We start from the raw sequence: 72089 nt of genomic DNA on the forward strand, positions 1-72089 counted from the left end.
AGAAAGATTGACATGGATGGCAATGTACAAATATACAAAGCAAGACTAGTTTCAAAAGGTTACAGCCAAAGACAATGGATTGACTTTAATGAAACTTTTTCACCAGTAACTATGTTAAAATCCATAAGGATTATGCTTACTATAATTGCATACCTTGATTAAGAGATTTGGCAAATGGATATCAAAATTGCATTCTTGAATGAGAATGTCCAAGAAGATGTGTATATAACACAACTTGAAGATTTTGAATCTAAGAAATTTATCATGTATGCAAGCTCTAAAAATCCATTTATTGACTTAAGCAAGCTTCAAGGAGTTGAAATATTTATTTTGATGAGATAATCAAATAGTTTGATTTCAACAAAAATATGGATTAACCTTGTGTTTATAAAAATGTTAATGGGAGTGGAGTTGTTTTCTTAATATTGTATGTAGATGATGTATTATTGAGAGGACACGACATTCATTTACTCCAATTAGTAAAGATTTGGTTGTCCAAGAATTTCTCCATAAAAGATACTAGAGAAGTTGTTTATATGTTGAGAATAAAGATTTATAAAGATAGGTCTAGAAGGTTACTTGGATTATCTTAGTCCACGTACACAGACAAAGATATTAAAATAGTTTAGCATGGAAGAATCCAAGAGATGAGATACTTACCAATTTAGCAAAGAATACCTCTATTCAAATATATATGTTCTAAGAGACAAATTGAGAGAGATAGGATGTAAAGAATTCTCTATACTTTGGCTATAAGATCCATGATGTATGTGATGTTAAAAATACATCACATACCTCATAAGATAGTTAAAAATATTCTTAAATATTTAAGAAGAACTAAAAATGTCTTTCTAGTTTATAAAGGACATGAATCGGAAATTCCTGGTTATTCAGATGTTAGTTTTCATTTAGATATTGATGATAGCAAATCTCAATCATGATATATTTTTACTCTAAATAGTGGTGTTGTGAGTTGAAAGAGTTCTAAACAAGTGACCACAACAAATTCTACAACTGAAGCTAAATACATCTCTACATCTAAGACGGTAAAAGAGGCAATTTGGATCTAAGAAGTTCATTACTGAATTATGTGTGGTTCCTACCATTATTGATCCAGTAGTCTTATAATGTGATAACAATGGAGCCATTACATAAGCAAAGGAACCACTATCTTATCAAAGATCCAAACATGTGCTAGATGATTTCATTTTATTAGAGAAATCATATATAAAAAAGATAGAATGATAGGACGATTACCAATTGAAGAGAATCTTGTAGATCATTTTAACTACAACACTAGCCCAACAAAAACATGAACACCATATGGTGGGATAATAATTAGATATATGAGCGATTGACTTTGGTTGAGAGATTATTATTGAAATATACCTTGTAGCCAATCGGTTGGTTACATCTAGCATTGATTTTATTCATGTAAACATATTTATTATTAATAAAATTTTTTTTTAACTTTAACATTTAATTATGTTTCACTAATTAATCTAGAATAAAGATAAAAATCATTGGAATAAAAATATTTTATATAGAAAATTAAAAGTAACAATAAATTTGGATTCAAATTATCGAAAAAGTGAAGTAAAAAAAAAATACTAGGTAAAATTTGTAATGAATATTTTTTTGAATGAACACAAGTTTGATACCTGCATATTTTTTATAACATTACTTCTCTGGTAGTTAACATTTTCACATGCAAATTATTTCGAAGCCCCCACTTTGAATGTGCATGAGATTAGGATGACCAGAAAATACTGTTTCCGTTGCTAGCCATTTTTTGCATAGTTGGCTTGAATAACGGCATAAATATTCTACATCAGAAGTCTTTTCATATTTGACAAAATAATATTAACCACATTTTGCTGCCCAATTGTTCGGTCAAAACTTTATTTAAAAGAGAAATTTTTGGGGTAACCGATATACACCTTTTCTCTCCCTGATCTCCACAGTCCACACTCTTTGGTTTCCGGCAAATAATCCGTTTCTACTCACCTAACCTCCGGAAGAGTAGAACCATATCATGAATTAGGGTATTCATGACGTTCCTAAATCTCAACTATTTCAAATTATATGAACATGATTTGCTATATGTCAAAAACTAATATATAGGAGGCTTGAGTTCACTTCGTCCATAAGAAAACAAGAAGCATTATCTACTGCAAAAATGAGCGATCTCATCTCCAAGAGGTCAAGTTTTCGCATTTTAATGTTCCCCTGGTTTGCTGTTGGTCACTTGACTCCATTCCTCCACCTCTCAAACAAGCTTGCAGAGAAGGGCTGTACCATATCTTTCTTGCTGCCCAATAAAGCCATTAAACTATTACAACATTTCAATTTATACCCTGATCATATCACTTTCCACCCTGTGAAGGTTCCTCATGTTGAAGGTCTCCCTCCTGGCACCGAGACTGCCTCCGATATTCCTATTTACTTGACTCATTTTCTTTGCGTTGCCATGGACCGCACAAGAGACCAAATTGAGAAAATTATACGGGACCAAAAACCTGATTTTGTCATGTATGATATGGCATATTGGATACCAGAAGTGGCCAGGCCCCTTGGGATCAAGACAATAAAATACTCTGTTGTTTCAGCTGCTGCAATAGCAATAGTTCTCGTCCCAGCACGTAATGTTGTCGAAGGTAAGGCCATAACTGCGGCTGAATTATCAGTGCCACCTACCGGCTATCCATCAACTTCTGTGGTGCTCCGAGGCCACGAAGTGCGTTCGTTGCTCTTTGTATCACAACCCTACGGCGAGGGGATAACGTTTTATGAGAGAGCCTGTACAGGAATGAAAGGATGTGATGCAATTGCTATAAGATCATGCTATGAGATGGAAGAAAAGTTGTGTGATTATATAGGTAGGCAGTATGGGAAACCAGTTTTTTTAACAGGTCCAGTTTTGCCTGAATCAACCAGGACTCCTTTAGAAGACCGGTGGGCTCAATGGCTAAACGGGTTTGAAGCTGGCTCAGTGGTATTTTGCTCGTTCGGAAGCCAACTCATCCTTGAAAAGGAGCAGCTCCAAGAATTGGTTCTAGGGTTCGAGTCAACAGGTTTGCCGTTTTTAGTGGTTTTAAAGCCACCAGTGGGTTCATCAACAATCGAAGAAGCATTGCCGGAGGGGTTTGAAGAGAGGGTTAAAGGGAGAGGAGTGGTTTGGGGTGGATGGGTGCAACAATTGGAGATTTTAGATCATCCATCAATAGGGTGTTTTGTGAACACTTGTGGGTTTGGATCAATGTGGGAGTCTTTAATGAGTGATTGTCAAATAGTATTGGTGCCACATTTGGGTGACCAAATCTTGAACACAAGGTTAATGGCTGAAGAGTTGAAGGTGGCTGTTGAGGTGGAAAGAGATGAGAAAGGGTGGTTTACAAAGGAGAACCTTAGCAATGCTATCAAGGGCGTCATGGATAAAGATAGTGAAGTGGGTTCCATGATAAAGAAGAATCACAGCGAGTGGAGGAAGCTTTTGAGAAGCAAAGGGTTCATGAGTAGTTATATTGACAAGTTTTTCCAAAACATGCAAGAACTTGCTGATCATAAGTGATCAAAATGCTGGACAGCTTTGCACCTGGTTCTTGAAGTTTGTCGTGTTTTTAGTTGAAGTCTGATTAATCATGTTTCCTGAAAGTTGATGATGCTTGGATGTCTTGCTAAGAAACTTAATTCGACATTTTCATTTCACGGGTTTTGTTTTATTTTCTTCGAGTTTTGTTTCTAATATATGCGATTTCAACGTATTTAGTTGTTGATTTCCTGTGTATTCTGCTATGTAGAGTTTAGTAACTATTGGGAAAACCGAAAAGATGAAAACAATAGAGATATAAAGATAAGATATAAAAAAATAAAGATAAAATGATATTTGATAATGATGTATAAGATAAAGTAATTATTTTTTTATTATATTTAGTTACAATGCATAAGATATAATAAAATATATTTTATCCTTAATATATATTATTATCAAACTTATATATTTTAAAAAAATAATTAGAATTTTTTATTTTAGTTTATATTGAGTTTTAAAATTAATAATATTATAATAACCTTAGTTATAAAACTAAGATTGACTTGACAGGTTGACCCGAGGCCTGAACTGATTTAAGTTTAAGAAAAAATAAAAAAAATAATTGACTCGACCTAATCCAATAAAAAACTTACGTCATCTCAAGATAAAATATTAGGAAAAAACTCATTAACTTTTTTGAAGAAAAAAAATAATCAAAATAAAGTTGTTTTAATTTTGTAAAATCAATTTGGGTCAATCGAGTTGACCCTCCCGATTCACAACCTGAATCTTGCATCGGGTTGACTCCCGAGTTGAATTTTAAAACTATGATGATAATCACTTTCATTCATATATTGACTTGGGTCAATCCATGTTAACCCTCCCCACCTATGACCTAGGTCTTGCTACAGTTGACCCAAAGTCGGGTTTTAGAACTATAATAATAATAAAAAATTTATCCTTGCATTAACCTAGGTTATCCCTCTTGATTTGTGACATGGGTTTTCCCCCAAGTTAACCCATGAATCAAGTTTTAAAACTATAATAATAATAATTTTTATTTTATGTTGACCTAGGTCAACCTGGGTTGATCCTCTTGACACGTGCCCATGAATAACCCTGGATTAACTCTCGAGTCATGTTTTAAAATTATGATAATAAATATTTTTGTTCTTATGTTGACTCGGGTCAATAGTCAACTCCACTTGTAACCCAGACCTTGTCCTGAGTTAATCTTCAAATCAAGTTTTAAAATTATAATAAAAATTATTTTTATTCTTACGCTGACTCAGGTCAATCAGACCTGTGACTCGGGTCACGACCAATGACCTAGGTTTTGCCCTGGATTGACCATTGAGTTATATTTCAAAACTATAATAATAATTATTTTTATTCTTACATATCTTAGTTGTATAATTTTGGAATTGAGAGTTTTTAACAATGATATTTTAGGAATAAAAACTAACAAATATTGTCTTTAAAGACATGTTCCCTTTGTACCTCCTGTTTTGGAAGTAGAAAAATGCACTTTAAAATTATCCTAGAGATATATTTATTTTTATATCCCTGTATTTATCTCTTCAACCAAACATATTTTTGTGTTCATTGTCTTTGTTCTTTCTGTCTCAGGACAATAATCAAATTCTACCATTTGATCTATGTTTCTTTATTGAACACTTCACTTAATTTACTAATAAGCAATTCATGTTGAATGTTGGATGCACAAACAGGGATTTCATTTTATAACTAAGTGGGCACTGATATGATTCTCATTTTCACTCATCTAAACAATATGGTTTTCATATATTAAAGCCCCAACATATGTTAAGAAAACATTTGCATATCATATCTTTCTATCTATTATGATAATTTGTAAAGAAGATTGATCAAATTTAAAGTTATGATTATAATACCATGTCCAACATTTATAATAGAATTGATCATGTTATAAGAGTCATATTCAATAAAATTTAAGAAAGCAATCGACCTAGTGATCAAAAGTTATAATTCACCAAGGGAAAGTGATTAAGCTTAATTATATTCAAAGGTGAAGTCCTCGGTAGAATAATTAATTAGAAGTCACAATGTTAGCTTAGAATTCATATGGTATTAATAGATAAAGAGTTTAGTATGTATTAGGATTTAATAAAATCTCCTTACCTGATACCAACATCCATATAGGATTAGAATGTAATGCTCTCTATACCAATAAATAAAGAATCATATAGTCACTATAAACAATTATCAATACAATATATGCAATTTCAACTATCTTTTTTACTAATTTAGTATTGTTTATTTTCTTGCTTTATTTACATGTTTTCTTATTTTCAACACTTTAATTCTAGCAATTATCTTGCTCTTGTTAGTGAATATGCTCTATAAGCAATAAATTAGTTATTCGTAACATTGATTTTATTCAAGTAAAACATTTTTCTTATTAATAAAGGTTTTCTTTATCTTTAATATTTAATTATATTTGATTAAGAAATCTAATGTCTGATTAATAAATCTAGAGTAAAGAGCAAGTTTATGGAGCAAAAATGTTTTGTATAGGAAATTATAAAGTTGTTATAATTATGATATTTATTTTGCATCAAAGCATTGTTCCTAAAGTTTCTTGGTCAATTTTTCTGAAACTAATATGTATATGCTTATCAGATAACATGTACATTGAACAGATCCACAAGAGAATTCCATATGAAGAGATTATTTATATCTATAAAAAGACTCACGTGATAGATGTGTAAGTGATCCTTAGATTTAAGATCATTAAGTTATCTTATATATGGAGTGTTATGCTTTGATTATAATTACACATTGTTCTAATCAAGGGTAACAAACATACAGATATTGGGTATAACATAAACTATATAAAGGTATTTAAGTAATCAATAAAAGATTCATCAACCTATATGAATCAAGTAAAATGTTTTGTTTATTCTCAAATAGTATTGATTGTACAATCCTTAGCCAATGTGGGATAAGTTTTGAAAAGAGTTTCAAAATGTTCTTCAAATAATCAATGACTATAATGTTGAGAACTAATATGATTTAACAAAGCATGCATACTCTATGCTATAATGTATAAATCGGAATATCCATGATACAGAGATAATAATTACACTAAGAAACTAGTTACTGAAAGGTCAAGTCAAACCACTTATGACTTTCTTTAAATGATCATGACAGGTTACTAGATATTGTACTTGATCTTTAAATATAAGTCAATCAATTATTAAATTAATAATAAATTCAATTGTTTAATTTATTTAATCTTATTTTATTTAATATTATGATTTATATTTTGGCTAACTTATTAGGGACTATAATGGATCACACACATAAGAATCATTAATCAATAATTAAAATGTGATGATTAATTAGCGTAACTTGATTGTAAATGAATTTTAAAAATTAAGAACTATGATTTCTTTAAAAAAAAAAAAAGAATTTGTGTTTTAGTCTTTCACGAACAGGATTGGTTTAAAGAAAGTTGTCTCTTAATGTTAGTATTCAAGACCATGGGTAGTAAAGAGAAAGATAAGAGATGTCCTGGTCTTAGTTGTCCATGTGGCCTAGGGACTTGTTTTCCATTTTGGCATGCTTTTGTTAAGATCTTGTTAAAATGAAATTTGTGATCCTTTTCTTTTGAAGCTATGTACCCACATGTTATGCTAAGTTTTATATTGTAGGACATGGCAATGAATCTTGTTGCAAAATTATGGTTGATATGGATCCATCATTTGGATGTTATTATTAATCGCAAAAATTGCCTTTTTATTTCAAAAATTACGGATTGCCAAAATTTTGTTTCCTCAAACAAATCTTGCATATGACCAAGTTTTATGCAAAATTATATTTTCATATATATTCATGTTTTTGTTAGTATTTCACACAAAAAAAAATACTTTGCATGTTTTAAACATTTTAAGAAAATGTTTAATGATCATTCCTAAAAAATGAAATGAAAAACACTAAAATATTTTGCATGTATTTTTTGGGCTTTAAAACAAATTTATAGACCTGGTTGTTTTCTTAAAATAAAAATACTTTGACATTTAATTCTAATGTTTTGGAATAATGGACTCACAGCTAGCCATTACTTAAAAATAAATAAGAAAAAAAGAATAAGAATAAGAATAAGAATAATTTTTTTACATAAAAACTCTTCAATTCAAACCAAAAATTAAAAAAAAAAAGGAAATACATATTCACTAGGGGTGTTCAAAAAAAACCGACCAACCGATTAAACCAAAAAAACCGAGAAAAAATTAACCGAAAAAACCGAACCGATAGAAAAACCGAATAAACCGATTAAAAAATTTAAAAAAACCACTCGGTCCGGTTCGGTTCCGGTTTTTAAAAGGCTTAAACGATTAAACCGGACCAAACCGGACCGGTTTAATTAAATCTAAAAAAATATATAAAAAAAATATCCTAAATCTAATAATAAATACCCCCACCCCCACAAAAAACTTTCCAGCTGGGCCCCCTCCTCAAAACCTTTCCAGCTGCCCCCCTCCCCCTTTCCCCCTTTCCCCACTTCCCCCTTCAGCAACCCCACCCATCCCTCAGCAGACCCACACACACTGTCCCTCTCAGGCTCTCACTAGTATCATCAACACAGAGCCGCCCCTCCCTTTGAGAGACGAGAGCCCCCCACCTTTAGATTTTTCTCTTCTCCCTCAACCAACCGCGAGCCGATCTTCTCCACCTTCACAAATCAGCCTCCACCGTAGCCCCATCTTCTTCTTCCCTTTCCCTCAGCCGTTTCCCCTTCTAGCCATTTCCTTCTCCAGCCACCCCTCGCCTCCCAGGTCTTTTCCCCTCAGCCACGGTCTCTCCCTTTCTCCAAGACAGCAGCTCCATTTTCCTTTTCCAGCGACACACCCGAACAACCAGCCACGTATCAGATCTTCTCCCTCCCAGCGGTGCTTCTCTCAGCCACCAAGAGCGCCGCCTTCCAGCCCGCTGCTGACAGATCTTCCCTCTTCCACCGGCCGTAGGCCACGGTCTCCCTCACCATTGATTTCGGTTTTTCTGGTTTGTAAGGCTAAAAAACCGACCCGAACTGAACAAAACCGGTTCGGTTTGAACCGGTTATCGGTTCGGTTCGGGTTATACTAATAAGGAATAGTATTTTCCGGTTCAGTTGAATTTTTATGTTAAAACTGGACCGAACCGGACCATGAACACCCCTAATATTCACTAACTCCACAATTAGGAACATCGATTTGAGTGATATTCATCAATATTAAAATTAGAAATATCACTAGAAATATTCACTAACACTAGAGTTATGAATATTAAAATTCATCTATGCCAAAATTAGAAATACATTTTTTTTTATCATTATTCATTAACACTAAAGCTAGGAATATTAGCATTAGGATTAAAAATAACTTTGAACTTTACTATTCATTGGTGTCATTGTCAATAATATTAGACTGCTTGCATGTTGTACTTGTCAATGCTATACTTTGAAGTATTTCTTAGTTGAATATTCATTGACACTCGAATCTTGAATATTATTGGTAAACCACTAGTACCATAGCACAACAAGCCCTTAGCATTTTAAAACAAAACTAACAATACAACCTACTTTAAGTAAGATGTTTTAAAAGTGATAATATATTTCTTTTAGCATAACCAATCATGTGCCATAGAATCATTTTTTAACCAATTAGGATTCCTAGTAACCATAATAATAAATGACAACTCTTTAAACTAGATATTTTCCCTCAAAGAACAAGATGTTATATATCTTTTCTTTTCTTTTCTTTTCTTTTTATATGTCGTTGCGACGTCAGGTAGCAGTATTCTTTATCAATAAACCTTTGTTGATTTTCTATGATGTCTTCACCATCTACACTTTGATTCTTGAATCAAATTACAGTTACTATTAAATCAAACAATTAACTATACAATAATATTACAACCAACAAAAACACTTTTTAATTAGTTTAAAAACTCAAAATAAAACTGAATCTAAATAATTTTTATGAGTTCTATTATCCTTTTCCCGACATAATTAAAAAATCAAACCACCCTTATTGATCTTCTTTTTTGAAAACAAACCTATTTGTACCTAGATTAACCTTCCTTCTTTGCTTTTTTTAATAATTCTCTCTCTCTCTCTCTCTCTCTCTCTCTCTCTCTAAGCTTTCAAGAATTAAAATGCAAGAAAAATAAAGTTTAGAACCAGATTGTGAAATACTAAAACTTCAAGGACCAAATTGAACTTTTCAAATAAAAGCACTAGATCAATCCAAAGTTTTATAAGAGTCGCTACTTTTTTTCCACAGTAAAAAGGCAATGTCTTTTGGCTTACAGTGTCATAATAATAATTTGCAATAGCAATCACTCTTGAACGCAGTTCAATGCAGCCAAAGGGAGGGGTGAAGTCACCCTACCTTCGTATTATTAGTTTTCGAGTTATTATATTTAATTGTCAAACAGTTTTGAATGTGATAGATTAAATGTAATGCTCTCCTCTAATCCTCTCTCTTCTCGACCTCCATCTCCACCTCCTCCTTTTCTCTTCCCTGTTTTCCTTCTCATCTCTGCACTACATCAGATAGTTTGCATGTGCTCATCAGATTTCCTCTGTAACAATAAACAGATCAGGTTAACAAAAGGAAATGAAAATGTCTTCAAAACTAAGTAACTTTGCCTCAAGTACGAAGATAATTGGATTTGTGTGTGATCTTATCGTCTTCTTCCATAAAATGCCGGTTCATACTACACTCCATCGAAAGCATAGAGCATTTCTTGCCGGTGCACCAAATTTGTAAGACTTTAAGCTAACAAAACGAAAATACAATAAAGATTCACCCCATTAAGCTAACTGATCTAAGGCGAGCTGAAATAACATTTATTGACGAGAAGAACCACAAACTTCACCAATATCCGAACAAGTGAGCCCGGACCAAAGTTTAACATAAAATTACATTTTACATTTAAATTGATTAACTCAAATTCAAGCCAGAATCAAGGCAGAAAGTTAAAAAGAAGACAAAATGTCAACTGTATGAAGTTGCAAATTACTAAAACACCAAAAGCAGTTCTAGATTCAACCTAATCATTGCATCAGTCTTCAGTGCTTCAATGTTTTCATGAGACCACAAAATAAGGTTTCTGTTTCTAACATGGTTCATAGAAATCACTCTGTTTCTTGCCAGACAGCCCCACCTGCTCATAAAACAATCCCATAAGATGTAAATCAGGTAAATAGCACATAGTACCTTGAGGATGAACAGTGAAACTTTTATATAGTATTAACACAGAAAATAACAGGTATTAAGAAAGTAAAGGCTTGATATAACAGGTTTAACGTTCACAGCAAAAAGACTTCGGCAGGTTCTAACAAAGGAGAGCAAAGCATACCAAAATAGAAAGCCTAGAAGTCATCACATGATATCATAATTCATAACCAAACAACAGGTGCTGCTACAGAAAGAAACTCATCGTTCCAACCTGTCCTTTTCTCCCTCACCTTTCAGTAACCTCTCCACACCCCCACCCAGGGCAGTAATCATAACAAGGTTTCAGGTTAGAATTCAATCATTTGATAACAATGACAGTTTGACCAGTCACAAATCATCAATTGAATGTGAAGCTTGCTGCTCAAGCTCCAGTGTGTTAACTATTTAAAACTTAAAATCAAGTGTTTTAACCTAAATTAAAAGAACACAATAGAACTCATGGGCTAACAGCTGGAGAGAATCATCATCCAATGATGCTGAGTTCTTTATTCTGTTTATTCAATTCTACTTTTCAAGTGAAGTGTCTCCAAAATCTATTATTTGAGCAAAAGTTTATTGCTTAGCTCAAATTAGTTAGTCCAAAAGTTGACATCCTCCAATTGCAATCTGAAGATATCAAAATCTATACTCGCTCTTCAGCTAATGACATGACCCCAATAAGGGTCGATCAGAGGCGAACTTCTCCCCGCTATCCTCTCTATCAGGAAAATCAAATGCAAACCAATCAAATCCATCTATCTATCCTCTCTTTCAGCTCTTTTTTTGCCTCCACTTTCTCAACATACCCTTCAATCAGGAGTCAAAGCAGCCACAAACCTCTCAAATGGAAAAGGCATTAAATCTGGTGCATTTAAGTTCACTAGTAAAACTAAAAAAGAGAACTCAAATGTACAAATTATATATAGCTAAAGAAATCACTTAAATCATATTACCTAGTGATGAAGTTCACTCTAAAATATGGAAGCCAAAATCTACAGCCTAGCTCAGATTAGTTAACTCCAGCAGGTCAGTCACAGTCCAAAGAATAAAAATTTATAACTGCTCTTAAGCTAATCAACAAATATTTTCCCTTCAGCAGCTATCCATTCCAACTCTAAATCAAAATGGGGGTTTTTTTCTACCTTTAGCTCAACACTATAAGTCTTCTCAGAAAGAGTACCGCAAAGCTCGGAACAGAGCTAATTAAAACTAGTTATGCCATCATGAATAAAACTAAACCGCATAACTCAAATGTACAAATAAGTTAGGTTATACAACAAGGTGAATGAATTGAAAATTATTTCCTGGTTTTGAAGTTCACTCTCAAATATATTATTTCAAGAAAAAATTTACAACCCAGCTAAAATTAGTTAAATCCAAAAGGCTATATCCTTCAATTTTCTGTCTGTATAACAAAAAAAAAAATATAACTGCTCTGAAGTTAATCTGATACAAAAAGTTTCCCTTCAGCTGAAATCCTTATTCCTTACCACCTCAACACCGAAAGGGGGATTTTTTTTTCTCTTAGCAATTTAAGACATTTCTTAGAAAGTGTATCGTCAAGTTCTCAACAGAGTCATTCAAGACTAGTTATGCCATCATATGTGAAACTAAAGCACAGAAGTCAGATGTACAAATCATTACTGGTTAAATAACTAGGGAAATCCAAGCTAAAGCCTAAATGTGGAGTTTGGACAGGTTAATGTATGCAGAAAAACCCAGAAGACCACCAGTATTGATATCAATCAGATTATGATGTTTTATTTTCCAAAAAGCTATCTCAGATTGAGTAAATGTCACAAACTTCTCGCACTATCCTGCTACTTTGTTACTTTACTGTTCAACTACATTACTTTCCTAGCAACGCAGTAAAGTCAAACAGTCACAATTCCAATAATGAATGCAGCATGATAGAAAACAAAAACTTTGGAAGAAATTTGGCTACAAGGGTGGTTTCTGCTAAGGTTTCGAAAATCCAAGCATTTCCACCATTATGATCTTCAGCTCTTTGCTAGATCAGTAGACTCTTTATGAGAAATCAAGCTGCAGAAGGATGAGACACAATGCTTGGTAACAGCAAGTTTAATACTTAATAGCTTATACTAACCAAGAAAATCACCATATGACACATGCCAGCTCAGAAGCATCCAAATTTGAAGTACCACAAAGCTTATTACCTTTCCCTCCCAAATTAAAAGTTCCCCTAAACAAACCCAGATATTAATAACACAGGCCCGCCTATGCGGTACACGCTCTAGTATTTGTTATAATAAGAAAGAAAAAAAAGCCTTGCTTCTATGGAGGAAGAACACATCAATCAACTGGTATTCAAGACAGCAATTCAAAAATGGGTCTTTCTTAAAGGCTTTGTTCTGGTTTTGTAACCACACAAATGGTTTCATTCCAGTATAAGTGACCTCCACTGGGTCTATTAATGTTGGTACAAACAACGAAATAAAAAGAAATTTATTAGCAAACGGCAGGGAGGATGACATCAATGAAGGAATCAACCATAATTCTAAAATTTCAAACAATAATGTAAATAAAGATCCAGAATCCAACGACCAATGCCAAATTCAAAACATGATTAAAAAAACACATACCTTAATGAACCACATCCATCTGTCTATCTAATCTTTTGCATCCCAGCACTCTTCTTCGCTGCCTCATTAATTTTCTCACTATACCCTTCAATGGGTGGAGTCAAAGTAGCCATGAAACTGCCCGCAGGAAAAGGCGTTAGATCCGGTATCAAGGCGGCCTTCTTCAAATTCTCCGGTAAAGCCTCAATAGCCTCGTTCTTACACTTCAAACAATTAGTCAAAGCAGCCTGTCTGGCCCTATGCTTTCTCATCAACACCCTACTGTACTCCTTGGCCAGTTTCATCCCATCCTCCTCAGTCAACTCATATTTTGGTATCTTATCGACATCAACCAAACCTAAGGAAATCAAATCTAAACCAGGAGTCCCAATAATCATGGGTTCATCAGGAACACCCATAGCTTGCCTTCCACCTTTCTTTAAAATCTCCTTTTCGCGAATCCTGTCTTTGCTTAGGAGTCCCAATTTTTCTCTTTCTGCTTCACGGGCACGGTCTTTGGGCTTTAAGTAACGAACTGGGGTTGGTGCGTTGATGCATTGGTCATAAAGACGGTTCCTCTCAGAGTCTTGACGCGAAAATGATCTAGAAGGATCTTGAGAGCCTGATTTTTTGTTCTTGTTTGTTGTTACTTTAGAGCGTTTCTTTGCTACGCCATCTTTGCCTTTTCCTTTCGACGTTCCACTTACAGAACAACGTTGGAGGAATTGGTGGGTTAGGGACTGGAGTGGTTGTTGAGTTCTTGTGATTCTAAGCATTTTTGTTTTGTTTTAGTAGGTGTGTGCTTCTGCAATAGAATGAAAATGGGAGGAAACAAATGAAGTGGTAGGGTTTTAGGAGGAGGAGTGGGCTGGGTCTGCTACGCGCCGATTAAACCTCAGCCCTGTTTATTAATCAAATCAATTAGCCTCAAGCCTCATCACATTTATATTTTATGCATTTAAAGAGTGGGAGTGTTGTATAACAAAAATTAATTTTAAATTTAAAAAATTAAATTTTTCATGAAATATCTCAAATGTGACCTAAAATTTTATTTTTAATTTTTTATTTGATCCTTAAGTTTTAAAAATTACTTTTTAATATCAATTTTTTTTTTTTACTTCCTATATATTTAAGAATCTATTTGTTTATGTAATTGCTTCTGTGTTTAAAGCAATCATAGCAAAATAAATGTTTGGTTATATTATAAACACAATTTATTTTTAGTGGGGCCCAGTACAAATCACGTTCAAAACATAGGATTTTTCTAAGCATCTCCAAGCTGCTTTTCTTCTTCATTGTTTAGTGTTTGTTTTAGTGAAATAGTGCAATTCACTCACACTGTTCACATGAAAAGTGTGAGTGAATTGCACTGTTCACTTAAAACAATAAATAGTGTAAGTAAAATTTAGAGTGAATAGTTTTTTTTTCAATGTGTTTATTTTTTATACATTTTTTTTTAAAAAAAATAGTTTAAAGAATTAAGTTCACTCGGACTGTAATATCAATTTTATTCATGATAATATTTTATCTAATTTTATTACACGCTCAAAAAATTATAGAAACTGTAGTTCTTGTCGGATGAATTTTGTACGTAATGGAATTATAGATGGTTTAATGGAATTATGAAAAATATTTAATATAAAGTATTATTTTATTTCATGATGTAATAGTAGTAATTAAATCTACAATATTTAAATTTAAAACCATTAAAATAAATTATATATATATATATATATTATTTATTTTATAACATCAATTTAAAAAGTATTATTAACTAAACACATTAAATTATTTTTTTGTTCAACCTCAATTTTAACCACAATTTTAACTAAATATTTATAAATATTAAACCAACCTCAACTAAAATTATTTTTTATAAAATAATTTTTTTTAAAATTATAATCAAAATAGCTACAACAATATCAAATACATCTTGTTCAAGGAAGGTTAGAAAAAGCAGCTAGAAAATTATAAGAAAAGAGAAAGTTTCATGATGTTTCCCTTTAACCCACAAATTTTATATATATATATGTGTGTGTGTGTGTGTGTGTAATTGTTTTTAGAGACATTTTTAATAACAAACAGGCTCGTCTTAACTATTGAGGTCGTCGACTTCACCAAATTTCCGCTTCTTCTTCTCCCTTTTTTTACTTCATAAAAACGTTTTAAAAAATCTCACATTCATTTCTAGGGTTTTGAAGAAAGGAAAAACAAATGTTAGGCGGTGGATTATATGGAGATCTGCCTCCACCATCCGCCGCGGCGGAGGAAGATAAACCAACTACCACCACCTCCACTGTATGGTCTACTAGTACCTTAATGGCTCCACCTACTCTTCGTAAACCCATGCCCCCACCACCACCACAAACTATTTTAAAATCCCAAAACAAACCTAAACCTTCCAAAACTTTACTTTCTCCGGCACCGCCTGTCACTGTTCTTCCCGATGAGGTGGCTGCGCAGCCGGCATTGGTAGGGGTGAATTCGGTGGTCATTGAGGAGTATGATCCCGCGAGGCCGAATGATTATGAAGATTATAGGAGGGAGAAGAAAAGGAAGGCCATGGAAGCAGAGAGGTTGAGGGAGATTGAGAGGAGGAGGCAAGAGGAGGAGGAAAGAGAGAGTAGGGAGAGGGAAGACAGGGAGAGGGATACAAATATTTCTGGGGAGGAAGCGTGGAAAAGGCGTGCCGCGATGAGTGTTGGTGGTGTTCCGAGGAGTCCGTCGCCACCCAGTAATGTCGATGGGTTTCGTATTGGAAAGTCAGAGACGGTTGGGTTGGGAGTTGGTGCTGGTGGACAAATGACTGCCGCCCAGAGGATGATGGCGAAGATGGGGTGGAAGGAAGGGCAAGGATTGGGGAAGCAGGAGCAGGGGATTACGACGCCGTTGATGGCCAAGAAGACTGATCGGAGAGCTGGGGTTATTGTGAATGCCAGTGAGTCAAAGCCAGAGAAGAAGGTTAAGAGTGTAAATTTCAATGGAACACCTACTCGAGTTTTGCTACTTAGGAATATGGTAAGCATATCTACCTTCCTTCTGTTTGCTAAATAATGGCAATCAGGTAAATGGACTACAATTTATTGTTATTAAAAAATAATTGACATAGACATCTGAAATGCATAGCAAGTTATTTCTGAACTATGAATGTAGCTACAATGAAAGAAGCTAATGGGAATCAGCAAGACATGTTATGTTCTGTTCTTTGTTTGTAATTTATTCTTTTTTATCTTGTAATGCCTTCTTCACATGTTCCATTTATTCCATTGTGCTATAACTTTCCCTCTAGTGAACAAGAAACTACTTACGTTGTGCTATATCCACTACCTGAGATTGTTCATTGTTTCTGCATTGAGATTCACTAAGATTTGATATATTCTAATTTCATCTAGGAACCACCTGGTCTACCATCCATATCTTGCTTTGCTATGCTTGTTTATATAATTTCAAATTTACTGGTGTGGGAGAGCAGTAGCAATACATTGGGCTGTGTAATTTCATCTGTTAAACATCCTTGATCTGCCTTTCCCCATCTTCTTTCAATGTGTTTGTGTCAAGGCCCAAGCAGGTGCATTATTTGGGGCACCTAATGTAGTTTGCTTCTATGAAGGCAAAATGCTGAGGTGTTAAGAGTTGATAGAGGCAATTTGGTTTGACAGCAAAATTAGGATTGTTCACTACTACATACTGTAAACATGTCTCTGATAATCTCAAAAAATTGAATTTGTGATGTTGGTAGGTGACTAGTCTTTTACTTTTCCTAGGAAAGCTCTATGGTGTCAAGTTTCTGTTTGAGGAGAATCCTTGCATTTAGATTAACATTTGGTAATGAATATATTGTTCTGTTGGCCACTGTGTTTCTGCGAAATGTACTTCTCTGTGTTCTTTTTGGAATCACTTGATATTTTGAAGTCTCAAGTGATGGATATCCACCATTGCTTCAACTTTTCTCTTAGCCATGTACTTCAGCAGCTTGCTTATTTCTCCTTTCCAAACATAATTGCTCACTGACTATCCCACCACATAATTGCTCAAGGACTATCCCACCTCAGACTGTGGTTTTGGAGTGAATAAGTTTAGAGCTTTAACATGCTTTTCTCAAATTTTAAATACCCTCCTTGACACCAGAAATTTCTGTTTTTATGTTTTTCCCCTTTAGAGGGAAAAATGTTGCCAGTAGCTTGTGGGCATTCTTATATTAAATAAGTGATGAACTTTTTCACCAATGCATGATCTCAAAGAGGTTTACACTTATTCAGATCACCCCAACTTTAATGTTTTCTGTTTCCTTTACATGTGCTCAGAGGCTTTATTAAGATTGCTTATGAAATATTGGAGGAGCAATGTTAATATAAACCAGATGATTGAAGATTGCTTGCTTGTGTTCGCCCTTGATGGATGGGTTTAATTGTGCTTGAAGTGTTTGAACCACTCTTTTCTCATCAAAAGTCAGTGGAAGTCACAATATACAAAAGGGCTTAGCCCAATATTTCTATAGCCACTCATTTGAGCATCCCCTTTTGTAATCAAAGTCACCAAATCATAGGGTACATAAGGGTTCCAGTTTAATCTTTTCTCTACCCTCTGATTTGAGCAATCCTGACTCCTATTTTGCCATCAATTATATTCTTTGGTGGAAGCTTTGTTTGACAGAACTGGATGCCTCTAAAAGCATGATATTTTCTCCTCACCATCAAAGCCTGAGTGCTGAAACTGTTGCATGATTAGTGGCTTAGTTGTTCTGCTTCAGTATCTGAGTTGCTGGTGAAATAATTTGTGTTAATTTTTTCTGTGCCATCTGTCATGTCTTTGATACGGAAACATTTTGGTTTGGTGACAAAAATGAAATTTATTTTCTAACGTGATTGCTATTTGGGTTCTTTCACTTCAAATTGTATTCCTTAAAAAATATACTCTTTCATGGAACTGCTTCAGATGTTATATGGTTTTAACATAAAGTGTCTATCCCATGCTCCATGTTTGTTATTGCAGATGGAAATGAGAATTTGCTGAAAATGTTCTTGTTTTTTTCTTTTCTTATTTTCTTCATGAAAGGTGGGTCCTGGTGAGGTAGATGATGAACTAGAAGATGAGGTTGCATCCGAGTGTGCAAAGTATGGAACAGTCACTCGGGTTCTTATCTTCGAGATCACTGAGCTGAACTTTCCACGTGAAGAGGCAGTTAGAATTTTCATACAGTTTGAGAGATCAGAAGAAACAACAAAAGCATTGATTGATCTTGATGGGCGGTTTTTTGGGGGTAATGTGGTTCGAGCGACCTTCTATGATGAGGAGAGGTTCAACAAGAATGAGTTGGCTCCTATGCCTGGTGAAATCCCTGGCTTTTGATGGCCGATTGAATAACTTGTCAAGTTTCCTTCACATTCATCAGGAAAGTTATGGCGGACTCTTTTTTTGATTCCCAGTTTACTGTGAGAATTAAGCTGTGGTAAGTAGGTTCCAGCTTTGGGTTAGGTGGCGTGTAAACTGTGCTTCTATTGATAATTATAAGCTGCATGCACTTGTTACCGTTGAATGAACCAGAGAATTTATTTCTTCTTTTTTCTTTTTTTCTGTTCAAATATTCTCTCGTTGATAGGTCAAACTTCTACATTCCTTGTACAGAGATAGTAGTCGACGATGATTGCATTCAGCATTCTGCTCATAAAACATGATGGCAGTTCTTGAAACTCGAGGAGATCTCATGCAATGCATTTTTATCTTATACGTACTTCGTTTTTTCTGTTGTTTAAATAGAAGAAAATCAGCTAACATGCTTGTGCACTTTTCTATTTTGTGTTATTGTTAAATGATGTTTGTTCCCAAAGCAAAATGACATCGTTACCTTTTGTGACTCGTCTGTGTTTCTCAGGTGAATCCAGAAACTTGACTGCGTGTGCAGGCGTAGAAAACTAGCCTGTTTTTTCGGTTTATTGGAAGCCCGTCGGCCTCTACTGCACGGTACAACAAAATAGTTTTCATTTGACAAAGCAAGGAAAGCACGGGCGGGGCTGGATCTTCTATTACTTTGAAAAAGATCTTATATTGCAACAAAATAGTTTATAAAGATATAATCTGGAAAAGACTAATAAAAATAAAGCGATGAAGAAAATAGTAAAGATAAATTGTGAAAAAAATTGTGTACAAGGAGCTGACCACTTGCATCGCCTCTATTTTTCTTCTACAACCTAAATCTATCATACAATAAAATCCTTGAGAAACTCATGTGCCCCAGCAACTAACACCATCCTTTCCGATGAAACCCGATGCCGACCACCATCTCCCACATGTCAAGACGTACAAACAGCCACCATTCTTAAGACTCGATGATGAGAAAGAGAAGCTGATCTCATGGAAGTGGTTAATAGATAGAAAGGAGAGGGGACGAGACAGTGAGAAAGGAGAAGTGAGAAGAAAGAGACCGCGATGATGTTCAAGGATTGGAAATAACAGGCAGTGATAGGAAATTTTAATTCTAGAATTTTGATTTTTTTGATTGATTGTCGATTGGTTTTTAACTTGTAAGAGAGAAAGGGTTGTTTAAATACTAACATGAAACTTTCTAAAACTTACATTTTTTGCAATTCTTTTTTGAAGGCTTTCTTTAAATAAACTTTTTTGGCACGCGTTCATGAGAGATTACTTGTGAAAATTAATGGAGAATTGGACGGAAAATTGGATGGAGGAAAATGTCTGGCATAAATTGATGAAATAAGTTTTAAAAAGGGATCGCATTAAGAAAATGTTAAAAATGAAAGGATGAAATATGCCATCAATCCATGAACAATCAAGAGAAGCTAAAAAGGGACATGTTTGTCGAGAATCATGTAAGAAAAATCCATAAGAAGCGAGAAGAGGGACTGCTGTTTTCTTGGCAAATATTTATTGTATTGTAGTAAAAAGGGACATGTTTGTCGGCAATCATGTAAGAAAAATCCATAGGAAGCGAGAAGAGGGACTGCTGTTTTCTTGGCAAAGAGGTTGCTAGCTAGTATGTGTATATATGACATCTTATCATAATATAAAAATCAATTCAATAAATGATTATAAGTAAAACATTTTAAAATTGAAAACCATGTCTAGTATGTGTGTGTATATATAAAGAGATTGTATGAATTAATGTGATTGTTGTATTTTGATTCTGAATATTACAAGGCTTCAAACAAAGTTAAATACCAAAAATAGAAAAGGAAACTAATAAGAAAAATTAATCCTATATATTTACTAAATATAAAAATACTAAAATGTGAATATTACATAGTAATTGCATAATAAATAAAGGATTAATTCTATTTTTATAGCTAAGGATCAATTAGCGATGTAGTCATATCATGCCCTCAAAAATTGATCGGTCCATTGAGGACATCAATTTTTATTGTGTGTTTTGGTATTGTGCTGCAATTTCTTTTTAAAAATACTTTTTCTTTGAAAATATATTAATATTTCTTTTTAATTTTTAGCATCAACACATCAAAATCATAAAAAACACTAAAAAAAAAAATCAATTTAATGTTTTTTCGAGTGAAATTCACTTTTAAAATACATTAAAAAAAAATAGAAGCTACATACACTAAAAAAAGTTCAATTAGTAAGACAGTGAAGATGAGGCAGCAATATAATAGGAAAATTAACATGTTGGCTAGAAGTCTAAACACAAGAAACACATAAGCAACTTGTAGTAACTTGATCCTGAACAAAGTGGAAATCGATGTTTCATGCACAAATGAAAGACTAGGTTTGCACAAACATGTGTAGCCCTCACATTGTTATAATAGATGACCAGAGTAAGAGAGATACATAAATATAACTTTTGAATAAAAATCATTACCCAATTAACCCCAATCATAGTAGAAGCAATAACCTGATATTCTGTTTTGATGGAAGAGTAAAAGATGATCTCCTTCTTTTTAGAACTTTAAGAAACATGAACAAATATGACACAGGTAAAGGTTAAATTTTGATCATCAGTATCACCTACCCAGTTAACATCTATAAATACATAAAGTGCTTGAGGAGAGTGCTTGCAAAACCATTATATCATATTCAAGAATCTCAACAAAATAACAAAGTTATTGTTTAACTACTAACCAATGAAATGTAATTGAAGGTTTGTAAAGATATTAGACTAGTTTGTAAAGATATTTAGTTTATCATCACAAAGGTATACCAACCAAAAGATGTCCAATAAAAATCTAGAGTTTATACATGTTTAAAACTATACATATGCAAAAGCATAACTCATGAAAAATATGTTTTCAACATAAATATAATAAAAAGAATTATAGCTTGCATTTTAAGTATATAATCAAAATTGCAATTGATGTTAATTAAAAGTTTTAGTATGCATTATGATAGTAAAAAAATATCTATGTTTAAATTCAAACAAAAGAGGGTACTTATTTATTAAAGCACTTTAAAGTAATGAAACTCTTGTTGTTGTCAATGATGAATTCTATATTCTTAAGGCTTTATTGCTACTCACTTGTACAATTAAGATGTTTGCAATATACCTTTCAAGATTCCAAAAAAAAAAAACCATTTTAAAAATCATTTTTGCTCAACAATAAGCTAGATACTAAGTTTTCCTATTATCAATAACATGCAATTCATTGTTATGGGTGAGAAGCTTTCTAGAGGTCATCTTCATTACGACCTTTCCAAAACCTAGTACCTTGGAGGTTCATAAGTTTTTCATGTATAACTTTTTTTCTATTTGCTTCTTTATAAGTGAAAAACACTCTCTTCTTAGTGCATGTATGTCTTATAGCACCAGTGTCAACTCATTATTGCTTAGGATTGATAATAAGGTTGATTTTAAAAATAACACAAGACAAGTTTATTTTTTAAACTTCATTAATGAGGCAATCAACCTCAGTGATATTGGCTTAAACAACCTTTTTTTCATACCTTCCTTATCCTTATTTCTGCAATCTTTGGCTAGATGCTCAGTCTTGTTGCAAATAAAGCACTTGCCATTAAACTTCTTTTGATTTTTGTTGTGGGACTTTACCACTTGTTCCATAATTTTTTTTTTTTTGGAACACAAGAGGAGTTGATTCTGATTTTGGATAACTTGTTGTCCTCTTTCATCCTTAACCTCAAAATGAAATCTTGAATTCTCATGCTCTTATGCTTAATATAGTTCTTGATATCTTTCTAAGATGATGAATTTTTTTTTAATAGTTATAGTCACTTGGAAGGACTCATTTCAGGACATGGCTTCAGCATATATATCATGCAAGATGAATTGAAACTCCTGAATTTTGCTCATTACAGTCCTTGAATCAACCATCTTGAAATTTAAAAATTTTCCATAATGCTTTTACACTCTTGGTTGAACTACACACATCATATAATATATTGTCTAACCCATTCAAGATGTAGTTCTTGCACACGAAGTCAGTATGATTTCATGTATCCACAACTAGTATAGTAGTAGGGTCAGATTTATTTTTTTGATAACTTTTGAGCTTATGAGGTCAAGAACTTTGCCAAGTTCAAGGTAGTCAAATATAAAAACAATTTTTGTTGCCACCTCTTAAAGTTCAATCCATTGAATTTATAAAAGGTAATGGTGAAATCTTAACTACTGAAATAATATTTGCCAAAGCAACATTGGTTGACACAACCAAATCTTGAGTACAAAGAGTAAAAAACATGACATATATATATATATATAGCCAATAATATTTATAAATAAATATTTCAGCTCCACAGTAAGAAAAAAAATAAAAAAATAATTAAATTGTGTGAGATAAAATCAACTTTCATTCCCTTTCTTGGGTTATTTTATTGAGTCTTATTTTATTTATTCTAATTTATTCAATTATTATTATTTCACCTATAAACTATATTGTATATAAAAATATTATCATGTGAATAATTTCTTTACTAAATAAGTTCTAAAGAAAGGTTGAAAATGTTACGAAAAGTCCCACTTAAAGCTCAATCTTCTTATATATAATTTTATAGACCATATCTATTCACCACACTAACTTTTCATACATGTGAACAATAATGTATATGGGAACAAAATCAACTAGATAACTATGATGTCAATCTTAGAAAATATTACTAAGATAAACAAAAAGCATGATCGAATCAACAAGATAGTATGAACAATCATAAACAAATCAATAATTCACTTATTGAAAAGTATAAACCAATAAAATATATAAAATGCATCAAAACACCTAAAATGCACAAAAAACAATTTTAGGAGATAAACTATAACTTTAAAATAAAGAAATGTAACAACCTTTTAAAATTAAAAAATGATGACAAACCAAATGATTATAAATTAAAGCATATAGAAATAAAATTAAATATATATGTGAGAATATAATAAATTAAAGGAAGTTTAAATTATAACATAAATTTTAAAGATGCTAAAAACCTCTTTCACAATTAATCTATATTAGTATTTTCATTATTAATATATTTTTTTTCTCACAAGATAAACTAAACAAAGTCTAATATAAATAAAAAATAAAGTGTTAAGACTATAAATCAAAGTTTGTAAATATATTAGACTAGTGAGTAAAGATGTTTAGTTTATCATTACAAAGACATGCTAAACAAAAGATGTCCAAAAAAAAAATCTAGAGTTTAAAAATATAAACTATAAGCATGCAAAAGCATAACTCGTGACAAACAAGATTTCAATATAAATATAATAAAAAGAATTCTAGCATGCATACCAAGTATATAATCAAACTTGCAATTAATATAAATTTAAAGTTCTAACCGCATACTAAAAGTAAAAAGAATATATATGTTTAAATTAAAACAAATAAGGGTATTTACTGAAGCATTTTAAAGTAATGGAACTTTTATTATTGTTAAGGATGGGTCCTTTGTCCTTTAAGCTTTATTGCTTCTCACTTATGCAACTAGGATGTTTATAATATATCTCTCAAGATTCTAACAATACCATCTTAATTTAGATGTATTTCTAAACAAGGTATTTGAACAAAAAAAAAATGAACTTAAATATCTCTTAACAAGATTTGAGTGGAAAAACAAACATTAAAATGAGAAGAAGACACTAAAATATAAAGTGAGAGTCTTCTTTCACTTTTTTTTATAGTGAATTTTGGAAGATAAAATGTTGAAAAATTAATTCCCACCATTATCAATATTTGATTGCCCCCATAAATCAAGAATTGAATGTAGAAAAATTAAGGATTATTTGAGTAGAAAAACCAAGGGTTTATTGAGATTAATTTTTTATTCATCCATAATTTATTTAAATCATATCAAACAAATTTCCAATATAAAGTGCAGTGAATTGAGATAGCTTGTTGATAGCAAAGAAAACATCAAGATGAATCAAGAAGAGATATAGTAAGGATCTAAGTGTTTGGTGATACAAGGTAGCCTCGGTCAATGGAGAACCATTAGACAATCTAAGAACTTAAATAGGCAAAGGGAGTAGAAATAGGCTTGGCATTAGCTTCGGTAGGAGTGATCATTTACAGTTTGGTTTGGTTTTTATAAAAAAAATATAACCAAATTGAATTTTTTTAAAAAAAAACCGAAACTGAACCAAAACGGTTTAAACCGATCAGTTTTGGTTTGGTTTTTTAGGATAAAACCGGTTCAAACCGGTTTGGCTCGGTTTTTTTATGGTTTTTTTTCTATTTCGGTTTGGTTTGGTTTTTTCAGTTTTAGGCTTAAAAAACCAAAACCAAACCGGTCGGTTGTTTCAAAATTTTAATCGGTTTTTTTTTCACGATTTGGTTTTTTTCAGTTTTTTTTTCTAGTTTTCTCAATTTAATCCGTTTTTTTTTTTATTTGTTTATTCACCCTAAGCTTCGGTAACCCGATGAAAGAGGTCTTGTATATATTTTCTCTAAGGTATTAAAAAAAAAAAAGGCTATTAGTGGTAAAGTGAGCTTGAACCCAAAAAAAATACAAAAGATTACCAAGATCTTGAATGAGAGTTGGTACTGAAGCTTTTGGAGATAAAAATAAAAATAAAAATGTTAAGAACAAAAGGAGTTATTTTATTTTAATTGAATTTTAATTTTAAAATTTTCTAAAAAGTATTGATAAATGATTAAATAAAAATATTAAATAGCATAACACAGTACAAGATCATATTTCTTTATCTATGTTCATTTTTCAGCTTTTTATTCAATCTTTGTTTATTATTAATGATTTTTTAAAATTATTTATTAATATATATAATTATCAATTAAGTTTATTAAACAAACTGAACAAGTTTTCAAATCACATTAGAAAATTTTCTTAATAAAAAATTAACCATGTTCACTTATATTTTTTCTTTACTTTAAAATTAACTATTTGCTGCCACCTGGCTATCTTGAAAAGCCCTTGTTTGGTAATAAAAAACCATTTGCTGCCCAAGCCTTCGAGATATCCTGTCTCCTCCCTTCTTCACTTTCTTTATTTCTCTTCTTTAAAAACAACACTCGAAATTCCATCGACAAGAAACATTCTCATAGAATCTGTGATTTATTTATCCAAGAAGAGAAGAAAGCTTGTACTGTCAGGAAGCATTAAAGGGGATAATGATAGATTTTGCTGCGAATAACACGAAGAATGGATAGATTTTGCTGCCCGTTTTCTGTTTTTGTTTTTACATTTTAATATTTATCCAACATTAAAGGGGATAATGGTGCCGTCTTGCAAAAAGAGATGCCCGTTATCTGTTTGTTTTTGACACAGCAAACACCTTTCTTCAAAGCAATGATTGTTTTTACATTTTAATTTTTTTAGGTAAGATAAACATCTAAAAAACTCTTTCATTGATATCGGAATCCATCATTGAATTCGAGTTAAATTGTGATCCTTAGTCCTGGAAATGAAACTCACCCTAAAAGGCTAGCTCGAAACAGCCTTATGCAGCCGCAGACAGCAAACTCTGTGGAGTCTGAACCATATAGTTGCCACCGCGCACCCCTCCAGGCTTCACACGCCACCGCTCATGGCATGTCTGAGAAGGTGGTTCCACAGATTCCGACCTCCTGGTATGCAAACAAGAGGAGGGCTAGAAGCTTCTGCTGCACCTTTGTTCCCTTTCGTTTACTCATCGCTCTCACAACTGACCTATTGTCGAGGGAAATGTCCATGCATCAAGCATTTGCATATTCATGGCCATATTATATTTCAATTTTGGATGTGGAGTGATATAAAAATGATGACTAGCTATATAGATGCCCGGAATACCTGTCAACAGAGGAAAAATAATCATTAAAAAAATGAATAAAAAATCATGCTTGAGGCATAAAGACCCAAATATTTCTGCCAGCTCCGTAAAATCCATGGCGGTCACTTAAACACTACGACCTCAGGCAAGTCTCTCGTTAACACATAAAAGACTGATTTTAGAAGACAAAGCATGCCACTCACCGAGCAAACGGTGTTTGTTTTTGTAGTTGTAGTTTGAAAGAAATTAATTTTTTAAAAGTAATTTTCATTGTGGTATGTTAATTTAAATAGATCTTTGATTAAAATTATAGTTGAAAATATTTTTTTTAAAAAAAACAAATAATAAATGTTTGTTTAAAATTATAGTTAAAGTTGTTGCATTTTAAATTATTAAAAAGAACAATTAATATATATATATATATATATATATATATATATATATATATATATCAATTTGCATGTTAACAATGCTTTTTTGAAACACCATAAATTATATTGTGGTAGGTTATGTGGTTGAAGTTGTTATATGTTAAATTACTAAAAAAAAACAACTAATTTATACATTAATTTGCATGTTAACAATGCTTTTTCATAACCAGTGGTCAAAATATTTTTTTTTATTATATTATGGTAACTTTTATGGTTGTGATTAGAAAAAAATAATTTTTTAATGTGTTTAGTTAAAATTATGATTTGATAAAAAAATATGTTATAATATGTTTGGTTAGAATTATGATTATAATTGTTGTCTATATGAAATGACAAAAACAAATATATATTTTTTTTTAATATAGCAAAATTAACAAATAGTACAAACAATAATCTATATTAAAAAAAAATAAAGATTAAAGACAGGCAAATCTGGTGGATGGATTCCCTGCTATTATGATCTTGTTTTCATGGATTGATTTTTTTTTCCTATGTGTATAGATTTATTTTTTATGGTTTCTCATGATCACTAGCTACCTCAAAAACAAATATCCTCTTAATTCACAATTCAATTCAGAGTTTCACCCGCAATCAACAATAATTGATGAAAAATATTCCCATCTTCCTCACATTGACATGAATGTCAATTCACAACAACCAGTTTACTCTTTAAAAGTTCTCCAAAGCAAGATTTAAACAAAGGCACCGTTTGGAACTTCTTGTTTTATGAAAATTAAAAAAATCTTTGTTTCAAATATTATTTTTTTATGTTTTTTAATCATAATAAATTTTAAAAAATAAAAATACATTATTTTTTATACATCTCCAAATAAAAAACACTTTAAAAAACAACTATTATCGTACCGTTCATTTAACCCAATAATAATAATAATAATAGCTCATGCTTGTGGTTGCTTTATCCCCACAAAGGCTCAATTATTTCCCCAACACCCATGGACTCCATGTCTGCCGGAGACAGCAACATTGTCCCAATCCATTCTCTTATATCCCATTCATGATTCAACTAAACTTCCCTTGCCAAATGCCAACTACGGGAAGCTGACTGATTTTAGAAGACACCAAGCAAACTGAGATCACTGTTCAGAGCTCCACTCACCGACGAATGATATTTCCATCTTCCACTCATTACATATACATATCCATTCACAATAACCAGTTTACTCTGAGTAAGTTCGTTACATTCAACCCTTAAAAACAGATTTTAGAAGATATGAACACACACCAAACAAACTTAAATCGCAATTCATAGTTCCTCCCACAATCAACATAGTAGTAGGTAAATTGTATAATTGTTTTTTCTTTTCCCAGAAATCACACATTATACAATTATTATCAATTCCAATTCCCAATTCCCAATTTGCCTTTAACAATTGCTCCACAATGAGTAAGCACACCCCTTCCATCTATTTAGGTATATAATGCATTCACCTGTGGAAGAGTGCGCACCGGATTCCTTCCATGTAAACCCATTCCCTATCCAGGCTCAGAATTATACGGCCAGTTTCGTCTCTAGCACTTCTAATCTTTTGTCAGTCACACTAAAAATGTCCATAAAAGGATCTGTAAGCCAATCTGGTACGTATTTTCTGATTTTCATTTGTTAATATAGCATGAATCAGAAGAAGAAACCAAACCAAGCAGCCCAAACTCATCATGCTCTAAGAAATAATTCATCATCTCCCACGTTGATAGAACTAGAGGCTTTTTACAGTAAGTTCAACTGGAGGGAATTAAGAAACAAAATAGCATAGTGAATAGAGCCCATTTCAGTTGAAGTGGGAGAGAATCTTATGGTGGAAAAGAAACAAAAAAGAGAGGAAGCAAACACTGCCATACTGGCTGCATAGAGTTATTTATAAAACAACAACAACAAAAATAATGGAAATACTATGCTTACGCAACCTGATTATTCCATTTGAGTATTTTCGGCCAGGAAGAAAAGGGATCTACAAAAAAATAACATGTTCGTCCTTGCCCTTTTCATTTTCCTTATCGTTTCTGTACAAACACAGCTAATAATTAAGAAAAACTTCTCATACATGGCATACGAAAAATCCCAAATATCTTATAATGGATGGCACATTAGCAGGGGCAATTTTCAGTCTACAATGAGGAGTATGGACAAGGATATGAAAGCATACAGTAAGGTTATCAAGGCATTTCAAGGTCTGGTCTCCGGTCAAGCACTTCTTTTGCGGATCCATCTGGAAAAGCATCTGGATAAGTTGCCAAAATTTTGGCTTTCATGTTCCTGCAAAGGAGAAGGATTAGATTCCAGACCACTTAATTCAGTTTATCTATAATGAGAATGGAATGGAAAGAATACCTTAGCTTTTGAAAGATGTAATCAAGATCAGACTTCATAGATTTTAAGAGACGCGTGTTTCTTGAAAAATCAGCAGAAACCTCTGCGAAACAATTCTCTGAATTTTCATTAAAATGAGACAGCACTGCGTTGCTGTCCTGCAACCTTCCCAATCTGTCAAGGTTTTTTTTTTTATAGTGATAAGCCCAAAGACATTAAATATATAAATAAGAAAAAAACTCTAAACAAATCTACAATGAGAGAAAATTACATGAGAAGCTGCAATTGCTTGAGGGAATCCAGATCTCGTTCATCAATTAGGGTTTTGAACTCTCTACTGACCTCTTTTGAAGCTTCTCTGATGGATTCCTCCTCCATTTCCTGCTTCCTACAGTGATGCAGATGCGGATGGAGATGGAAATATTGATGACTGTTTTCGGCCTTTGGTTTTTTGCTTACTCGCCAGCGTTTAATCTAACCATATCTTTTGGGCCTTTTCTGGGTCTTGAAGCCCAATATAAAAACTTCATGGTCCATTGTACTTTGCTGCCCCCATCCTTTCTCTTCATCATCTCGTCAAAATGTCCCCACATTCGCCTCCACCAATTCCCACATTGCTAATTTAGAAGTTCTTTGCAATTTTGGTAATTGTACTGAATTAATTAAAATAAAAATATAAGTGATCAATTGATAGAAATGATAATGTAGAGGCTTTGAACATACATTATACAAATAATGGATGTAGCCTTATTTTAGAAAACAAAATAAATATAAGCAGTGAGTAACTATATTCCATTTTTTTTCCAAGAAAAAATCTTATTTTTATCAATTTATATGAAACATATGTAGATTATGTGGTGAGGCTTGTACACTCATTGTTAGGTTGGTGATGATATTATAATTATGCAAATATATGTAGATGATATTTTATTTGATGTTACTAATGAGTTTTTATGTGAACATTTAAAAAGTGTATGCGCAAAAAATTTAAATTTGAGTATGATGATAGAACTTCATTTCTTTCTTGGACTTCAAATTAAGCAAACAAAAGAAGAAATTTTTTTGAATCAAGCCAAATACACAAAAAAGCTATTCAAAAGATTTGGTCTAGATGATCCATAATTATGTACTGCACCAATGTTTACTTCAATAAAGCTCAACAAAGATGAAAGTTGTAAGAATGTTAATATTTGTCTATGTAGAGGTATGATTGGTAGTTTATATTATTTAACTACTAATAGACTTGATATTATGTTCGATGCATGTTTATGTGGTTGTTATTAAGCATACAATAAAGAGTCTTGTTTACATACCGCAAAGTGTATTTTATTAGTTATCCTGATGCTAACTTTACCAATTGCATAATCGATTGGTGATATAAGTCAATTTCATGATTAATCATTTATTTATAGTCTAACAATATACAAGGTTTGGTATCCATTTCTACTACAAAAGCCTAGAATATTTTTGTTGGTTCATGTTGTGCACAAGTAATTTTGATGAAATAAACTTTATAATATTTTGATTTATTTTTGCATCACATTCTTATCTTGTATGATTGTGTGACAACATTAAAGCTATTAAATTGACTAGGAACCCCATTTAACATTCTCTTATGAAGCATATAGATATTAAACGCACAAAAAAGTTATATTGTTTTTAAATATAATGATACAAGTCTATAACTTGATGATATATTTTTAAAACCTTTTCAATACCTATACCTGAAACATCACATTCAATCTCAAAAGTTTTTATAAAGTTAGGCAAAACAAGTAATGGAGCCAGAATAAGCTTATATTTTAACAAATTAAAAACTTTCTCTTGTTCAATTTCACATTTAAAACTTATTGTATTCTTTACAATCTCAGTTAATGGAGCAATTATTATACTAAAATCTCTTACAAATCTTCTATAAAACTAGTCAATCTATGAAAATTTATTACCTTACTTACTATCTTAGGTGTAACCCGCTCTTTTATAGCCTTAAACTTAGGCTCATCCATCTTAATACCTTTTGCATTAACAATATATTCAGAAAATTAATCTTTTATATGCAAAAGTCACTTTTTTTTAGATTAACATACAAATTTTTATTTCTAAGCACATCATGTACCCGTGTTAAATGATCTATATACTCATCTAATTCTTCATTGTAAATCAATATATCATCAAAAAAAAAACTATGAACCTTCTAATGAATGCATGCAATATATGATTCATCAATCTCATAAAAGTATTAGGCGTATTTGTAAGTCCAAAAGGCATGACTAATCACTCATACAAATCATATTTAGTTTTAAAACTAGTTTTCCATTCATTACCTTCTTTCATTCTAATATGATGATATCCACTTTTAAGATAAATTTTGGAGAACAAACAAGATTCATGCAATTCATCAAGCATGTCATCTAATCTAGGGATAAGATGTCTATAATTTATCGTTATGTTATTGATTGTTCTATAATACACACACATTCTCCAAACATCATCTTTTTTATGTACTAAAAATATAGGAATAACTCATGAACTCATGCTCTCGCAAATATATCCCTTCAATATTAACTTTTTTGTTTGCCTTTGAAGCTCCTTTGTTTCCTCAAGATTACTTCTATAGGCTAGTCTATTAGGAATAGCCAAATCCCATATTAGATAAATATGATGTTCTATTCCTCTTGTAGGTGGCAATCCACTTGAAATTTCATTAGGAAATACATCTTTAAATTCTTGTAACAAAAAAAGCACAAACATTATGAACATAGGAATGAAGTTCGTTAGTGTTAAAGTATGTCTTCTTATAAAAGAGTAAAATCATAGGCCTATCAGAAAAATAAACATGTGTAAAATCACTTGGTTTTGCATAAAAAATATGTTTCCCCACTTTTCTAACACATGTTCTTCTTTTCTCACCCTTTTTTTCTTCTCTTTACACTCAGTCTTCCTTTTGTTTTTAGCCAAAGCCTTCAAATTTGTCTTTAATGAATGAAACTTTACTCTTTGGTGTTTCACACTTATGGCTCAACTTATTTTCACTTAGCCTCACATCCTCATTATTATTTTGTAACAAGATATGTTCGGCTTCTTCAACTTTCTTCAACTTCAAATGATCTTTATACAGTTTTTTAGGTAATAAAGGTGTAACCGTATAAGCATATATGTTTTCCCATCCTTTTCTAGTGTATATATATTTTTAAAATCATTATGCTTGGCTTTACTATCAAATTACCAAAGTCTCCCCAACAAATAGGTGTGCAACATATATAGGAACAACGAACTTCACATAAAACATTATCCTTATAACTCCCTACTAAGAATGAGATTAAAACATGTGTAGTCACCCTAACTTTTCCACATTCATTCAACTATTGAAACTTATATGGTATAACATGATTAGTAGTGCTTATATTCAAATTTGTAACCAAAGTTGTGCTTCCAACATTACTACAACTACCATCATCCATAATCATATTACATACCTTATTTTTTATGTGGCATATAATATAAAAGATATTCTCTCTTAGTTGCTCAACATCTTCTTCACTAACTTGAACATTCAAGGATATCTTTATAGCCAGGATTAACCATTAACAACATATTCAACATTACTAGCATCTTCAAGTGTTGACATACTTTCACATTTAGATTAATCACTAACTAACTCTATTTCTTCATTATCGCTCAAAATCATAAGCTTTTTATTTGGATACTTTGATGCATAATGTCCAAGACTTTGACACCTAAAACATTAAATCTTTCATTTATGCTTCAATTGAACATTATTTCTTCCTTTTCCTCTATTATTGCGACCTTCTTTTTAACATATGAGGGTTTGACAACTTTAAATATTGTTATTGGCTTTGTTTGTACATTACTCTCTTTCCTAAAATTTAACTTGTAACCCTAAGAGGATCCTAAATAACCATATGATCTTGCATTATCTTTTCTTTTAAACTGTTTTTCCACCTTTATAGCCATATACACCATATCTTTAATTTATAAATAATGTTATAATTTAACCATATTAGCAATATCTCGATTTAAACCATTTAAAAATCTAGACATTGCGGCTTCTCTATCTTTAGAAACAGTATCTTTAATCATATTTATTTTCATCTCCTTAAAATACTCACCAACACTTTTAGAACCTTAAGATAAAGATTGCAATATATTATATACTTTCCAAACCTCTTCCTTATGATTGATTTCATGTGAAAACCGGTATAAGACCACAATTTAAATATAACCACATTATAATATGTATATATGTCATGAAAGAGTAAATAAATTATTGTGAAAGGATTTAAATAAATAAAGTTAAAATGATATAAGGGCTTGGATTTTATTTAAAAGAAAAGACCAGACAAAATATGGAGAAGGTTAAGTAGGGGTGAATTTATAAATGCATTAAACTTAGGGGAGCATTGTATATACGAGGAAAAAATGAAAATCTGATAACAACAACAACAATAACAATAATACTATGTTATTTTTCCTTATTCAATGATTGATTGCATGTATAAAGAGGGAGAGAAGGGAGCTAAAAAATGGTGAGAAAACCTTGCCTAAACACATTTTAGAAAGTAAAAATAAATAAGTACTTTAAGAAACTAAAAAGAGATTTGACAGAAGAAGTTGAACAATCTCAAGTGTTCTTCCTTGTGCAAGTGATGAGTTGGAGGGGTAAAGAAGAGTGGAAGAGACAATTTAATTCCTTGCCTTTCTACCTTTAAATTCTTGCATCCTACTAGTGAGAATCTAGTTTTTTTAATTAATTTATATCTATTATGAACTGACTTTTATGAGGTATGTGAAGAACCTTAAATTATATAAAATTTTAATTGTTTGTTTAATTAAAAGCACTAATGATAGGAATATGTTTATGGTATAGAAACATTGATGAGTTATGTATTTAGGTTAAGAATTCAAAAGAAAACTTTCTCCTTCCTATGACTATGGGTTTCAGTCAAGGAGAAAAAGGAGAGTGAGAAATAATTTGTTGAAATGTTAGCCTGATATAGATAGGAATATTTTGTAGAATGATTAGTATTTGAGGTTCAAGAAAAAAAAATTGGAATGGGATGTATAATTTGGATTGTTAGCCATTCAATCATAACTAATAAACAATCAAAGCGGGGGGTTTGATGTTTTGATGAGAAATGAACTTCAACAACAATATACAAGGTTTGGTATCCATTTCTACTACAAAAGCCTAGAATATTTTTGTTGGTTCATGTTGTGCACAAGTAATTTTAATGAAATAAACTTTATAATATTTTGATTTATTTTTGCATCACATTCTTATCTTGTATGATTGTGTGACAACATTAAAGCTATTAAATTGACTAGGAACCCCATTTAACATTCTCTTATGAAAGCATATAGATATTAAACGCACAAAAAAAGTTATATTGTTTTTTAAATATAATGATACAAGTCTATAACTTGATGATATATTTTTTAAAACCTTTTCAATACCTATACCTGAAACATCACATTCAATCTCAAAAGTTTTTATAAAGTTAGGCAAAACAAGTAATGGAGCCAGAATAAGCTTATATTTTAACAAATTAAAAACTTTCTCTTGTTCAATTTCACATTTAAAACTTATTGTATTCTTTACAATCTCAGTTAATGGAGCAATTATTATACTAAAAAATCTCTTACAAATCTTCTATAAAACTAGTCAATCTATGAAAATTATTACCTTACTTACTATCTTAGGTGTAACCCGCTCTTTTATAGCCTTAAACTTAGGCTCATCCATCTTAATACCTTTTGCATTAACAATATATTCAGAAAAATTAATCTTTTATATGCAAAAGTCACTTTTTTTTAGATTAACATACAAATTTTTTATTTCTAAGCACATCATGTACCCGTGTTAAATGATCTATATACTCATCTAATTCTTCATTGTAAATCAATATATCATCAAAAAAAAAAAACTATGAACCTTCTAATGAATGCATGCAATATATGATTCATCAATCTCATAAAAGTATTAGGCGTATTTGTAAGTCCAAAAGGCATGACTAATCACTCATACAAATCATATTTAGTTTTAAAACTAGTTTTCCATTCATTACCTTCTTTCATTCTAATATGATGATATCCACTTTTAAGATAAATTTTGGAGAACAAACAAGATTCATGCAATTCATCAAGCATGTCATCTAATCTAGGATAAGATGTCTATAATTTATCGTTATGTTATTGATTGTTCTATAATACACACACATTCTCCAAACATCATCTTTTTTATGTACTAAAAATATAGGAATAACTCATGAACTCATGCTCTCGCAAATATATCCCTTCAATATTAACTTTTTTGTTTGCCTTTGAAGCTCCTTTGTTTCCTCAAGATTACTTCTATAGGCTAGTCTATTAGGAATAGCCAAATCCCATATTAGATAAATATGATGTTCTATTCCTCTTGTAGGTGGCAATCCACTTGAAATTTCATTAGGAAATACATCTTTAAATTCTTGTAACAAAAAAAGCACAAACATTATGAACATAGGAATGAAGTTCGTTAGTGTTAAAGTATGTCTTCTTATAAAAGAGTAAAATCATAGGCCTATCAGAAAAATAAACATGTGTAAAATCACTTGGTTTTGCATAAAAAATATGTTTCCCCACTTTTCTAACACATGTTCTTCTTTTCTCACCCTTTTTTTCTTCTCTTTACACTCAGTCTTCCTTTTGTTTTTAGCCAAAGCCTTCAAATTTGTCTTTAATGAATGAAACTTTACTCTTTGGTGTTTCACACTTATGGCTCAACTTATTTTCACTTAGCCTCACATCCTCATTATTATTTGTAACAAGATATGTTCGGGCTTCTTCAACTTTCTTCAACTTCAAATGATCTTTATACAGTTTTTTAGGTAATAAAGGTGTAACCGTATAAGCATATATGTTTTCCCATCCTTTTCTAGTGTATATATATTTTAAAATCATTATGCTTGGCTTTACTATCAAATTACCAAAGTCTCCCCAACAAATAGGTGTGCAACATATATAGGAAACAACGAACTTCACATAAAACATTATCCTTATAACTCCCTACTAAGAATGAGATTAAAACATGTGTAGTCACCCTAACTTTTCCACATTCATTCAACTATTGAAACTTATATGGTATAACATGATAGTAGTTGCTTATATTCAAATTTGTAACCAAAGTTGTTGCTTCCAACATTACTACAAACTACCATCATCCATAATCATATTACATACCTTATTTTTTATGTGGCATATAATATAAAAGATATTCTCTCTTAGTTGCTCAAACATCTTCTTCACTAACTTGAACATTCAAGGATATCTTTATAGCCAGATTAACCATTAACAAACATATTCAACATTTACTAGCATCTTCAAGTGTTGACATACTTTCACATTTAGATTAATCATTAACTAACTCTATTTCTTCATTATCGCTCAAAATCATAAGCTTTTTATTTGGATACTTTGATGCATAATGTCCAAGACTTTGACACCTAAAAACATTAAATCTTTCATTTATGCTTCAATTGAACATTATTTCTTCCTTTTCCTCTATTATTGCGACCTTCTTTTTAACATATGAGGGTTTGACAACTTTAAATATTGTTATTGGCTTTGTTTTGTACATTACTCTCTTTCCTAAAAATTTAACTTGTAACCCTAAGAGGATCCTAAATAACCATTATGATCTTGCATTATCTTTTCTTTTAAACTGTTTTTCCACCTTTTATAGCCATATACACCATATCTTTAATTTATAAATAATGTTATAATTTAACCATATTAGCAATATCTCGATTTAAACCATTTAAAAATCTAGACATTGCGGCTTCTCTATCTTTAGAAACAGTATCTTTAATCATATTTATTTTCATCTCCTTAAAATACTCACCAACACTTTTAGAACCTTAAGATAAAGATTGCAAAGTATATTATATACTTTCCAAACCTCTTCCTTATGATTGATTTCATGTGAAAACCCGGTATAAGACCACAATTTAAATATAACCACATTCATAATATGTATATATGTCATGAAAGAGTAAATAAATTTATTGTGAAAGGATTTAAATAAATAAAGTTAAAATGATATAAGGGCTTGGATTTTATTTAAAAGAAAAGACCAGACAAAATATGGAGAAGGTTAAGTAGGGGTGAATTTATAAATGCATTAAACTTAGGGGAGCATTGTATATACGAGGGAAAAAATGAAAAAATCTGATAACAACAACAACACAATAACAATAATACTATGTTATTTTTCCTTATTCAATGATTGATTTGCATGTATAAAGAGGGAGAGAAGGGAGCTAAAAAATGGTGAGAAAACCTTGCCTAAACACATTTTAGAAAGTAAAAATAAATAAGTACTTTAAGAAACTAAAAAGAGATTTGACAGAAGAAAAGTTGAACAATCTCAAGTGTTCTTCCTTGTGCAAGTGATGAGTTGGAGGGGTAAAGAAGAGTGGAAGAGACAATTTAATTCCTTGCCTTTCTACCTTTTAAATTCTTGCATCCCTACTAGTGAGAATCTAGTTTTTTTAATTAATTTATATCTATTTATGAACTGACTTTTTATGAGGTATGTGAAGAACCTTAAATTATATAAAATTTTTAATTGTTTGTTTAATTAAAAGCACTAATGATAGGAATATGTTTATGGTATAGAAAACATTGATGAGTTATGTATTTAGGTTAAGAATTCAAAAGAAAAACTTTCTCCTTCCTATGACTATGGGTTTCAGTCAAGGAGAAAAAGGAGAGTGAGAAAATAATTTGTTGAAATGTTAGCCTGATATAGATAGGAATATTTTGTAGAATGATTAGTATTTGAGGTTCAAGAAAAAAAATTGGAATGGGATGTATAATTTGGATTGTTAGCCATTCAATCATAACTAATAAACAATCAAAGCGGGGGGTTTGATGTTTTGATGAGAAATGAACTTCAACAACAATATACAAGGTTTGGTATCCATTTCTACTACAAAAGCCTAGAATATTTTTGTTGGTTCATGTTGTGCACAAGTAATTTTGATGAAAATAAACTTTATAATATTTTGATTTATTTTTTGCCATCACATTCTTATCTTGTATGATTGTGTGACAACATTAAAGCTATTAAATTGACTAGGAACCCCATTTAACATTCTCTTATGAAGCATATAGATATTAAACGCACAAAAAAGTTATATTGTTTTTAAATATAATTGATACAAGTCTATAACTTGATGATATATTTTTTAAAACCTTTTCAATTACCTATACCTGAAACATCACATTCAATCTCAAAAGTTTTTTATAAAGTTAGGCAAAAACAAGTAATGGAGCCAGAATAAGCTTATATTTTAACAAATTAAAAAACTTTCTCTTGTTCAATTTCACATTTAAAACTTATTGTATTCTTTACAATCTCAGTTAATGGAGCAATTATTTATACTAAAATCTCTTACAAATCTTCTATAAAACTAGTCAATCTATGAAAATTTATTACCTTACTTACTATCTTAGGGTTAACCCGCTCTTTTATAGCCTTAAACTTAGGCTCATCCATCTTAATACCTTTTGCATTAACAATATATTCAGAAAAATTAATCTTTTATATGCAAAAGTCACTTTTTTTTAGATTAACATACAAATTTTATTTCTAAGCACATCATGTACCCGTGTTAAATGATCTATATACTCATCTAATTCTTCATTGTAAATCAATATATCATCAAAAAAAAAAACTATGAACCTTCTAATGAATGCATGCAATATATGATTCATCAATCTCATAAAAAGTATTAGGCGTATTTGTAAGTCCAAAAGGCATGACTAATCACTCATACAAATCATATTTAGTTTTAAAACTAGTTTTCCATTCATTACCTTCTTTCATTCTAATATGATGATATCCACTTTTAAGATAAATTTTGGAGAACAAACAAGATTCATGCAATTCATCAAGCATGTCATCTAATCTAGGGATAAGATGTCTATAATTTATCGTTATGTTATTGATTGTTCTATAATACACACACATTCTCCAAACATCATCTTTTTTATGTACTAAAAAATATAGGAATAACTCATATGAACTCATGCTCTCGCAAATATATCCCTTCAATATTAACTTTTTTGTTTGCCTTTGAAGCTCCTTTGTTTCCTCAAGATTACTTCTATAGGCTAGTCTATTAGGAATAGCCAAATCCCATATTAGATAAATATGATGTTCTATTCCTCTTGTAGGTGGCAATCCACTTGAAATTTCATTAGGAAATACATCTTTAAAATTCTTGTAACAAAAAAAGCACAAACATTATGAACATAGGAATGAAGTTCGTTAGTGTTAAAGTATGTCTTCTTATAAAAGAGTAAAATCATAGGCCTATCAGAAAAATAAAACATGTGTAAAATCACTTGGTTTTGCATAAAAAAAATATGTTTCCCCACTTTTCTAACACATGTTCTTCTTTTCTCACCCTTTTTTTTCTTCTCTTTTACACTCAGTCTTCCTTTTGTTTTTAGCCAAAGCCTTCAAATTTTGTCTTTAATGAATGAAACTTTACTCTTTGGTGTTTCACACTTATGGCTCAACTTATTTTCACTTAGCCTCACATCCTCATTATTTATTTTGTAACAAGATATGTTCGGCTTCTTTCAACTTTCTTCAACTTCAAAATGATCTTTATACAGTTTTTTAGGTAATAAAGGTGTAACCGTATAAGCATATATGTTTTTCCCATCCTTTTTCTAGTGTATATATATTTTTAAAATCATTATGCTTGGCTTTACTATCAAATTACCAAAGTCTCCCCAACAAAATAGGTGTGCAACATATATAGGAACAACGAACTTCACATAAAACATTATCCTTATAACTCCCTACTAAGAATGAGATTAAAAACATGTGTAGTCACCCTAACTTTTTCCACATTCATTCAACTATTGAAACTTATATGTATAACATGATTAGTAGTGCTTATATTCAAATTTGTAACCAAAGTTGTGCTTCCAACATTACTACAACTACCATCATCCATAATCATATTACATACCTTATTTTTTTATGTGGCATATTAATATAAAAGATATTCTCTCTTAGTTGCTCAACATCTTTCTTCACTAACTTGAACATTCAAGGATATCTTTATAGCCAGGATTAACCATTAACAACATATTCAACATTACTAGCATCTTCAAGTGTTGACATACTTTCACATTTTAGATTAATCATTAACTAACTCTATTTCTTCATTATCGCTCAAAATCATAAGCTTTTTATTTGGATACTTTGATGCATAATGTCCAAGACTTTGACACCTAAAACATTTAAATCTTTCATTTATGCTTCAATTGAACATTATTCTTCCTTTTCCTCTATTATTGCGACCTTCTTTTTAACATATGAGGGTTTGACAACTTTAAATATTGTTATTGGCTTTGTTTGTACATTACTCTCTTTCCTAAAATTTAACTTGTAACCCTAAGAGGATCCTAAATAACCATATGATCTTGCATTATCTTTTCTTTTAAACTGTTTTTCCACCTTTATAGCCATATACACCATATCTTTAATTTATAAATAATGTTATAATTTAACCATATTAGCAATATCTCGATTTAAACCATTTAAAAATCTAGACATTGCGGCTTCTCTATCTTTAGAAACAGTATCTTTAATCATATTTATTTTCATCTCCTTAAAATACTCACCAACACTTTTAGAACCTTAAGATAAAAGATTGCAATATATTATATACTTTCCAAACCTCTTCCTTATGATTGATTTCATGTGAAAACCGTATAAGACCACACAATTTAAATATAACCACATTATAATATGTATATATGTCATGAAAGAGTAAATAAATTATTGTGAAAGGATTTAAATAAATAAAGTTAAAATGATATAAGGGCTTGGATTTTATTTAAAAGAAAAAGACCAGACAAAATATGGAGAAGGTTAAAGTAGGGTGAATTTATAAATGCATTAAACTTAGGGGAGCATTGTATATACGAGGAAAAAATGAAAATCTGATAACAACAACAACAATAACAATAATACTATGTTATTTTTCCTTATTCAATGATTGATTGCATGTATAAAGAGGGAGAGAAGGGAGCTAAAAAATGGTGAGAAAACCTTGCCTAAACACATTTTAGAAAGTAAAAATAAATAAGTACTTTAAGAAACTAAAAAGAGATTTGACAGAAGAAGTTGAACAATCTCAAGTGTTCTTCCTTGTGCAAGTGATGAGTTGGAGGGGTAAAGAAGAGTGGAAGAGACAATTTAATTCCTTGCCTTTCTACCTTTAAATTCTTGCATCCTACTAGTGAGAATCTAGTTTTTTTTAATTAATTTATATCTATTATGAACTGACTTTTGTGAGGTATGTGAAGAACCTTAAATTATATAAAATTTTTAATTGTTTGTTTAATTAAAAGCACTAATGATAGGAATATGTTTATGGTATAGAAACATTGATGAGTTATGTATTTAGGTTAAGAATTCAAAAGAAAAACTTTCTCCTTCCTATGACTATGGGTTTCAGTCAAGGAGAAAAAAGGAGAGTGAGAAATAATTTGTTGAAATGTTAGCCTGATATAGATAGGAATATTTTGTAGAATGATTAGTATTTGAGGTTCAAGAAAAAAAAATTGGAATGGGATGTATAATTTGGATTGTTAGCCATTCAATCATAAACTAATAAACAATCAAAGCGGGGGTTTGATGTTTTGATGAGAAATGAACTTCAACAACTGGTCTCTATTAAACTTTGTACGAATTGTCATAACCCATTTTTGGGTTATTCCCCAATTCACATTTTTTTCTCTCTTCAAAAAAATAAAAAATATAAAAAATATATTATAAAAAAAAAATATAACAGTGAAAAGAGGATATCATAACGCTCAAAAAATAGTCAAAAATTGGTTGAGGAGGTTTCAAAAAATACAAAAGATTAAAATTTGACGATATAAACATTGATTAGTGAGAGCCTTATTTGATGAAGAAAATTTCATATCAGATGTTTATGGACTCAATTAAATTTTATTAAAGGTGTAATTGAGTTTATGAAGAGTTTAACTGAAAGAAAATTGGATTTTGAAGTCAATTTGGGCTTTAATTGGAAGAAATTAAAGTTTTGGATTAAATTATAATTTTTAAAAGTTAATTTGGTCAAATCCAGGGGATTAAATGCATAAATATTGAAGTTTAATAGCCAATTAGGAACTTAATTGAAGAAATCCGAAACCAGGGACCAAACTAGAAAAGGCACATACATGGAGGCACTAAAAATTGACTGGATCAGGACTAGATTGAAGAAAAAACCAAGAGAAAAAGTGAAAAAGGCGGCCAACTTTAGGGGCGTTGTTTGATTTTTGGTAGGGATGCAATTGCATTGATTTTTAAATCAAAATTTCAATTTAGGACTTGATTGAACAAATTACAAATTGAAGATTGATTTGGACTTTAACACATTTTTGCCGCCTTTTTCTTTTAAATAAAAAGGTGTGTTTTGTCCAAATCGACGTCATTTCATACACTTTTAACGCAAAAAAGAAAAAGCCGAAAACGGTGTCATTTTGAACAGTACCGTGAGTCTTCTTCTTCCCCTAGACACGCAAAGTAAGGGAAGAAGAAGATTTTTCTTCTCCCTTTTTTTCACCGCTTTCTCTTTCAAAAAGATGTCGACCAAGGACCCCCCCCACTTTCCCAAAGCTTTCCATGTGTTGGAGAAATGGAGGAGACGTGCCTCCTCGGGCAATAGTGGGGCAGCAACACAGTGGCTGAGGACAAGCAAGAAGAGAAATAAAAAAAAAAAAAGGAGAGGAGATGCTCTGAAGACCGAAAGAGAAAAAAAAAAGAGAGAGAGAGAGAGAGAGAGAAAGGTCTGAATACTAAAAGGAGGGGAAAAGGCCAAAGAAGAGAACCAGAAAAGAAGAAGAAGAAGAAAAAAACAGAGAGAAAAAAAAAGGAGGAGAAGGCAGAGGGGGAGGACGACCACCTTCAGCCCAATAGCACCACCGTTGCGCCTCCTCTTCATCGCCATAAGCAGCAACTGCTCGTCGAGCAAAAAAAGAAAAGAAAAAAAAATAGAGGCTCTCGTCTCTGCATAACGAAGAAGAAAAAGCTAGCAGCGCGCCACTATGCCCCCAGCCACCACTAGGAGCGTCGTTGCAACCACCACCACCTCGACGCCAACACAGGTCGGCCTTCTTTGCAACTGTCGCCATCCATGTCATGCCTCCACTATTCACGTAGCATGTGAATAGTGGGGAGCACTGTTCACGTCGGGTTCAGCCCAGCCCATACATTTAGGTCGGGTTCGGCCCATTTCAAAAAATAATATTAATAAATATTTTTCAATATTTGTGATTTCCTAACTTTTTTATTTATGCCTTTTTTTGTTTAATATCGTTCTGTATTTTACATCGTAAAAATAAAAATCTGGTATTAAAATACCTTATTTTCTTCAACTTTTGAAAAATACAAAAAAACAAAATTTTAAAAAAAAAAAACAAGAAGAAAAAATATTTTTGTGCATATAACCAAGTATCTCAAAGCTAAAAAAAATCATAGTGTTTTTCATACACCAAAAAAGAGATATATTTTAGCATGCATTTTAGTTGTAATAACCAGTTTATTAAAGTCACGAGAACGTTGGCAAAAATTTCAAAAACAGCATAAATTTTTATTTTGTTTGTCTTTTAGTATCCGGTATATGACCGTACACGTAAGGCGCATTTTGGATATCAGTTTCTTTTTGGAGTTACTAGAATGGTTAGGCTTTTACGCATTAGATAAAGAACCTCCTTATTGAGGAGGGTTTTTTCTTGAACCTTTAAAACCAACGAATGACTAGAAAACACAACAAAACCTTAGATTTTATCAAACATTAAAACAATGCAGCCTACCTTAGGTAGAGCGTATTTGGAATGTTAATACCTTCCATTTGTACAACCAATCCTCGTATCCGATCTTTGAGATCAATTAGGGTTCCTAGTGACCAAAGTATTAGGTGGCAACTCCCATTTTATTTTTTCACTAATAAAAGACAAGAATTCATTGTCTCCTTATTTCTCTTGATTTTTCTTAGGATACCAGCACCTAGGATTTGAGAGTGGATGTTTTTTTCACTACGACGCTGCACATATACGACCAAAGAAAAAAGAAAAAAGAAAAAGAAAAAAAGGGAATATATATAATGATGGAAAAAAAAAATAAAAAAAAGAAAACCCCTTTGTTTCTTTTTCTTTGTTTCTTTTCTTATTTTTTCTTAAGCCTTTTAGAAGAAAAAAAATATAATAAAATAAATTTTTGTGTGTTGCATATGGCCAAATGTCTCAAAAATACAAAAAACAAATATATATTGCGTATTATTTCCATATGAAAATTCAAAATATATATTTGCATGCATTTTAGGATTTAATAACTAATTATTTATTAAATTCATGGCTAATATTTCAATAAATATATTTTTTTATGGTTAAAAATCTTAGTATAGAATTAATGGTTAAAAATCTAAGAGTTTATTTGAGTACACGAGTTTAGAATAAATTCATAAACACCGAATTTATACATACGAGTAGATTTCAATCTTAAACTCCAAATAAATTATCAATTAGAAAATTCATTAAAATCTTTAAACCACAAAAATTTACTTAGATAAGATACATTAGAAATATTAATACCTTTATGAGCCAAAATCATTTCCTCTTACTCTTAAATCTCTAATAAAACTAATATTCAAGTTTTTTAATAATTATAAATCAAATAATTAGATGGTAACTTGAAATGACCCGACGCCACGCATTCACTGAACATCAAATAAACATAAGAGATATGCTGTTGTGTTTTTTTTTTTTTTTGGTTGCGAGCAATTTTTTAAACGCCGTTTTCTTGCTCTGCCGTTCATTTTTATTTTGAAAAGCTGAACTTCACCTAAAAGAAATTGCTGGTCATTGATGGCTAAATGGAAAGGGATGGTAAGAGTATGATGGTTGCAAATAAATGACTATTTTTTTACTTTCCTTGCAAGTTTATCGATGAAAATGATTCTAAGTTTCATGAGATAGAAGAATTATAAGTGTAATAAATTCTTCTATAATTTTTTTCTAATCTTAAAAAATTTCAAACTGCCAGTCATTTTCTATTATATTTTTTTTGCTTATATGGATACAGCATGATCAAAAAAAAAAAAAAAAAACATGCAGAGGACATATCTTGTTAAAATCATAGTGTAGCCAGTCTCTAAACGTAACACCAGCTAGATAGCTAAAAACGTTTTTATCGAACGATATCACAATTCTCTGATAAGTATTTGTCTTCTCTTCTTGCTTTCTTTCCCTGTGATGTGCTAATCTACGACAAAAGCTCTACATATATCAGTTACATTATATAAAAAGGTAGAACCCTAACCTAAATACCTCGCTAATTTCTACCCGTCTAATTATTCTATGCCCTAGCAAATTGCCAACAAGGATTTCACAGAAGTACTGGACAGCAAAATGCAACAGTATCTGATCCATCTGTTGCATTTTGTAACGAAGAAAAACTGATTTGCTTTAAATAATACTAACAACAAGGTTTTTCTTTCTGTTTTCTATTTATTTTTCATTATAAGAAGAGATCATGATGGAACTCTGTAAATGGGAAAGACTAGTCCAAGGAGAAACCCATCGGAAATGCACATTTCCATTGGGAACAAGTTCTAAGTTCTTAATCCCAAAAATTCAGAGTCCAACGCAAAACCCTAAAAACAAAGGCATCATCATGAACATTGAACTCTGCGTCTCTACACCAAACTCAGATTTCCCTTAATATCCACCCTGCAAAAACCCCAGACTCCCATGCCACCTTCAGTTCTTCCTCATCAAACAAAGTAACAACAAAAGGAATATGCAATTCAAGGTTCAAACACGAAAATCCACCACCACCATCATTTCCCTCTACAAAACTACCACCAAAATGGAAGCCTCCTAAGACCCTAACTCCTCTTTTATCCATGCACTAAATGAGAAAACTCCAAGTACCCTCCTCAGATTCAAACCCTAAATCCTAAAGCTATGGTTTTAGTCTGCTCCCAGTCTTACACGGCCCATGATAGTCTATCTGTTCCTCTACTAAATCTCAGCAGCCTGCGTCTGAAACCTAAAAGATCTCTTTCTCTTACTATAACACACAAACAAAACCAAACTCAACACTAAAAACCAGCACTGGAACGTAAACTTCTAGAGCCTAACTACTAGCTTCTTATTCTTTGTTCAATTAATCATATATTAAATGCTTTTTATTGGTCATAGAAAAGGTATCAGATATCCATATATGTTTGCACTTCAATGTGGGCTTTTTTATTTAATGGTTTTTTCTTGGATACGGTGATGTAATTAGGAACAGTGACACAGTGCCCTGAAAAGGATTTATTAAGGGCACGCTTATCTGAATCTTGGGGAAGGGAGGAAGGAAAGAAGACAACAGAGAGATAAAGTGGAGGCATGAAATGATACTACAACAGACAAAAGTGGAAAGGAAACCTAAAAGAGACATGGCCTCTCCTCCACGCGGGAACAGTAACAGTACTTAATTTACAATATGCCATGCCCTCTGTCGAACTGAATCAAAATTAAATATTTTCTCCTTCTGGATAAAAATAAATGAAAAATTAACAACGAAGACAGCCGGAGAGGCCAAGAAAGCACGAGCCTCGAAAACACAGTGCCTTTCGCTCTCACCTCTAATTTCAAACGCTGAAAAGGGCGAGAAATCCTGTCCTGCCCCTATGTATTTTAGCCTCACTCTACCTAGATCCCTGATAGGACCTGTCTCGGGCTCTACCATATCATTTATACCTATGTTCATGAAAGAATGTAAGTATATAGACATCATCCCATCAATAGCATCCATAGTATGCATGCATGCAAGAGGATGGCCTCCACACGCATACATACATGCTTGCATATGTGTACTGTGTACGTGGGTGTTATAAAGCGTGCAAGCTGACAGGTGGACCCTTTGTACACGAAATGAATCCAGATTTTCTTGGTTTGAGATGGAACATGTGCCAAGAAAAGGAGTGTACCGTCGTCTGGCTGGTCAGAAAGTGTTGGGGCTTTTCTATGTGCTTATTATGGAGCCCGATCAGAACCATCCAGTACCCTTTCAGTTTGATTTACACTGTGATATCAAGTACCCAAGAAAAAACATATGATTTCACAAAATTATGTGAGCGTTAGATTCCAGGATGTTCGACAAAGTAATCCCATGTGATTAATAATTGAGCTCGTTAATTAGTTGAGTTAAAAGTCAAGATTTATATAAAAAATCTAATTCAGATAGTAGGAATTCATCATTAATCTTGAGAGAGAAGACAAAAAAAAAAAATGAGAGGCAAGGAATTACGTATAAGAAGCTGATCAAGGGGCTGATTTTGACATGAATCATGTACAATTTTTATTTTTTTCACTTGTTGAAAACAACAACTATGGTCACTTTGAGCACCCCTTTGTTTTGGTTTCAAAAATTCTTCAGTTTGGAATAAAAAAAAATAATTTTTTTATTTTTATTTTATAAAATATGTAAATAATAGTCAACATCTTTTAGAAAAACTTATTTTCTTTAATTTGAAATGAAAAATGATGGAGTAAGTGTATTTTTATATATGTTATTTTTAATTAAATTTATATTTAAAGGGGTCAAAAGTAGAGTAATAGCCCAAATACATAAACTAAGTAAAATATTAAGCCCGAATAATATGAGTTTGGCTTGTTTCAACCTCAACACCTTTGGCTTACTGAATTAAAATATATATGAATCTGACAAGTTATCAAATTCATTACTCTTAGGTTTGGGATATTTCAGGTAAATTTTCATACTTTTCTATTTTCCAAATATTCATACTTATTCTTAGAGCATTTATCACATACAGACAATAAACTTTTAATTCTTAGAATTAAAAATATTATTTATTATCTCTTATTTATAAAAAATCTTCTTAAAAAAAAGGGATGGTGACATAAATATATGATTATATATTATTCAAACTCTAAAAAAAAAATCTCATTTATTAGCATATTAAAATTTGAAAAATCACGAGAAAATAAAGTAAAGAATCACAATTCATTAGGTTTTGGAGCAAATGACATGATGAAGTAAAGGGAAACAGGTTAGGCCTTTGTAGTTTGGACGCCATGCCTTCAATATTGAACGAGGAGGACGAATAATGGTGATACATACTTGGGTTGTGGTTGTGGTTGTGACTTGTGAACTGTGATGGCGTCGGCACCACCCTAGTTTCCCTTCCCTTGACTAACATTGCATTGCATTGGAACGTACGTACAATCAGTAATCCAATACCGTTAATTTTTGTATTTTAAAAATATTTTAAAAAATTTAAAAAATTTTTTTAATTTTTTATTTACTTCAAATTAATATATTTTTAATATTTTCAAATCATTTTAATATACTGATGTTAAAAATAAATTTAAAAAATAAAAAATATCATTAATATATATTTTGAAACGAAAAATTATTTAAAAATAACCACAATTGAAACCACATTATCAAATAAGCTCAAGCAAGCTGTCCGCTGGCATGATTTATGTAATAAATGTTATTTTAAATTTTTTTTAGAAATATATTAAAATAATATTTTTTTATATTTTAAAATTTATTTGAATTATTTAAATTTTTAGACAAACGCACCATGAAAAACACGCAAGAACGCACAGCACTGATCTCTGCTGCAAGAGAGATGACGATGTTGTGGTCCTTTTGCGATTGTGGTTCTCATTAATGGAGGGCTAATTAATTGTCTGTTTTTGTTCTGCTTGCCTTGCCTTCTTCTTTTCTATGAAAACAACAACTCTGGAAGAAAGTGAGGTGATAATGATCAGCAAAAATAATGTTGACTCGCTAGGGCTAGCTGCTAGCTACTTCCACTTAAGTTGACCAGCATGCATGCAGGACCATGACAATACAGTGTAGTTCTTCTTAGATATCGTTATCTGACCTGTCTCCCTTAACCCCTTTTTCAAAATTAGCAGAGACAATAATCAATCAGATCTGTTCTGCTTCTTCTGCAAGGATCCATGTTTATGATCAACTCAACACGTATACCTTGTCTTTCTTTTATTTTTGTATTTGGTACTTTATAAATTGAATTTTTATTTTATTTTTATTTAAAAACATTTCGGCTCTAAAGTTTTTGTTAATGAGCTTCCTACTATATTTCTTTAACATAACAAAAATATACTTGTCTCATTGTTGGAGAATTTCCTTAATGGAGGAGAGGGAACGAGGTAAATATAATTTAATTATGATGTCAGGTATGAAAATTAAGCCTGACATTAGGGGTGTCAAGGCATTTACAATTTATATTACAGATCCACCTCTAAATATAGACCTGTAAAAATTAACAATATAAGTCTAACCTTGAATATATGTAATATCCTCACAAAAATTTAGCCCAATCAATATTTCCAACTGGCTTGGATAAAAAAAAAAAAAAAAAACCTTAAATAGGTGGACTTTATAATTTATAAAATATTATAAGTTGAGATAGATACAATTATGAGTTCAAACCTGACTTTACTACATATATCCATGAACACTCCTATTAAATATTGACTTAAATTTTATTGTATAATAAATATATCATTTTAAAAAAAGAGATTGAAAATGGGATTTATCATTTCTTCTAGAGTTAAAAAATTAAATTAAAATAATTTACAAAATTAATTAATTAATGTCTTGTTCAATAAAAATATGTACTCAATATTAATCAAGAAACATAAGCTCTATTTATTAAAACAAAAACTAAAAGAGATTAGTGTTTTACTGTCCATATACTCCTATTTTATTTTATTATGAATTTACACAATAAAATTTCATATTGTCATTAAGAAGAAAAAAAACTAAGACCCAAGGGATAATTCAATCTTTTCCATGAAAGATATTAGTTATTATTAAATTGAATGGGGTTGATATTATCTTCTTATGGTTGATTTAGTTTATTGCATGGTAAAATTACTAAACAACTCTAGATAGCAAAAACAATTTAACTTGGGTTAAGGGAGTTTTTTTACTTTTTAATTTTTTTGCACAGTAAAATTACGTAAATGTACCTTATACTAAACTTTCTTGGCTTAGCTTGCAGGGATGTTTTTGACATTTCATTCTAGTTCTTTTGTAATTCTAATTTGGGGTCAGGAGTAATCGAGTTTTATAATATATATAAAATATAATTTAAATAAAAATAGTTGGAATCGCCACCTAGCCTTTCAATGTCATCATCCAGGAAGGTGTTGGATATTGTGTCTTGTTGCCCTCATCATGGTGGAGTGGCGCGTGCATCTTAAGTCTATTCGTCATTTTTTTTATTGTTATTTTTTTCTTATTATTTTTTTAATTGAAATTGTTTTTCAATATCTTCCCTCACAATTTGATTTTATTTTTGTGTCAAATTCGGTCCTCGTTATCTTGAATTCTATTTTTTTCATTTTATTTTTCAATTTTATTCGTTAACATTTGATTTTTATATTAAGTCTGATCGTTATTTTTTTATTGTTATTTTTTTATTATTATTTTAATTGAAATGTTTTTTTCAATATCTTCCCTCACAATTTGATTTCATTTTTGTGTCAAATTCAGTCCTTGTTGTCTTCAATTCTATTTTTTTTCTTCTTTATAATTTTTTTTGTTGAATTTGTTTTTTCAATTTTATCCCTAATTGTTTTGGTTGGTTAGGAATTTAACATTGCTATTTTTTCGGGTTTGTCTTTTATGATATAATTCAGCCTCATAACCATTGTTAGGGTTAGGTTAGCTTCAATTGTTTTTAAAATGAATTTTGTTTTAATTTCATCTCTTAATATTGGGTTGGTTGAATATCGAAATTTGTTATTTTTTTAACTTTCTTTTCTATGAAGTCATCCTGATCTTATATCTCATGTAATAAATTCAACAAGTTCACTAAGGTTAACTTAAGTCTTTTTTTTCATATTGCTTTTCTTAAAATTTTATTTTTTAAAAAATTTTACTTTTCAATACTAGATTGGTTTAAGAATTAAACTTTATAATTTTAGTCAATTTGCTTTCCACGAAATTATTCTGATTTTCATATATTTTTCATTTTTTTATATGATTATGCCATTCACATTTAATTTACAATTTGTTAATAAATAGAATTATTTAGACCTTTAAAGAATTTATAAAAATATATTTTCCTGATAAGTATTTATCTTTTATATTTAATCATTATTTTTTTTTGCTTTATTTTTTTTTATATCCTTTTTTCTAATTATATTATTAAATTAGTTGAATTTATTAAATCAAATAGAATAATCTCATATATTTTTAATTTTTTAAGAATGGTTACATCACCTTTCAAAAAATTTACAATAAAAAAAATTAGATCGGTCACCTATATAATGATTCACTAAATTACATTTTTGTCATCAAATAATTAATAGTTTTTTTTTTAATATAATATAATTCACGATCCAAAGATAAGGCAATGCCCTGGATAATAGCTGCCGCTATGGATTACCTTAAAGGTGCGTCACCTGTGCTCTGCTCCCTATCCACAGTGACACGTGGTACAGTCTGCTACTGTTAGATTAATGTAACTAGGATGCACCCACTAGTTCCTGCCATTTACAGTAATGAAAGAAAGAAACTATGAGGTGACGTGTTATGTGAGCATTCGAAAAGTCAAAACACAAAATAGTACGCTATTGGCAGAGGCAAGGTTATGTTTTTTTTAATATAGAATAAAAACAAAATTTTTATTTAAAAATTACAACTTAAAAGAATAACATATAATTTTTTTAATATAGAATTTAAAACTTATTTGTATATATATATTCTATATTTTCAAGAAAAAAATAATATTTTTTTTAATATGGAATATAAATTTTTTTTTGTATAAATACTACAGCTTAAAAGCTTAATATAATATCTTTTTAATGTGAAATAAAAAAAACTTTTTAGAATATTCTCTTAGACTTTATTATTTATAATATATATAACATATATTTACATGTATTTTTTTTTTATTAATTCTTTTCATATAGAATATTATAAATATAATTTTTTTAAAAAAAATTTGGATTGATCCAAGTTGACCGGAGAATGACACGAGTTGACTCATAAAACCCGGGATCTAGCTTCTTAGCCGGGTCAGTTTCGGACCGGGTTTTATAATTATGTTCTCATGAACCCTTATTTTTCCACATAAAAGAAACAAAAAGAGGTAAAAACTTAAAAATTATTTTGATTTTCTATATATAAAAAAAAACATTAAAAGTCATAAAATCTCGCAGTTTGCTGCCCATGATAACAATGCAGCACGACATGGTCTGCAATATAATGCTAGATAGAGGATATACAATATGTGTGTTTGTGTATATATATGACAAAAATAGCAAGAAAAGAAAAAAAAACAAATTTTACTTGTGTTCATGAGTGCACAGTAATTAAACCGGGTGACTTCAATAGGTTGACTCGAGTCTTGAGAGATTCTGAATCATGGTTGAGTTTCAAATATAAAAATTCAGACTTGTAATTAATCTGATCAAACCCAGATGAAACTTGATTTTTTCTTTTATATTTTTTAATAAATTTAATAATTAATTTATGAATATTTAATTTTACATGTTTTTTTTTATAACTTATATCTATATGAATTGTTTTTTAATTTTTTAATAAAAAATAATTATATATAACCTACATTCATATAAATTGTTTCTTATTTTTTCAATGTGTTATAACTATATTATTCTTCATATTTTTTTTATAGCTTATATAAATATGTATTGTTTCGTAATTGTTTAACATGTAATTTTATATATATATACAAGTTAGACAAGTTACGTAACAAACATATTTAGAATAGGAATGTAAATGTGATTGTGTTTTTTAAAATAATTTTTATTTAAAAATATACTAAAGTAATATGTTTTTAATTTTAAAAAATTATTTTTAATATTGAACACATCAAAATAATATAAAAAATATTAAAAATATATTAATTTTTTTTAAAAAATAAATAAAATTTAATTTTTTTAAAAAATCACCGTTCAAACATGAAAACAAACGGAATTAGAAATCGTTTGGAAACGCGGTGCAAACTATATTTCTAAAAAAATTAATTTTTTTGTTTGCTAAAATTTAATATGGTTTATATATTTTGGATCGTTTTGGTGTACTATATAAAAAATAAAATTTTAAAAATAAAAAAATATTATTAATATATATTCTAATATAAAAAATTATTTAAAAATTAATCGTCACCACCTATAAAACTTAACTTTACATCAGTGTGATGCTCTGAGAGAATATAGATTTGCTCCAAGATATCATCATTTAAGAAGGAAGAAATCTGGTGATTATAAATTGCAGGGAATTCTAGCTAGCTAGAAGCTGATTTTGATTTGCCATCTGCTGCTAGGCGATCGCTAGCTAGCTAGCTAGCTAGCGACCCAGCTGTTTGTCATAAGTTCCATTGCAGATGCTCTTCTTAATAACGAGTTTTGCTGATAGTCCTATCTGCTGACAGATTTGGCTAGCTAACCTCACAGTCTATGCTACCTCCTGTTGGATTCTTGAATCATGATCGCCGATACTCTCTCTCTCTCTCTCCCTCTCTCTCTCTCGATGAACATGTGGGATCTTGATTTGATCTCTCATCTTGATTAGATCTTTCATCCCCAGCCCGTTTTATTTATGTTGATCAGTTATAGCCGCAATCTTGCTGACACAATTGCGAACAGCGATTGCTCCAACGCTAGCCAGTACTAGCCACTAGCAATTTCTACGTGAGTTTATATTCCAACGACACCTTTCCCTGTGAGAGTTTACAGTGAAATGAAGAGATCGGAACAGGTAAATTATGTAAGAGAACAAACCATTATTAAAGATGTTTGATAAAAATAATGGATAATTATGAATGATAATAAAGAGAAAATTATTTTTTAAATTGAATATAATAAAAAAAATGCTCTGCAAAGAAAAGTTTTCTATTATATTAAAGCATTTCTTATAAAATATTCTTGGTTAGTGATCTATTAAATATTTGATATTTGTTAGAGTTGTAGAGACTTATATACATTATATTTTTTTTATGAAAAAAAAATATTTGTTCTCATAAGCTGAGATATAACAAATATCTAAAACTAATATGTAGGTGCGTGTCATAAAACATTACACTGAACTGACTTGCATGAAAATTCCGTATGGAGAGATAATCTATATTATGAAAATGCTTACATGACAGTTGTGTAGTGATCATTAGATTAGATATCACTAAGTTATCTTATATAAAAAATATTATATTTTGATCTTGTTACATATTATCTTAATTGAGGTAATGAAGGGGCAGAAATTGAGTATATCATGAACTATATGGATGTACTTGAGTGATCAAGAAAGGATTTATCATCCAGGTTAATTAGAAAAAATGTTTCATCTATTCTCAATAGTATTAATCGAGAAATTCTTGGCAAAGTGGAATATGTTTTGAAAAGAGTTTCAAATCTCATTCAAATAATTAATGACTATTTTTTTAAAAACAAACATGATTTTATATGATAGACTTACTCCATGCTTTAATGTTAAATCATAACATTATTGATGAAATGATATTAATTGCACTGAGAAACCAATCACTAAAAAGTTAAGTCAAATCACTAATGACTTTTCTAATATTTAGGGGATTATAACATGTTGCTAAATGATGCACTTGATTTTAAAATATAAATTAATCAATTGTTGAATTGATAATAAATTAAATTATTTAATTCTACTTAATTATAATTATAATTTATATTTCAGCCACACATATTAGGAACTTAATGGGTCACACACATTAAAAACCATTAGTCATAAATTAATCTTGGATGATTTAATTATGTATGACTTGATTAAAATATATTTTAGAAATTAAGAACTAGAATATAATTAATATAAAAAATTATATTTCTAGACCTAATCAAGTAAAGACTTGATTGAGTTAATTTTTAAAATTATCCTGAATTAATAGATGGATATTATTTAGGGGAAAATTGAGATTTTGTTAATTTATAGGGTTTTTCAGATTTTCTTATCAATAGTAAGCTATGCTTTTTATTTTTAAAGGGTTGTTTTAGAACATAAAAACTATGTAAGTGACATAATAGAGAGTTAATACTCTAAGCAAAGCAATTCCACTTTCTAAGTAGATATTTAGAAGATTTCTCACTAGTGGTTTGTGTTGATTACCATTAGAGGCCGGATAATTAGATGGTTTGTGGTTTAAGACAACTCATCTTTAAAATAATTATTTAAAGCCGAAAAAGATCAGATCTTCATGTAATAAATCCCTAAAACACTCTAGATTTGTTTTACACGATCCTGGGGACTTCCAAATATTTTTATTTTATTTTTCTGTTGTGTGTATGATATACAGGAACTCAACAGTTACAAATAAAAAGTCTAAACTTGGTGAAAACTAATTCCACGAGGCTGAGTTATAACTCATCATCACAAGCATGCATGTTGTAACTACCAACAAGCACAAATCAATAAATGTTCAATGTTATCTAGTAAATTTTTTTGCAAAAGCTTTTACCGAACCAAAGAGAGAACCACATCAATCTTAATTTACATGACATTTATTATAGGGACACTGAATCCGAAGGATTGTTTACGCACTTATATGTTTATAGGTAATAAAGAGTAACCCAAACCATTAAGAGATTGAGTTTTAATTTTTGTTTTGGTTTAATTTATTTGAACTTTTAGTTGAGATTTATTAATTAGATTTTATTTGTTGGGCTTAATTTAATTATTGTTGGGTATTTTATTTAGTAGAATATAAACCAAATTGCTTCTTCTAGTTAGGGTTTGAGTATTTATATCTTACTTTTCTAAATGTCAGATAGTTATTGATGAAGTGAATAAAAATTTCAAAGCTAGAAAATTTTACAACCCCTATTTTTCTCTTTTTCAACTCTTTCTTTTTTTTCTTTAGATTCTTTTTTCTTCTTTCTTTGGCTTTTCTTCTTAGTTTATTACTTCATCTTCAAATTTCTTTTATCTTACAATCTTTGGTATCAGAGCCTATGCTTTTAATTGTTCTTACAATTAATGGATTTTTTAGGACTTGTGTTGAATCATAATCAATTGTTAATCTAAAGTTGAAAAAATCCTTTAACCTTTTTGTTTACAACATATATTTGAGAAGAAAAAAACCACCCACATAATGACAATATTGCATACTGCCACATCAGTACACATGTTAGCCAACAGTGACATAACAACTCCACATCAATCAACAGCAACACATCAACTACACTCGATTATATTTTGCTATGCCAGTTCCATATCAAAACATATTTCCATGGTAATAACACGTCAACAACAATGACATGTCAACACCACTTCATCTAGTCTTTGCCACATTAGCAACATCAACTTTTAACATCTTCCCACCAAGCAATCTAGTTAGTAAAATCACTTTACCTTTTGATACTTTGAATTTACTATTTTGGTATTACACTTGAAATTCAACTTAACATTAATAGTATTCTTTTATGCCTAAAAAAAATCCTATATTGCATTCATATATGTTATTTTTTGCTTATCAAGATCTTTCTTCGTTTATATTGAGCATTTAATCATCTTTATAATTGCAAAGCTTGCTGAAAATAGTAGAAAATTATGACTACTATTTGATTAATTGTTTACACTTAGAAGGTTTAGCATTGCATACTTATAATTTTCTGCGTGTTTTTTTTTTTTTATTAATCTTCATATTAAAAAAAAATTAGCTTTATTTTTATATTGTGATTTCACTTGTAAGAATTGTAAGTGATCTCAATTATATTTTTAAGTTAATGCTACATGCATTTATATTATGATCATCTAGTGTCCAAGCTTAAGTTTACACTTACTATGGACTTGACCCTCATTAATACTCTTAGAGCCGTTTGAGAGGCACTGCATACCTAGATGAAAAACATTTTAAAAGAATTGAAATTCTTAAATAAAGCACCCAAAGACCAATAAACATCATAGAAATAGTCATTGTAGGTAAGTTCACCCTGAGAGCCACCAATATGATTATCATTTAGGTTACTCTAAACATGGTGACCTTGAAGAGTAAAGTAAGTCATAAGACCTGACAAAATAGAAGCCCCCACTTTTGACGGTCATCATGACCCTTGGATCTTTGATATATGAATTCGTAACATGGATTTATTTTTTAAGTGATACAACTTCTCTAATAATACAAGAGTTAGATTTGTTAAAATGATGCATATTGGTAAAGCCAAACTTTATTGGAGAGGTATTGAGAATTGTTTAGAGATGAAAAGTAAATCTCTCATAATTGATTGAACCAAAATAAAACAAAAACTACAGTATAAGTACTTACCCCAGTCTTATAGGAATAAACTCTTAAACCAATAGAACAATCTAAGGCAAGAGAACAATTTAAGGCAAGAGAACAATTTAATAATTACATGATGAGATGTGCTATAAGTGAAAATAAAAACATGATTATGCATTGACTTTATAAAGGTTTAAATGATAATTTTAGAAAAGCGATCAAATTCATTAGTGCTTCTACTCCTGCCCAGCTTATATTATAGTGCAAGATTATAAGTTGTTTATAAAGAGTCAATGAACCTAACATCAAGACCCTTTTAGGACTTAATTTTGAAATAATAATTCTTTATTAAGTGCTCCACCACTTATGTTTAATCCTAGTAGTGCTTAAATTTATAAAGATAAGTGAAAACGAGTCATTAATGAAATGTCTAGGATGAGTTCAAATGTTCAGTGTGCTAAATGTCAAGGTTTTGCTCATATCTTTGTTAAATGTACTTATAAATTCTTAGTCATTGAAGAACATAAAGATATAAATCGTAAGGAAGAGTGTTGTATTTAAGTGTATGAACTCAATCCTAAAGAGTTTAGTGACCTAGATGAAGGAGATGAGGCTTAATATTATAAGTCTAAATGAGTCTGAAAAAGAGGTTAATAAAGAATAAAATAAGTCTACTTTAGTGGTAAAGGAAGAAGTTTTAATAAAATCTTTAGTGGAATTTCTCAAAGAGATAAATATAGTTTTAGAAGAGTATCATAATATTATTCATCTTAAACTACTTGATTCTACATCCACCATGTATGATGTTCATCACGTCAAAGATTTAGAGCAATATGCTCCTAACCACCTTATGCTTGATGTCTAACACTTCATAGGTTTATATCAATATGTTGTGAGCTCTTTAATCCCTTACCCCTGACACGCGATGAAGATAATTCAAATTTACTAGGTTATGTCCAAACTATATCTATTAAGGCTTTAAACAGTGTTCATTCCACTCCACACTCTCAGTCATATAATTTTCATAGTTACGAACTTAGAAAGCCTATGAATCTTCTTTCTATGTCTCTTTACTCTAAAATGACTAATTCAGTTGAGTCTTTTACATGTAGAGTTCATAATTTACACGTTGAGATCATAAAACATATTCAAGCAAGTAAAGAACAACATAAAATTCGAGCTGATTTATATAAATATCATGATGCACTTAATGTTGAAGATTATTTTATGATACAGATTAGACTTGAATGGTGTCCTTTGAAAACCAATCATTAATTGTAAATGAGGAGTGTTAGACCATTCAAAATGATGCTAATTATTGAATCAAATAATTATATCATTAAACTGCCACTAGACTTTAAAATTAGCTTTGCTTTTGACATGAAGGACCTCGTTATATATAAATCACAATAATATGTCCATGATGACTTTTTTGAAAACTCCACCCCCTTACCTTTATCTTTGATGCAAAAGTAACATATTAATGTTATTTTGGATGCACAAGTTGTTTTTACCAGGGCAGGTGAACTTCAACAAATCCCAATATATGAGTTAGATGACCAAATTCAAACTATACTTGAATTATTTGAGAGATATCATAATAACTTGATGATCTTTGGGAAAATTATTGGAGTCATCTTGAACTACACTTGACAGGGTCGAGTTTCTCCAACCCCTAGAGAGTTGGTGGGGACATTGGACCTGAGGGATTACTTATGCATTGGTATAATCATAAATGATGAAGGGTAGTAAAAACCATAGTTACTAAACCCGGACCGGCTCGGCAGGTCAACCCGGTGGTTGGACCGGTTCGGGTTTAATAAAAGACTGGTCGGGACAACAGCCCGACAAAATCCGGTTGACCCATGACCAGAGCGACCCGGGCAAACCCGGACGAGACCCGGTGCTTTGGAGTTGGGTCCGCTTAGATGATCTCAAGCGGATCTGGGTTTGGAGATCTTGAAGGGAACTTGAAGGGACTGATGTTCTTATATTAGTTTCAGGAGAGAGAGAGGCAACAAGTAGCAGCACCATGATTAGTACTTAAAAGTGCATATTTATCAAGATTTTATATCATCATTTTGCACTTAAAGTATCAATAACTCCTTAACTAAATCATGTTTTATAATAACAAGTCTAATACTATAAAATGCCTTAATATATGGTAAATGTTCATTTTAAATGCAGGCCTATCACATAAATCAAAGGATTGATTGTTGAGTTCAAGTATGGAAATTGAAAGGACAAAGAGAGGGTCAAACTTAGAAAAGAGATGTTGGTACAGTCCAAACTGAAACACTGTTCGGTAATTGGGTCATATCTCGAGTTCTAGATGTCAAAATAACCTCAAATTTTTACACAGATTCAGTAAGACATAGGCCTACAACTTTCATGTTTTCATCAAGATCTAAAAAGGCCGTTTTCAAGTCCAAATTATAGCAATAATGGAGAAGTCCGAATCTGTCCTGCAGCCAGAACACTGTTCAATGTTTGGCCTATATGTGGAGTTGTAGAAGTCCAAATGACCTCCATTTTTTTTTCCTGGAAAGATGAGTCAATTTCCTACAACTTTCATGTTTTCTAGTGGACCCAGTTCGGATGGTAGCATTTTTGTTTTATTCAGACAAGAAGATAAGGATTTTCACCAAGTCAAAAGTTGGCCATCCACTCAACAATTAGTCATCAAATCAATAATTCCGAATTTTGGCCTATAAAAGGAGGCATTTGTCATGCATTTGGGGGCTTGGTTGTTCAGATCAAGTTCATGCTCTTTATTTCTCTCTTTATATATATATATATTATGTAATTCTTAAGTTTTGCTTTTATTAATATCTTGTTTATGCTTTTCATTTCCTTTCCTTTCCTTTCCTTTTCTTAGTTTAACTTGTATCTTATTTATGTTCTTGTTTTATTTATTTATGTTTCTCTTCTTCATTATGTTTAACTAAGTTTATTATGTCAAGGTGAAAAAGTTACACTAATGGTGTAAGAACAAGTATAGTGTAAACTCAACATGGATCTTAATGTTTAATATTAACATGTCTTATCTTTTTATCTTACTAATTCTTAATACCTTACTTGTTAAATGGTTAATCTAGATTTGTGTTGTATAATACTTGGTACAACAAATGCTTGACACTCTCATAGCCCAATCGTATGGTATTACCTACACCTGGGCTATGAAAGAAACTTGATTTGTTGTTAACATCAGTTAACATCATGAATTCCTGACAATATTTAAAAGTTTGGTGTTATGTAAATAAGATAATTAATATGATCATGTTAATAATTTATAATGAGCTATTAATGACAAATCATTCGATTGGAACCTCCTCCGTGTGTGGTTTTCAAATTGAGTAATAAGAGTTTATACTATACTTGTTTGAAATACCATTGGTGGGTCCTCTAATCTTACATTTGTTTTTATCATTGTTTAATCCTTACATTAATCTTCCATCTCAAAGTTTTCATTAATTTCTTCATCCTCTTCTTTTTATTATTATTATTATTATTACTACTACTAATATTATTATTATTATTATTATTATTATTATTATTATTATTATTATTATTCTTGTTATATTTTATGTACGTTAAGTATGCTCTGTGTTTGATCAAGGATCCTGATATTGTTGGTCTTGCCTTGTTCATTCGCATCAGAAATCTGTTTATATTATATAATATATCTCTTTGATCTTTTCATAAACTCAGTATATAGGCTGGAAACCTCTGACCCAATCTTTTAGATCATTCTAAGGTATAACAACATCACGTACTGAGTATTATTATTATTATTATTATTATTATTGTTGTTGTTGTTGTTGTTGTTGTTATTTTTGTTATTATTGTTGTTGTTGTTGTCTTGTTATTTATAATTTATAAAATTAACATCTTTATGGTTCGACCCCGGTCTTGCCGGATTATTTATTACTTCGACACTCCTGCACTTGGGAGAAGACATCAATCTTTTGGTTGTGTCACACCACATGTTTTATTACCATCATCAAGTCTTTAACATCTCTCTCTCTCTCTCTCTCTCTCTCTCTCTCTTTAATGTTTTCAAGCATGTAGAAAGCACATGAATTTGCAAGGGAAAGATGTAAAAAAAAAAAAAAGAGGTTTGTGTGGTGTTTTTAACCTTTAGAGCATAGGGCGTCAAGGAGCAAGAGATAGCTTGGTTGCTTGTGATGAAGCCAGAAAGGGTAGATAAACTTTGTAAGGAGAGAAGATAGTGATGAACAATGTTGTATGTTAGTGTGGTGATGATATGGGAGTTGATTTATTTCAGCGTGGTTGTATATCATGAAGGACGGGAATTTGGGTTGTGACGCCAGCATCGATGATCAGAAGGTTAGAAATATATGCATATACATGTGGCTTGGATTTATTGGTGATTGAGTCGTAAGTTGACGTGGGGAAAGAAATGGTCAGGTTAGACCCAATTAATGAATTGAGAAAAGAGTGTGATTGACCGCTCGGAATGGCTCAAAATTGCAATGGTAGGTGATCAAATGGGGTGTGATGTGTCAATCAGATGTTTGAACGTGGCAGAATGTTATTAGATATTATTCTTGACTTGATATGGAGAGTGGAGCACAAAAGTCTAACTTGCTTTGTAGACTTGTTTGATTGGGATTGGCACATTGGGTTCTTTCATTATTGTCTCTTTTTGTCATTTCTTATCTTTAACCCAACCTAACCCTTAATTATTGCTTTAAAGTACAATTAACCTGGGTTAACCCGCGTCAACCCATAAAACTCGGAACCTGGTTTATTGATCAGGTTAACTCCCGAACTAGGTTTAATAACTATGATAAAAATCATTAAGAGATTAAGCTTTAACTTATGTTTTGGTTTAATTTACTTGAATTTCTAGTTGAGATTTTATTAATTAGACCTTATTTGTTATTGTTGAGCTTAATTTAATTATTATTGAGTATTTATTTAGTGAACTATATACCCAATTATATGTTTTAGTATTTATATCCCATTGATAAATTGAAAAAAATTTATCTGTTTTAGGGCTTATTTTTCATCTTCTTTGGCTTTTTTCTCCTTTTTTTAACATCATCTTCTTAGCTTATTATTACTATATCTTCAAATCTTTTTTGCCGTGTATCGATTTGTCAACCATGTATAGTGAAAAATAATCAATTTGTCAACCTTGTATTCAGCATTAGCCACGGGTTTGCGAGATTTTCCACTCTTTATTTGCACAACGCAGAGAAAAGGAATACGGCCAGCAACATTTCCACTCCTGATTAAACATGGCGTGCTTTAAAAAATTGACTAAACGGCTCATTTACAAAGAAACAAAAACAGTATCCAGCCCTCCTTAATATTACCATCATTATTTCTTACGTGGATCAACCCAAGGAAATTCAATAAACTAAAACCAACGAATTAGTCAAGGTATTTGAACAAAACCAAGTCAACAACCCTACCAGCAGGGCTGCAGGAGGTCCCTTTACTGTCACCCTCCACCCCAACATATCATATCCCTCTTTGTTGAAATTTCACCAGACTTGCAATGACACCTTAACATATAGACATGGATAAACAGCAGAAACATGACCATTCATAGAACATGACAGCATACACTTCCATAAAAGTATTGATGATATTCTGCCATGACTTGCATCCATACATCAGACATATGGGTACTTGCAAGAAGAAAATTACAACTTAGATAGTAACTAATTAATAGATAGCGAAGTTCTCTAAAAATCTTTCCCGGCCACTACACAAAGGACCAGTTAATGAACATGAAAGCCAGACAGTGGTTGGAATTATCATCATTAAGAACTTTCCATGCAATGGCCTGCTCGTAGGAGACCGGCCTCCCCATGCTTGATACACATATTCCGGCTGGCAGATAAGCAAATCCCTGAAATGCATAATAGCACATAAGACACTTTAGAACCGTCTTCAGGTGATACCCCAGCGCATCCCTCAAGGGCTAATGCTTCAAGAGATGCCAATGCAATAGGTAGAGATGGAACAAGAAAATTTATCAGAGTTCCTAGTTTCACCTGTTGCATTATCTTAGAGAACTCAGAGCAGAGAATCTTCCGGCCTGCTTCGTCAAGAATCTTGTCAAGCATGATATCTTGAAGGGCCACAAGAGTAGTTTCAAGCATATCAAGCCCAGCCTGGTTTGCAAAGGTGAAAACTGGAGATGCCTGCAATTATTTTTTATCCAATCAAGTTAATTTTCCTTTGCCAAAACCTAAAGAGCTCCCTCTAGTTGAACAATGGACAAGAATAAGAGTGGTTACGTTTGTTTTCAAGGAGCAGCACATAATTGCATCTGAATGGTGCCACAGTCGCTTCAGCAAAGCATCCCCAGCTTGGGAGTCAACCCGAAATAGCTCTCCTCCAGTATGAATCCTTCAATATTGTAACAGGATTACAACAAACACACAACTAGCGGCATTTTGAAAGAGCAAAAACAAAGGAGTAACAAGAACCAGGAAATTCAGGGAAAACAATGAAAGAAACAAAAACAAACTAACTTCAGACTATGCAACAGCTACAATCACCCTGTGCTTTCTTGCACTGAGTTCTACCACATTCAAGGCACTAGTTGCTTTAACCATTTTTAATCAAAACGCATGGTTAAATTATTTTGTTTTCTGCAACTCAATCATCCATTGAAGGACAAATGAACTTCAGAAGCAATACATCATATTTCATCAATCATTCATAATTTGAAAATTCCGGTGACTAAAAGCTATTCTCTTCTAGCATACATTCAATGAAAAGGATGAACAAAAACTGAGCAAATTTAGTTCTTGATTTTCAATTTTGCTATTTTGAACCTGAAGAAAATGACAAGTGTAAATGAATAAAGATAGGATACCTGTAGCTTCGGTATATCCATCGAGCTAGAGTTAAAGCCTCAGGAGAGACAGGAAGGGACTTCGGCCCCATATTGGAGCTGAGCCGGGAAGGGGAAATTGCCATTGCAACCCTCTGAACAGACGCCACAACACCACGCACATATTGGCGAGCCATAGCAGCCACATTGTCTCGGAAGTGGTTCTCAAACGTAAATTGGAATGCGATTGTCAGTACTGACCTAAGGTTATAACTGTTGGTGTCAGCTTCACTAGCTGGACGTGCACCACCAGGTCCTACTTCAAGTGTCGAGGCTAAATCTAAAGTTCGAGTAGCAGCAGGTGCATCCTGAGATACAAGAAAACCAAAACAAATAAGAGAAATGGTGCAAAAGTGTTGGAGAGGCATCATTATGGTAGTTAAAAAGGTAGAGGTCACCCAACTGTTTTAGGATCTAATGGTATGACACGAAATCCAGATGGCAACAATGGTGCATCATCAGCAAAGGATTCATCAATAGGCGCAAAGATGAGCTGAGCACAAGCACCAAGAGCATTTTCATCAACTCCGCTGCATAGCTGCCAAGTAAGATTTTAAAAATGTTATCCATTATTCATGAGAAACATTCCCAGCAAAAATATAAAATAAAAAACTCAGTTTCAGTTTCCACTGAAAAACAACAGGAAAACCAACCTGCAACAAGTACATATCCTGTGCCAGGGCTACATCTTCTGGGGAGAATGCATGGCCCTCCAGCCGAACTACCTCCAAGAACTACCAGTAAAGGAAATGCAAAATTATCACATGGTACATCAAATATCAAGACATTCCAATAGAGAAACTGAAGAGAAGTATATACACTCAAAATGCTTACCTCTTCATGCTCCACAGTATGTGCAAGAGGTAAAATGACCTGGCTACTAGGGAAGCCACCAGGTCTTGCACATGGAACTGCATAAGGACTTGCTTTAAGACATGCAGCAGAGTACACATCAACCCCATAGTCAGCCCACTCCGAACGATGTTCTCTCAGAAAACGAACAAGCAAAGCAGGAGGAACATTCTACAAAGAAGTGCACAGTTATTATTATTACAGTAAGGTAACATGTAACATTTTATTATTGATAAGCAAAAAAGACAAGTGCAAGGGGCAGTAGAGTTTCTGGAACAGTATTGGCATAGATCAGAAACAAAAACACCCCAGAATTATATGATTAGAGATTACCTGCAGCAACATTGATGCCTTCGCACACAGGACTCCTCCAAATGTAGGTGACATAGATGGGTTGTATTGAGATCCTAGAAATTTAGTTGGCGATGAATTTATGACGATGGTCACATCATCCCCGCCATCACCATCCAGAAGTGACCACCCACTATCTGTGAATCCATTTACAGCATCATTGAAACCCCTGAAACCAAAACAAGTTAAGTAGCAACACTCATGCAAGCACAAAGATTACAAATTATTGCAGGTTCTTATGCTCTAAACAAATCAAGACCGAGCAAAGCATCAGCTATGGCAGAAATTTTATCCTTGGCTTAAATCTGCTGACTTAGTGGGATCATTCTTCGATTTAGATGGGTTGGATATTCAACAGATTGGTGCTTCCCCAGTAATCAAATGTTACACTGGGATATCTTTACCTGCAGAGCCTCTGACTAAATGTCCTTAAAACAGCAGGCTGACGACCACCTCCATACTGAATTTCCCCACTAGTCTCTTGTGCAATTTGTCTTATGTACCGCAAGGCCTGAACAATCAAATTACAAAACAATCATGAAACATATTTTGATCGAATCAGGAAAAAGGTCACAGTCACGATGATGTTATTACCGCCATGGTCATTTTCTGAGCAAGAATTTTGGATGACTCATAAAGTGGCCTCAGAACTTCAGGAACACTCCAAACCTAAGATAACAGATTTTAATTGATGCATAAAGTCATTAAATCAAACATCAATTAGGGGAAAACTTGAAAAGTTGAATTAGATCTTATTCTTACATCCAAGTCAACATGATCAACAATGTGAATGATGGAGCCACCACCCTCACATGGTCGAATTAGATAGCCACTAGGAAGCATATCAGCTCTTACAAAGCTTGAAGGAGGAGGTCCTGTTGGGCCACCAGTAGAAGAAGTCAATGACCTCTCACATATCTGCACAAAATTTTGAGACAAGTGAATGCTGTTGATCTTAACACCTTTCATTAGGAGAGGAAATAAAGAGAAACAAAAACACTGATGACTCACCACAAGACTCCCATCTTCCAAGGTTGTAGTGTATCTTAGTGTCCAAAAGTCACGTGCTGCGGCCAGTGTTGTTGGTGCATAAGTCTGATGAAAATAATAAATAGATTAATACAGCAACATAGCAAAAAGAGTTATTTCAAAGGCCTGCCAAAAAAATGCATATTTCATAATGTACATGTACAAACCTGCATGTATATCAGCTCAATTGTCCCTCCACTTCCTGTAGGAATCACACTCATTATGTCAAGGCATCGGCAGTCACGAAACCAAGATGGACGATCTTTGAGGATTTCAGCAACCTGAAGACACAAATTCATCACATGCTATAAAAGAGAAAGGACATAAAGAACCTAAATAATTTAAACTGTTTAAATAGATACGCACCTTAATGGGCTCCAGGCTCACAAGGCCACAGGCTCGCGCTGCTACCCCACTGCAGTTGCGGGAAACAGCAACGATTCCAATAGAATCTGGACCAGGCTACATTGTCATAGGAAGTCAGATTTTGCCCCAGAACAATTAAAGAAGAAAAACAATAACACACAGAACTTAAGAAAAACAAAAACTTCAATGGGTGTTACCTTCATCCCAATCATCTGGACCCAGTCGACAGCAGTTCCAGTAGCTTTGGAAAGGAACTCTGCCAGGGTCTCCTCAGCTATTGTGAGAAGACTAACAAAAGAAAAGGTTCAAAACACAGTTAAGCCTGTGAGATACATTGCATCTCTAGATCACATTGATTCAAAGCGAATGTAATTACTTACCCAGCTGGGTTGTTAGCATCCCTTTGGGGTTGCTGAGGTGTTGGGTTTTGCTGTTGTTGGTGCTGACCGCTCATGACCACAGACTCACAGCTATTGTCTGTGGTCGTTGCTGAAGCCTGTGTAGAATCCACCAAAATAAAGGCTTATTGAGCATGTACATGGAAAAAAATCACATTTTTTCACAAAAGCAATGCCAGTGAAAACATACAAAATGGACAAAACTTAACCGATGATCAATGAAAAGAAGAAAACTACTAACGTAGGCAATTTAATTGCCAATATTAACAGTTTCAAATGTTTGATTAAATTATAAAACACATATTGGCAGAAAACTATCATCAAGTTAGAGAGATATCAGTGATTTGCTGATGAATAAAATAAGATTTAAGACACAGTGACATGGTGATTTCCTAAGGAAGAGAGATTTACAGTGTAAACCTACAAGACCTAAGTCCTGAAGTAAAGAACTAACAGAAAAATTGCAGAGTATCTTACGGTCTGAATTTGTTGGCGCATGTATCCATTTTCATAAACCAAATGGGAGACTTGCTTCTGCAAACGGTCATTCTCTTCCATTAACAGCTTGTTCATGGCAGTCAGCTTTCTATTCACTGTCTGGAGACGAGAAGCTTCCTTTCTCTGTTTTTCACGACATCTACAAAATAGAACAATGAAAACCCAAAACATTAACTTACACAGCAAACTTCTTCAAAGGGGTCACCAAAAGAATGCGGAACTTGCAGAAAAAATCCATTTCACAAACACATTAACAAAACAAAAATGAGACCAATGTCACAATAACGGTCATGCCAAAATAGAACGGACATAGGATGGTTTACAAGGCCAAGTCACGGGAGCTCTTTCAAACTTCATGTCAAACATTCAAAACAGAAAAGTGAGCATCCAAGCTTTTCAAAATAATAATCTTCAGAAAGTCCCTGAGCTTTCACGATTACATTGTCATGACAATCCTAGAAAAAGGACACTGTATCTTTATCACGAAGCTGCTGCTTTAGAACACACATTTTACTTGCATAATAGCAAAACTAGAACTGACTTCAAGTTTGTCCCATTGTCCCTTGTTTTTAGCCAAACCCCCTAGCTTATTATGCAGCTGAAACAAAGATATCTGAACCACTATTCCGCAGAAGAAGAAGAAAAAGGAAAAAAGAGCTCCCCTTTAATCAAATATTTGTTTCTTAATCTCTTCAAGGCAAAGGAAACAGAAATAAGGAGACAAACGATAAAGCGTAATGAAAACCCGGAGAAGAAACAAAAGACGTAGCCCAAAACATATTGTTTGGATGTAATCATCATCCATTCAATTTGAAAGCCACATTGAAAGCCTGGTAAATAGCTGACAATCCTTTCAATTTGAAGGATATTGAAATTACAGAGAGCAAAAATGAAAAACCTTTCCAAAGATGGATCGATAAACAAATAACAGCTACATTACTCAAGGAATGTTACTTGTAATCATGAATCTCATCGAAAGTGAAGATAAAAAACAAGAAGCTATTAACTAAAAAAGGAAAAACAAAGAAATTTTTTTAATCAATTTAGAAGAAAGGCATGACCTTTAAAACTTGATCACTCCAAACAGATAAAAAGAAGATATATAAACCAACAATTATGCTCAACCAAAGAAGAAGAAAAAGGATGATATTAACAAAAGAAAAACAGAGCTTTTCTTCTCAAGACCTTACTTTCCTGCTTCAAAGGTTAGAAGACAAGGGAAGAACAAATCCAAACCAAGCCCACAGTTTCTAGAAAACGCCCCCACAACCATCTTAGTTATTTTTAAACAATAAACGGAAAGCTAGCACACCAAAACCAAGAGCAATTGAATCAAAAACCCATTTCCCCTTCCAATTCTCTCCTAAAAAATCTATGGAAACCACCATTAAATTTCACCACAAAAGACAACCTTATATGACTAGTAAACAACAATCGAACAAAACAAAAAATATCCAATTTAAAAAGCCAAGAAAAGGAGTGCGAAACCAATAATCTCATTCATCATTTTGTGACTTAAATCTAAAACACACAACACACAGTAACATGGAAGTAAAGACGAAAAAAATAGCTGAAAAAAAATACGCACTCAATTTGGATCCAAACGAAACAGACCACAGATCTCCATTTGATCCAAACAAACATGCAGACTCTGATTTTATGTTACGTAGCTTTGTTTCGTAATTTATTAATGTACCTGCGATTTTGAAACCAGACTTTGATCTGTTTAGGCTCAATGTTGCAGAGAATAGGACACTCTCTAATGAGTTGTTGTCTTCTCAAGGAACTAGGCTTTGGACATTCTGTATACACCCTCTCCAAAGCCTCAACTTGCTCAGGTGTATAGCGCACATACTTACTTGAATCCATCTGCTTGTCCTTACTGTGCATAGAAAGCGCCATGTAAAGCAATGAAAACACCTAATGAAATAACTAGGAACTAAAAGAAAACAACAAAGACCACCCAGATACTGTTTTCAAGTGCTTAACCAAAAGTTCAAAGATGACCCAGATTGTGTTTTGAGGTTTTAAGATTAGCACAGCAAGTTGATGGGATATGCTTCTTTCTTAGATGAAAAAAGGAGTCTTTTGTATTGGTTCTCGAGTATCTTCTTCTATGCTAGTTATGGGAGTAGCAGTAATAGTGCTAGTGTTGGTTTCCACAGGCAGGCTCTCTCCTCCAAGAGAGCCTCCTCTCTCCTTCATCAGATACTCAAGAAAGTATCGTGGGTGTCGTGAGTGTTCTGTTTGATTTATCACTCTTAAGTCGCGCTATGTCCCTCTTTGTCACTCAAGAAACCATAGTAGAGGCAAGCGGTAGTAGCTGCAAGATAAGGGGAAGGGACGGGGTGCTGCTGTGTTCTTTTAACTTGGACGCCAATCTCGAGATTCTTCACTCTGGCTCTTGCCCTTAATAATAAACAAAAATCAAAACAAGAAAACCCACAGAAAGGGAAGAGCTTGGGACTGAATTGAATTGGAGAGAGTAAAATTTTGTGCGTTTATATGATGGAGAAAGCACATAGAGAGACAAGCACAAGAAACAGGCAAATGGTAAAAGAGACAGTGGCAGGACAAGCTGGATATATTACTGATTACACTACTACTACCCTACGGATACGGAGTACTATCATAGTATATTATATTTTAGTTTAGTTTAGTTAGCAAGGAAAGGGAAAGAAAATGTAGGTGGTAGAGAATAAATGAGAGGCAGGCAGATCGGATTAGGGGAGGGCGTGATATCTTTTTTCTGACACCCACACTGTTTGCAGAGGTCGTTTTTTCTTTTTTATTCTATTTCTAAAAGTAAAATGTGCTTTAGGCCATTTTTCTATTGATTTTCTCTTCTCTCCTTAAAGCTAAACCATGGCATTTTTCCTTTTTTGTTTTTTAAAAAAAAGAGTTGCCCACCACTCCATACTCAATACCGTGCAGGCTGTTAGCTGGCTGCTTCCCTCAGCAGCAGTGCATTTTATGGATTATGATGCATGCGTGTATGGGTTTCTGTGTCCTTCTCTATCCATGTATGTATGTGTTTCATGATGATGGCATGGAATATGGATGGATGACAAAACTGCGTGGATGGAGGCATGAATAGAGAGAGAGAGAGAGACCATGGAGCTGGACTCTAGAATTATAGGCTTGCAAGCTGGGTGGGATTTTTTTGCCAAGATTCACTACTTAAGCTTCAAGATTTGGACTCTCCAGCTCTTGGATTGAGGGGAATAGGTCCATTAGCCAACCCCTTTAACCCTTACTTATTTAGGGCCCAAGAAAGTCGGCTTTGATGAGGTGAGAACTTAATGAGATGATTTTGGGTCCTACGAGGATTGTTGATGCTAAGGAGTGGGCTGCACTTTGTTGAGCCTGCAAATCTTACAAAGGTAAGTAAGTATATGCAAATTGTACCTTCCAATGCCTAAGCTTTAAGGTGTATTTTTTATTATTAAGTATAAGAGAATGTTATTGTTGTTATATTCCTTGATGTTGGGTTTTTAAAGGACCATTATCCAAATGTTAGGCAAGAGTTCTCTTGGATCTGTTCTACATATCTTGGATGAGAGATCAATTTTGTTGTTTTCCTGTTAGGGGATATTTATGATCGAGATCATCATTCTTTCTTATTTCTTAGCAACAAGGTGAGAGAGAGGTTTTTGTGGATACTTAATCATGACGGGCTTCTCCGCTTTGATTTGTCCATCACATTGCTCTACAATAAGTTGAGATTTATTATACACCCAAAAAGTATGTGTTAAGGGCCTTAATTAGCTTCAACCCAATCATAAGAGTTTTATATTTTATCATATTGTTTAAAGAGGTGTCATGTTTAGGATGACCTGACTTTTTTCAAGGTTAGGATCTTTCACTTTGTTACTTGCCAAAAATCCTACAAACTTTCTATTTTTATGATAAAAAAAATACCTTATGAGGTTGAGTTTCATCCTATATTAGTGAAGAACATAGCAGACCTCCTAAAAGTCTTCAATATGCTTGTTAAATATCTTACTTTTGACCAATTTATTATTTATATAAGCCTGCATGATTTTCCCAACTAATCTTTAA

General features: G+C 31.8%; 5 protein-coding genes across 10 annotated transcripts; 2 read left to right on the top strand and 3 right to left on the bottom strand.

Annotated features, from left to right (window-relative positions):
* Positions 1-2172: 2172 nt before the first annotated feature.
* LOC118035067 (anthocyanidin 3-O-glucoside 2'''-O-xylosyltransferase) lies at positions 2173-3764 on the top strand. The gene has a single exon (XM_035040554.2). The coding sequence runs from the start codon at positions 2180-2182 to the stop codon at positions 3569-3571; it is 1392 nt and encodes a 463-aa protein (XP_034896445.1). The 5' UTR covers positions 2173-2179; the 3' UTR covers positions 3572-3764.
* Positions 3765-9785: 6021 nt separating this feature from the next.
* Positions 9786-14239, bottom strand: LOC118035068 (uncharacterized). Of its 3 annotated transcripts, XR_012171136.1 has the most exons (3): positions 13383-14238; positions 10613-10726; positions 9786-10141 (listed from the first exon to the last, which is right to left on the bottom strand). XR_012171136.1 is itself a non-coding variant. In XM_035040558.2 (2 exons), the coding sequence occupies exon 1, from the start codon at positions 14135-14137 to the stop codon at positions 13406-13408; it is 732 nt and encodes a 243-aa protein (XP_034896449.1). In that variant the 5' UTR covers positions 14138-14239; the 3' UTR covers positions 9786-10141; positions 13383-13405. The 3 variants fall into 3 exon arrangements, 2 of the variants coding, with proteins under 2 accessions (XP_034896449.1, XP_034896448.1); XM_035040558.2 differs by lacking the exon at positions 10613-10726 and having other exon boundaries at positions 13383-14239; XM_035040557.2 differs by lacking the exon at positions 9786-10141 and having other exon boundaries at positions 10395-10726.
* A 1191-nt stretch (positions 14240-15430) lies between these two features.
* LOC118035044 (DNA-damage-repair/toleration protein 111) lies at positions 15431-19929 on the top strand. 2 transcript variants are annotated; one of them, XR_004685122.2, is made up of 3 exons: positions 15431-16379; positions 18417-18810; positions 19234-19929. XR_004685122.2 is itself a non-coding variant. In XM_035040524.2 (2 exons), exons 1-2 carry the CDS (start codon positions 15576-15578, stop codon positions 18708-18710), a joined length of 1098 nt encoding a protein of 365 aa, XP_034896415.1. In that variant the 5' UTR covers positions 15431-15575; the 3' UTR covers positions 18711-19051. The 2 variants fall into 2 exon arrangements, 1 of the variants encoding a protein (XP_034896415.1); XM_035040524.2 differs by lacking the exon at positions 19234-19929 and having other exon boundaries at positions 18417-19051.
* An 8874-nt stretch (positions 19930-28803) lies between these two features.
* On the bottom strand, positions 28804-29748 carry LOC118035059 (kxDL motif-containing protein LO9-177). The gene is made up of 3 exons (XM_035040544.2): positions 29564-29748; positions 29314-29466; positions 28804-29238 (listed from the first exon to the last, which is right to left on the bottom strand). Exons 1-3 carry the CDS (start codon positions 29668-29670, stop codon positions 29139-29141), a joined length of 360 nt encoding a protein of 119 aa, XP_034896435.1. The 5' UTR covers positions 29671-29748; the 3' UTR covers positions 28804-29138.
* Positions 29749-63209: 33461 nt separating this feature from the next.
* Positions 63210-70723, bottom strand: LOC118035037 (homeobox-leucine zipper protein ATHB-14). 3 transcript variants are annotated; one of them, XM_035040512.2, is made up of 19 exons: positions 70287-70723; positions 69724-69909; positions 68007-68166; positions 67512-67627; positions 67329-67419; positions 67132-67227; positions 66933-67046; positions 66748-66831; positions 66499-66654; positions 66331-66405; positions 66141-66247; positions 65719-65905; positions 65368-65556; positions 65187-65267; positions 64937-65071; positions 64516-64841; positions 63932-64043; positions 63686-63835; positions 63210-63540 (listed from the first exon to the last, which is right to left on the bottom strand). In XM_035040512.2, the coding sequence occupies exons 2-19, from the start codon at positions 69894-69896 to the stop codon at positions 63394-63396; spliced, it is 2499 nt and encodes an 832-aa protein (XP_034896403.1). In that variant the 5' UTR covers positions 69897-69909; positions 70287-70723; the 3' UTR covers positions 63210-63393. The 3 variants fall into 3 exon arrangements, with proteins under 3 accessions (XP_034896403.1, XP_034896402.1, XP_034896401.1); XM_035040511.2 differs by having other exon boundaries at positions 70017-70723; XM_035040510.2 differs by having other exon boundaries at positions 69724-70723.
* Positions 70724-72089: the final 1366 nt, after the last annotated feature.

Source organism: Populus alba, chromosome 11, assembly GCF_005239225.2.
Source record: "Populus alba chromosome 11, ASM523922v2, whole genome shotgun sequence".
Classification (NCBI taxonomy): Eukaryota; Viridiplantae; Streptophyta; class Magnoliopsida; order Malpighiales; family Salicaceae; genus Populus; species Populus alba.

Excerpts from the sequence above, each read along its gene's own strand:
- LOC118035068 (XM_035040558.2), bottom strand. The coding sequence starts at position 14,137 with ATGCTTAGAATCACAAGAACTCAACAACCACTCCAGTCCCTAACCCAC.
- LOC118035067 (XM_035040554.2), top strand. The coding sequence starts at position 2,180 with ATGAGCGATCTCATCTCCAAGAGGTCAAGTTTTCGCATTTTAATGTTC.
- LOC118035059 (XM_035040544.2), bottom strand. The coding sequence starts at position 29,670 with ATGGAGGAGGAATCCATCAGAGAAGCTTCAAAAGAGGTCAGTAGAGAG. Across the intron at positions 29,467-29,563 it reads AAGCAATTGCAGCTTCTCAT|ATTGGGAAGGTTGCAGGACA; the intron begins GTAATTTTCTCT and ends AAACCTTGACAG. Across the intron at positions 29,239-29,313 it reads TACATCTTTCAAAAGCTAAG|GAACATGAAAGCCAAAATTT; the intron begins GTATTCTTTCCA and ends TCTCCTTTGCAG.
- LOC118035044 (XM_035040524.2), top strand. The coding sequence starts at position 15,576 with ATGTTAGGCGGTGGATTATATGGAGATCTGCCTCCACCATCCGCCGCG. Across the intron at positions 16,380-18,416 it reads TTTTGCTACTTAGGAATATG|GTGGGTCCTGGTGAGGTAGA; the intron begins GTAAGCATATCT and ends TCTTCATGAAAG.
- LOC118035037 (XM_035040510.2), bottom strand. The coding sequence starts at position 69,929 with ATGGCGCTTTCTATGCACAGTAAGGACAAGCAGATGGATTCAAGTAAG. Across the intron at positions 66,248-66,330 it reads CTCAGAAAATGACCATGGCG|GCCTTGCGGTACATAAGACA; the intron begins GTAATAACATCA and ends TTGATTGTTCAG. Across the intron at positions 65,906-66,140 it reads TTTAGTCAGAGGCTCTGCAG|GGGTTTCAATGATGCTGTAA; the intron begins GTAAAGATATCC and ends TTTTGGTTTCAG.